This window comes from Gambusia affinis, linkage group LG02, assembly GCF_019740435.1.
Source record: "Gambusia affinis linkage group LG02, SWU_Gaff_1.0, whole genome shotgun sequence".
In the NCBI taxonomy this organism is placed as follows: domain Eukaryota; kingdom Metazoa; phylum Chordata; class Actinopteri; order Cyprinodontiformes; family Poeciliidae; genus Gambusia; species Gambusia affinis.
In genome coordinates, this window is record NC_057869.1 from 11,832,059 (window position 1) to 11,901,717 (window position 69,659).

At 36.7% G+C, this 69,659-nt stretch overlaps 9 protein-coding genes across 9 annotated transcripts; 4 read left to right on the top strand and 5 right to left on the bottom strand.

The window, feature by feature from the left end:
* The first annotated feature begins 1,203 nt into the window (after positions 1-1,203).
* Positions 1,204-4,381, top strand: LOC122820192 (ly6/PLAUR domain-containing protein 8-like). The gene is made up of 6 exons (XM_044097412.1): positions 1,204-1,407; positions 1,771-1,843; positions 2,066-2,185; positions 2,264-2,407; positions 3,526-3,633; positions 3,750-4,381. Exons 2-6 carry the CDS (start codon positions 1,798-1,800, stop codon positions 3,941-3,943), a joined length of 612 nt encoding a protein of 203 aa, XP_043953347.1. The 5' UTR covers positions 1,204-1,407; positions 1,771-1,797; the 3' UTR covers positions 3,944-4,381.
* Positions 4,382-6,370: 1,989 nt separating this feature from the next.
* Positions 6,371-11,028, bottom strand: LOC122820165 (anionic trypsin-2-like). Its single transcript, XM_044097374.1, has 6 exons — positions 10,938-11,028; positions 10,522-10,714; positions 10,249-10,434; positions 6,890-6,951; positions 6,664-6,788; positions 6,371-6,571 (listed from the first exon to the last, which is right to left on the bottom strand). The coding sequence occupies exons 1-6, from the start codon at positions 10,972-10,974 to the stop codon at positions 6,422-6,424; spliced, it is 753 nt and encodes a 250-aa protein (XP_043953309.1). The 5' UTR covers positions 10,975-11,028; the 3' UTR covers positions 6,371-6,421.
* Positions 11,029-17,474: 6,446 nt separating this feature from the next.
* Positions 17,475-19,227, top strand: LOC122820186 (trypsin-like). Its single transcript, XM_044097401.1, has 6 exons — positions 17,475-17,511; positions 17,731-17,923; positions 18,006-18,182; positions 18,504-18,565; positions 18,659-18,783; positions 18,877-19,227. The coding sequence occupies exons 1-6, from the start codon at positions 17,475-17,477 to the stop codon at positions 19,024-19,026; spliced, it is 744 nt and encodes a 247-aa protein (XP_043953336.1). The 3' UTR covers positions 19,027-19,227.
* A 4,895-nt stretch (positions 19,228-24,122) lies between these two features.
* Positions 24,123-25,840, top strand: LOC122820174 (trypsin-like). Its single transcript, XM_044097386.1, has 6 exons — positions 24,123-24,159; positions 24,378-24,570; positions 24,653-24,829; positions 25,151-25,212; positions 25,304-25,428; positions 25,522-25,840. The coding sequence occupies exons 1-6, from the start codon at positions 24,123-24,125 to the stop codon at positions 25,669-25,671; spliced, it is 744 nt and encodes a 247-aa protein (XP_043953321.1). The 3' UTR covers positions 25,672-25,840.
* A 4,384-nt stretch (positions 25,841-30,224) lies between these two features.
* Positions 30,225-31,979, bottom strand: LOC122820188 (putative trypsin-6). The gene is made up of 6 exons (XM_044097404.1): positions 31,920-31,979; positions 31,470-31,662; positions 31,218-31,394; positions 30,870-30,931; positions 30,644-30,768; positions 30,225-30,553 (listed from the first exon to the last, which is right to left on the bottom strand). The coding sequence occupies exons 1-6, from the start codon at positions 31,954-31,956 to the stop codon at positions 30,416-30,418; spliced, it is 732 nt and encodes a 243-aa protein (XP_043953339.1). The 5' UTR covers positions 31,957-31,979; the 3' UTR covers positions 30,225-30,415.
* Positions 31,980-47,313: 15,334 nt separating this feature from the next.
* LOC122845572 (urokinase plasminogen activator surface receptor-like) lies at positions 47,314-49,609 on the top strand. The gene is made up of 5 exons (XM_044141829.1): positions 47,314-47,609; positions 47,903-48,019; positions 48,100-48,252; positions 48,493-48,597; positions 48,701-49,609. The coding sequence occupies exons 1-5, from the start codon at positions 47,564-47,566 to the stop codon at positions 48,904-48,906; spliced, it is 627 nt and encodes a 208-aa protein (XP_043997764.1). The 5' UTR covers positions 47,314-47,563; the 3' UTR covers positions 48,907-49,609.
* A 952-nt stretch (positions 49,610-50,561) lies between these two features.
* LOC122820449 (T-cell-specific guanine nucleotide triphosphate-binding protein 2-like) lies at positions 50,562-51,155 on the bottom strand. The gene has a single exon (XM_044097893.1). The coding sequence runs from the start codon at positions 51,153-51,155 to the stop codon at positions 50,562-50,564; it is 594 nt and encodes a 197-aa protein (XP_043953828.1).
* A 3,938-nt stretch (positions 51,156-55,093) lies between these two features.
* Positions 55,094-57,318, bottom strand: LOC122821151 (uncharacterized protein DDB_G0271670-like). Its single transcript, XM_044098965.1, has 5 exons — positions 57,170-57,318; positions 56,760-56,876; positions 56,524-56,685; positions 56,172-56,282; positions 55,094-56,068 (listed from the first exon to the last, which is right to left on the bottom strand). The coding sequence occupies exons 1-5, from the start codon at positions 57,213-57,215 to the stop codon at positions 55,491-55,493; spliced, it is 1,014 nt and encodes a 337-aa protein (XP_043954900.1). The 5' UTR covers positions 57,216-57,318; the 3' UTR covers positions 55,094-55,490.
* A 3,491-nt stretch (positions 57,319-60,809) lies between these two features.
* LOC122820459 (interferon-inducible GTPase 1-like) lies at positions 60,810-61,403 on the bottom strand. Its single transcript, XM_044097905.1, has one exon. It carries the CDS (start codon positions 61,401-61,403, stop codon positions 60,810-60,812), a length of 594 nt encoding a protein of 197 aa, XP_043953840.1.
* Positions 61,404-69,659: the final 8,256 nt, after the last annotated feature.

Sequence of the window (69,659 nt, forward strand, 5' to 3'; positions counted from 1 at the left end):
GGGCTCAGGAAGCCACGAAATTAGCATCTAGTGCAGGGCAGAAGCCGATTGGGTTCACAGAACATCAAAGGTTTTTTAGAACCACATCTGGCAGGGTTTAAACTAAAATGCAACATAGAATGTTGAGATCACTAACAGTTTTCTAAGTATTAATAGCAAGTTTATAATTAAAGTGCATTATCTAAGTTTAGAAGGGTGAATGCTGAATGTATTTGAATATTGTACTGTCTATGATAATATCTGAACCAAATGGAAATTGTTTCAATGAAAATGTGTTGTTTAGTATTAGAAAACTGTTCAGGATTTTATGTGATAAAGCAAGGACTTAAATCTTTGGAAAATGCTGAATGCAGTAGACCAGAATTAGGTTGGTGAAGATAATCTTTCCTTAAACTAAATTACTTGATTTGGCCGGGAGGCACTCCGAATTTCACAGGTATCTGTTAGAGCCAGAAGACTAGGATGCAGCTGCTTGCTCCATTGTTCTTCTAGAGACCAAATGGCCTTTCTAAGTTCCTCTGAATGTCCAGGGAGCTCCTGGTTGGTCGAACCAGGGGTACGCCTTAATGAATACATTAACAAGGAGAGAAACGCCTCCACTATAAAGAGATTGAACACGATAATAATATTTTAGATCGCTGTTATTTCCTGCCGTTTTTTGGCATCAGCCTTCTCCAAAGACATGTCTTTGCTTTTTCTTTCTCTGTCTCTGTCTTTGTTTTAATTCTTTTGTCTCAGGTAATGAATGTATGTCTCTGTAACTCTGCAGTTTCCTTTTTAATTCATACGGTGTTTTCCGATTGGATTAAACTTTGTAACTCTGTGACGTCATCACGCATGTTGCTCCTGATTGGCACACGCTCCTCGCTGGAAGAACCCGGGAAATAGGAAGGAAATAGAGAGAGCCAAGCTTTTTTCCAAATTAAGCTAACTTACTATTTCTTTCTTTAACAGCAGGTCCTAATGTTTGTAAATGGTAGTTGTTTTGTTTTTTTCTCGCTTTCTGACGGTTATGCTACGCACAGACCCGTTGCCATAGCAACTGACAACGCCGCTACAAACGTTATTTCCCTGCTTCAGCACACATGATTTCAGTTGATCGCTGATTGTCGTTGCTGAATTGCAAACATTTGAAAAGGGCTGTTGAAGCAAGGCACAGGTGTCAAACTCCAGTCCTCCAGGGCCGCTGTCTTGCAGTTTTTAGATGTGCCAGAGGTACAAAACACTGGAATGAAATGGCTAAATTAGCTCCTCCTTCTGTAGAGAAGTGCCCCAGAGCCTTGATAATGACCTAATTATTCTATTCAGGTGTGGTGCAGCAGATGCACATATAAAAGTTGCAGGACACCGGCCCTTGAGGACTGGAGTTTGACAGCCCTGAAGCAGGGAAACGTCTGAAGCATCCAGGTCAGTGTGGGTTGAGTACCAGGGTTGGGAGACATTGGTTTGCAGTTCCCAGGGGAGCTCGCATTCAAGTCGCATACACGTTGGGAGTGTGAACAGTCACGCCAAAAGTAGAAGTATACACACAAAGCCTAAAAACATAATATTATAACGGACTGAATGTTCTGCTCTTTGTGTAGGGAAATGCTTGAGCATTTTGAATTGTCACGTAAAGGCGTTGTTGTCGGTTGCTATGGCAACGGGTATGTAGCGCGACTGTCGGAGAGCGAGATAAAAAACGAACTTTAGGACCTGCTTAGTTCGGGGAGGTGAGAAGCGGAGACTAGAGCCCCTCCCAGAATTAAAACTTTCAATATATTTTTTCAGCGGAGACAATCATAATTCGCCAGCAAAATGTTCCTCTTCACTTTGGTGCTTGGAGTGCTGTTTCTACCGGAAGGCAAGTTTTTGGTTACAATTAATATTATTGTAACGTCGCATTTAGTGTGACTTTTTTAATTAAACTTAGTTTGTCTTCCATTTAAAAAAAACTACATTAATAATCAAATTTATTTTTCCCCCCACGCATTTTGCTGATGTGATTCCGCCAATTATTTTTTATTGTCTTAAGAACAGGATTTTGTTGTTTCATTTTTGTGCATTTTCTCTTTGTTTTAATTAGCTAACAACCTGAAATGTTATGAATGTTTACCGGCTCCCTCTGGAATTTGCACCGAGAAAACAACCGAGTGTCCCTCACAGGATTATCGTTGTTTAACAGCAACAGAAGTCGCATTTAAAGGTACCTCTTTGTTGTTTCCAGTAACTGGTTATTAATTTGGCACCGCCTCACTTTAAAATTTGTGTTATTCGACTGTAGGTGGCGCAGTGCTTTCTGCTCTCAACTTCAAACGTTGCACGATGCCTGAACAATGTGTTGAAAACTCCGTCAACTACGGAACTTACAGAGTGGCGAAAAGTAGCGTCTGCTGCAACGGAGACCTCTGCAACGCTCAAATGCCTAGTAATTAATTCCCTTATTATATTTCTCAATACGTTTGCACAACTTGAATTTACAGTTCTCTCAAACCGTTTGCTTCTTTAAATGTAGAGCATTTTAAGCAAACATTGTAGAAATAACCCAGCTCAAATCGAATGTTCAGATGACATCCTCTGAACGTTCGTCCACCAAACATCAAAATTAAACGCTCGGACTTTCAGCGAACATTCGCAGCATTTCAAAATAAAATGGCATATATATCGTTTAAATAGGTCTGTGGAAATGTTATTATGGCGGCAGTTTTCATTGGAATGCAAGGTTTTCTCATGAAACAATTGTCTTCCATTTCCTATGGAGATTAAAACAAAATGGGAAATTGATTACAAACACGTTGTAAAGAATTTATTAATTTTACAGTATTAACATTAAAGACTACAGCGATAAAATATGATTTAAAAAATATTACATGAATAAAACCCTCTTTAAAACAAACTAAAATGGTACAGTATTCATTTTAATACCATAGGTTTTCAGAAAAGACATTCACATTAATAATTAGAATGTGATACAAATAAATATGGAAACCTGTAAACTACTGAACAAAGTAGATCCCATCGGTTTCAAATGAAATACAGAGGCGTTGTTTCTGGTGCGGGACAGTGGCGTCACTCCTCAGACTATATATAGGCTAGTATTTTACATTCAAATGAAAGTAGTTCTTCTCACCTCTTGGACATATAACCATTATTTTAACATAGAAAGTAAGGTTTGGCCTATTGTCTGCTGGTTGCGGTCAGCTCACCATGGCAACCACCTGTCGTGGTCAGCTCACCATGGCAACCACCTGTCGTGGTCAGCTGTCAGTCATGATTCCACATCCCATCCTAAAACGGGGCCAAAAGTTTGAATCTGAAAACTAAAGCATAATTTAAAACAGACAAACTCTTTAATCTGAAAAGTAGTTTTGACAATTTTTTTGTTTCCATTTTCTTTTTAGTTTCAAATCTTTTATTTAAAACGTTTTATGCAGTTTCAGGTTTTGTTTTGTTTTTTCAACTATTTTAGATAAAATAAGTTGACAAAAAATATATATATTTAATTCTGCATTGTTTTTCAATTGAATAACTATCTCTGTGTCTTAGAGTCCAAGTCCACTCCAAATGGAAAAAAGTGCTTCACGTGTGAGGGAGGAAACTGCATGAAAACTCTTAACTGTGAAGGGAATGAAAGCTACTGCATCAAGGCAACAAGTCAGAGCCCAATATGGTTTTGCATGCTTCATATTTATCCTCAGAAGAATGTTAAGACCCGATCCAAACATGCTACTCACATGGCAACTTTATTTTCATTTCCTCAATGAATGTAGAAGGAAAAAATGTGACGCTGAAGGGATGTGCCTCCAAGCTGATCTGCTCCGATCAGTCGGCTGCACGGGTGAATCAGTTCAGCCCAGAACAGATTAGCTGCTGCCATGGCGACTACTGCAACAGCACCAGTAGAGCCAGTACCAACCTGCTGCTCCTGTTGGTACCTCTGCTGTTTTCTGCCTTATTCTTTTAGATCAAACTGAATTGCTGCCATGTTTTCTTTTTAATCACAATTAATTTTATAAATCTGTTCTTTTTTTATTTGATTCTATTCAAAATGTGGTTAGTTACACAACATTTTGTAATTAACAACATCCTCTATATACTTTTCTGTTGTACACAAAAAGAAAATACTCCTCAATAGGCACAAAAAAAATTGCTTATTGAGCACTTGCAAAAACAGTTATTAGAAAATGTATTCAAAACCATTAGAATTTACCCGAATAAAGCCAACATATCCATGCAGATATTATTGTTTTCTACATGAACTGTCTGATGCAGATTTTAGTTGTGTTGTCTTTAATGATGAGGTTAACAGGTTTTAAAACTAAATATTTCATATTTTATTGGAAATCCATTATTCTCTTCATTTATAACCAGAAATAAATACAAGAGTTACAATCTAATCAGACAACAGACATTTATTTTCTAGTTATGACGGTGGATATTATTACTGATTATAACAAACAGCCGGTTTAGAAATTTAGAAAAACAATATACTCAATTTACAAAATAACTTTAATCCCCAAATAATCCAAAACTGGTTGAAATATGCCTCATCTTCATCCAAGATTAATGTGTTTGTTGCAATTACTAATTTGAAACTTTCAGTTAATGTCTGGTAAGTATGAAAAAGAAAATGAACAACAAAATCACTACTCTAGAAAAAGGTTGTGTCATTTAATAACATAAAACTTTCCTGGTTCCATAGAAATAAATTCAAATTGTTAATACTATTATTTGGGTGGTGATTATTGAATTATAAAGGCCATCATATTCGACGTTGCAAACCTTCTTTTCTGTTTAATTTGATGTAATATTATCAGTGAAAAACTTAACAGAGTATTTAATGACATGTTTTTGCAGTACTGACATCTTTTTACTTTTCCAGATGTTACTACAAAATTTACAGAGAACGTCTGTCATATTTAAACTTTTGAAAATCAAATTTTAATTTCTGTGAAGTTTTACATAATAAACGTGTAATTTAGATTTTAATTTCAACAGTAAAAGAAAATAAATATTTTTATATTTAACCAAGTAGATTATCAAACTATGTGAATGGAATGAAACTCTCCCTATAAAACTGTGTTTTGCTCGGGGCTCTTTCTCCTGACTGCGATCAGTGAGCAGAGGCCTTCGAATAAATACTGATAAAGAATATATTCAATCTCTGGTTCTTGACACCGTTTTCCATGACTCAGTGTTAAAGGAAAATTTCCACAACAGCATCTTTATTATTCTTGTTTTGTTGTTGTTGTTTATGTTATTTGGATATTATGTGACTTCTGTTTCAATATTTTTGTGCACAGCTCTTTGGTTTTGTTGGAGTTTACAGTTCTCTAGAACTAAATCAGGAATAGTAACTCCAGAGCTGCAGTTTAGATGCTACATGTTCCATTCTGATGTAAAATAAAGACGAAAACTGAATAAATAAATTACCTCCTTCCTCTTCATGTGATTTAAAACTCATGTCACGTTTTAGACTCAGTTCAGTGAAAATATCAACTGAACACACTGAACTAGTTCATGTCACGTTGTGTCGTGGTGAAGGTGAGGCAGACACTGCGCAAACCAGCTTGGAGTGCATAAATAATATGTTTAATGAAGAAACCCAGAAACACAAGGAACAGGACGCCAAGTGTGATGTATGACGAGGATCCGACAAGACACAGAGACACAGGTGACACTAAATACACAGAGGGTAATCAGGGAACGAGACACACCTGGGAACTAATCAAGGGGAGACAGGACAATACGGAAACTTCAAAATAAACACAGGAAAACACAGAACATGACAGTCCATAAATGTAAAGATGATTAGCCATGAAAGTCAAGGACAAAAATGAATATAAAACAATAGAAAAAAAACCCTGATGCCACATTGTGAAAAACAAAAGGACTAATGTAACTAAAATTCATAAAGGACACTCTGTAAAAGAGTGTTTCGAGAATATTGGCTGGATAGATAAATACTTTGTCTAATTCAATTTATATTGGGATCATTTTGTCTTGGTTCCCTAGTAAAAGAGTCCAGAATAATCAGCATCTTATTGTATTCATCTTTACTTCATCTCCATGTGATACATACATAAAGTTCTTTCCAGTGAGGAGAAAAAAGAAAGAATAAATAAATTACTTTTGGTGTTCCTCTTCATGTGATTTAAAACTCATGTCATGTTTTTAGACTCCCTTCAGGGAAAATATCAACTGAACCGTGAATGTAAAGACCATCAGCCAGGAAATAGTTCTTTTTCTTGCATTTATTGATTTATTTTTCATTTCTGAGGTGAAGAGAAAGTTTCATTAGGGAGGTCAAGATCAGGTGAGAAAAATAAAACAAACCAATTAATTTATTCTAATTCTACAAACATGTGCATCAAACAGATGAAAATACAATTATATGTGACAGGAAATTTGATCCAGATTTTATTTCACGACAGTTTATATTTTATTTAAGCCCAACTGTTTGTTTTATCCACCCCAGGTATTCACACACATCCATGACTGCAGCTGGACACTGACATGCATAGAATGGTTTACCAAGAGAAATCACACCGTAAACCAAGCCGTTGTACACCACTGCTCCACCGTCGTCGCCCTGTAGAAAAATGTTATTGACGTATTTATGTATGTTGTAAAACAGAAAAGCCTTTTAATTGCTGTAGACATATATTCAAGAAACAAACTTACATAGCACATATCCTTGTTCTGTGCTTCAGCATGGAATAAAAGGCCAAATGTCGGCATGATGTCGGAAACACCAACAACTCTCATGTCGACACACTGAAGATGTGATGGAAGAGGAGCACCAATTACTGCAGAGAAACATGAGAATCATTAACATGTTCTTCACTCGACCTTCTCTGTAGAGACAGAAACAAAGATTTGATTCCCATGACTTCAATAGTTCTCTCACATCGCTGATTATTGGGGCCTGTTGTCGTTGCTCCTTCTCCTGCCAACTGAACAACATCACCTCTAAAACACAATAAAAATAAAATGTAAAGATGCAAGATAACAATGTAGAAAATTAATTATGAAGAACAATGAAAGAACCGAAAATAAATCCATGAAGGACTTCATCCACTGACACAGGAGTGTCCACCTCCAGTCCTCAGTGATGATGTCATTCATCCTTCACATGTGTCTCTGGTCCAACACACCTGAACTAAACAGGTTCTGGTTCTGATGGTGGCCTGATTACCTGACTCAGGTGTGCTGAAGCAGAAGCAGCAGGACTGGAGGAGGGAGTCGAGAAAGTGGCTGTTGATAAGAGAATGCATATTTTTTGAAAGTGAAAGTGATTAAACATTATCTGGCGAGTAATAAATTGAATTTTAAATTGGTTTTTGGCATAATCTGGATTGTGAGTGGATCAAGATGTCGAGTTGTAGTGGGGGACTTTCAGAAGATGAAAATATAGATGGGATGGTCTATGATAGAAAATAGAAGAGAGGGAAGAGGGAAAAGATAAGGTTCAAAGGGACTAAATGCTGGTAAAAGATCTTTTTAGGATGAGGAAGAAAGAGTTGAAATAAGAAAGAAAATAATGATGGAAGATTTTAAAGTTATATTAAAATTTAAGGCTGGACAAAATATGATTGGAGTAAGTCCTATCAGTTTGTCAAATGGATTACAGAAAGTTATTGGAGATGTAGAGTCTCTGTGTCGTCCTGGCTTCCCCTTGACTGTTCCCAGGTGTGTCTCGTTCCCTGATTACACTCCATTTATTTAATCCCATCTGTGTTCCTTGTCTTATCTGTCACACTGTTAAGTCTGTCGTCTTAAAGAAAACAGAGGACGTGAAATAACATTACAGAGAATGATTTAATTATTTCATAATGATTTTTTTTTAATATGAAGTTTTCTCTGGTAGAGTTAAATGAAGCACTGAAGAATTCCAGCAAGTCAACTCCTGCGAATGATCAAATCAGTTATAGTTTGTTAAATAATCTTAGTGATGTGAGTACAGAAATATTATTAGAATTGTATAATAAGGTGTTGGAAGAAAGGTTATTACCTGTTAAATGGAAAGAAGCCATCATAATACCCATCTGTAAACCTGTTAAAGATCCTCATTCAGCTGAAAGTTATAGACCAATAGCTTTAACATCACGTACAGGTAAAATTATGGAAAAAATGGTAAATCACAAATTAATTTATTTTTTTAGAATCTAAGGAGAAGATTAAGTCTTATCAATTTGGATTTAGAAAAGGCAGAAGTACAATAGATCCTGCATCATGTCTGGAACATGAAATTAGACGGGCTCAGATTAATAAGGAGAATGTGATGGCAGTCTTCCTGGATGTGGAAAAGGCTTATGACGTGTTGTGGACAGAAGGGTTGTTGATTCAAATAAAGCAAATAGGGACAAGGGGTAAAATATATAGATGGATAAAAAAATTTACTGAAAAAAATATTAAATGGGCAGGGAAATAAGTTCAAAATATCAAGTTGAAAATGGTGCTACCCAAGGTAGCATAATAAGTTCTATGCTATTTATTTGAATTTGTAAATAGGAAACTACAAGAAGCATTAAATAGTGTAGAAGCCTAAATTTGTTGTTTTTACAAATAGGAAATTAAATATGAACGTAAATCTCAAATTATATGGGGATGTTATAGAAAGGACAGATCAAATTAGATATTTGAGTATCTGGTTTGTTAAAAAAAAACTTACATGGAAGATGCATGTAGGCAAAATTGTTGAAAAAAGTAAAAAGAAAATGTCAATGTAACGAGATGTTTGAGAGGCAAAGAATGAGGAGTACATAGGAATGCATTAAAGACAATTTATATTGGATATATTATTGATTATGGATGTATTTTATATAATTCAGCTTCAAGTAGTTTATTAAAAAATAGATAGAATATATCATCAGGCATTAAGTTTTTGTTGTGGAGCGATAAAAACTACTCCAGTTTCATCTTTACTGGTTGAGATGGTGAGATGCCACTGGAGAGAACAACTAGCCTTAACTTACTGGGCAAATATTAAAGGACATAATGAAGTTCATCCTCCATATGTCATACTGCAACCTTGTCAAGAGAAAGAAAATAAACAAATTATAGTTTTGGAGGGATAATTATAAATAAAGTAAAAGATGAAGGAATAGGAAACTTTCTAATTAGTCCTGTGGTTGTTATTCCTGTTATTCCATCATGGATATTTGGACAGGTTGAAGTTGATATAAACTCTGAAAAAATTGAGACAATTAGAAAAGAAAGAGGTGGAAAGTTATATAGAAAGAGAATATTCAAAGTTTATGCAAATATATACAGATGCTTCTAAAATGTTAAATGATAAAGTAGGTATATCATTTGTAATTCCAGATTTAAATATTATGAGAAATAAAAGAATAACAGATGAATTGACAGTGTATACAGGTGAATTAATGGCTATTTTAATGGCTCTAGAATGGACTGAGGAAACAAGAGAGAGAGAGGTTTTAATTTGTTCAGATTCAAGTAGTGCATTAATAAGTATTCAAGAGTTAGATTTAGAATCAAGGCAACATATTATATTGGATATAATTCAATCAAGTTTAGGATTAAAAGTTATGGTTCTCATGGTAAACTAGTTTGGATTCCTGCCCACATTGGTTTGGTAGGAAATGAGTTGGCTGATAGTTTTGCTAAGAGTCCAGCAGAAAAGAATATTGTTGATTTAAATATTAAAACAAGTAAAAATGATGTAACAAATATTACTAAAATGTATATCAAGAAGAAATGGCAAGAACAGTGGCATAGAGGAGGCAATGCTAGGTTTTATTATAGTATCCAAAAAAAAGTTGGGGAATTAAGGAAATATAACAGAATTAAAAAAGAAGATGTAATATCTAGAATAAGATGTAGACATACAGGACTGCAATAATTAAGAAAAATAATACCGGTTGTTGTAATTATGTTGGAAAAAGGAACAATACAACATAATTTTTTAGAATGTAATAAATATTTTCAGGAAAGAGATGAGTTACTTAGAGATGTAAGCAGGAATAAAAATAAATTTGATATTAGGGAATTGTTTCAAAGATCATCAGAGGACGTAGTTTTAGCAGAATTTTTAGTTTTTTAAGAAGAATGGGCATTATGGGGAAATTATAATAAACGATCGGACTAAACATCTGATCCATATTCCAGTCTGGAAGGTGGTGGTAATGCACCTATAAGTTCTTTGCCAACCACCATAATTAAAGGAAAGAAGAAGACAAAGAAGGACTGGAGGAGTGGAGACAGAAAACCTGAAGTCATGTTTTTGATCAGTGAAAGACTTACACTTTAAGACGATAACTGCAGTCTGGTAGCCGAGCAAGTGGAACATCTCGTACTGGTGTCTCAAGCTTCAGCAACATGATGTCATGCCGCTGTCCCAAGAGCATAAACATCTGAGGAGCATATTTGATCACCTGTTTCTGCTTCCCAGCAGTCCGTGGATGAACTTTTAATTCTACTGTGTTAGTCCTGCAGAAAAGGTTAGATATAACAAACAGACAGAAAACCTGATAATCTGCAGATAAAACTGTCTTCATGTTTTATCTGCATTCCTACCATCCTGGCTCCGCCATCCAGCAGTGAGCTGCAGTCAGGATCCACTGAGGTTGGATCAGAGATCCTCCACAGCGGGTTTTGTCTTTACCATTGCTGCTCTCCAGCCGAACATGATAAAGACGCTCCGTGTCTTGACAGTTTTGACCTCCAATGATTCTCTTCTGCAGAGAAACATCAGAGTTCACTGAAACACCTGAAGAAGAAAAAGTAGAACTTTACTAAGAAATCAGGTGCAAACATGGCTGCTAGAACATAAAAAGGATAAACAGTTAAAGATTAAAAAGTGTCACGGTTTATATTTACAAATAAGTTTCAGCCTAAAAAAGAATCGGAGGGAAATTTGAGGGTCACAGAGAGCAGCAGCCTCTCTGGAACCAGTGGAAGTGTCTCCAGTGTCTCCAGCGTTTCCGACTCACCCAACCCCAGCAGCAGCAGAACCTTCAACAGAGCCATTGCTGGTCCAGTTTCCTGTGAATGTCTGCAGTCCTGCAGCAGCTTTTAAACTCTGTTAACAACTTCCTGCTGGAAAGAAAGTCACCAATCACAGGACAGAAACTGATCTGCGCTGTCATCTGCTTACAGAAGAACTTTAAAATTTCATTTCAAATTATTTCACTATCAAAACATTTCCCCCTCTGTTGATGGAATATTCAACCAATTAACTTTTTCATCAATATTAAGGAATTGACTCAAAACAAGCAGCTCATATATTTTGCCTCAAAGTTCATTCTAAGTTAATTTTACCTTATCTCAAATGAACTGAGAGATTTGCTTTAGGAAACAGACTAAAAATAATAGCTAAATTTTCTGTTTTTGCAGTGCACAAGCTTACAGTGAGTTTTGCTCAAGGGAAAACTGAATTGTAAACTTGATGAAATAAAACTGATTTTCTGAAGAAAGTGCGACTCGTCTTGTTTTTCAGGGGTGGGGGGAGTGTTATTCTTAAAAAAAACGTTTGGTTTCCAATCTACAAGAATTCACATCTGCCTTGCTCCCAAAACTAGAATCATTTTGTTTATGGATGGGCTGTGAAAATTATCCTCTATACCAGGGGTGCCCAAAATCGGTCCTAAAACATACATCCTGCATCCTGCATGTTTTAGATCTCTCCCTGGTGGTAGTAACAACCATTTCAGCATGTCAGTATTTTTCTTATGCCTCAAACGAGCCATCATTTGATCCAGCTGCGTTAATCCAGGGAGAGAACAGAGGATGCCGGCCCTCAAGGACCAACTTTGGGCACCCCTGTTCTATACAAACAGAAAAGGGGTTGCTTCTTTGTTTTGAAAAAGAACAATATTACAGAGCTGGGTGGTGAAGAGCCTGCAGCCGTGTGCATGTGAGCAGATAAAACAGAGAAAAGACAAACAGTCCTTTTGTCCATAACAGAGTGTTCCTTATGAATTTCTTGTAACATTTCTTGTCTATAAAATCACAAGATTCATAGTTTATTTTATAAAAGACATTTTAGTTCCATTAGTTTTTTGGTTTTCATTATTTTATTATTTTGTAAATAATGCCACTTCAGTGCAAAGTTTTCACTTTTAATGGACTTTTAATCCAACTTTTAACACAAATTTGCAGTGAAAATGTCTTTATTTACCAAATTGCACTTCATGACAACAGTCAGACTCTTTCATGTTCATGAAAGGTGTTATATCATGTTTATGACAGTGTTATATTAGTCTTATGCAAACCCCATCAAATAAAGTGATAATATATTGAAAGCACAATGTAATTAGTTTCACCTGGGAAATGTGTTGTAATTGATCCTCCTGTGTTCTGGTAGCCTGATGTGTTTCCAGTACTGCAGTGTGTATGAAGCATGCAATGTGCAAAGTGGCAACGCAGAATAATTGAAGGCATTAAGTAACTAAAAAGTGTACTAAAAAGTGTAGCAATTATAATAAAACATATGTAATGCCAATAAACTTAAAATACACTCTAAATATATTTTATGTTTAATTCATTCACATGTATAGGACACTCAAAATTTACTAATCAGGCACGTTTTTATTACATAAAAAGCAATATAAAGTACACTAAGTTCAACTTGGGCTGCACAGTGGTGCAGTAGAGCTGGTAGAGCTGTTGCCTTGCAGCAAGAAGGTCCTGGGTTCGATACCCAGGCCAGGGTCTTTCTGCAAGGAGTTTACATGTTCTCCCTGTGCATGGTGGGTTCTCTCCGGGTTCTCCCTCTTTCTCCCATAGTCCAAAGACATGACTGTCAGGTTAATTGTGTGTGTGCATGGTTGTGTGTCCTGTCTGTTTTCTGTGTTGCCCTGCGACAGACTGGCGACTTGTCCAGGGTGAACCCCGCCTCTCGCCCGGAACATTAGCTGGGGATAGACACCAGCAACCCTCCCGACCCCATTAGGGACGAAGGGTGTATAGAAAATGGATGGATGGAAGTTCAACTTAAGTTGTTTCAAAAAGTGTGTGAAAGTACACTTAGTACACTTTAAATTGTGCTTTAATACAATTTAAATACTATAAAAATACACTAAGCACAAAATTAGTTGTTCCAAAATGTCACACTTTAAGTTAACAAATCCTAAGTGAACTTTCAGTATACTCATAATTAGTCTGACATAAAGTATGCTTTAGTATACAAAAACTTTACATACTTAGTATTTTAATTTTTCACCAGGGTAGCTCATTAAGTTTATAGCATTGCTATTTCCTGGTTCGGTTAAAGGATCCTAAATCTTCACGCTCACAGAAACATCTGCCTCTCCCAGCTTGAGAAAAAATATACCTACACAAATTGGCATGTTTTCCCGTATTGTTTTACTATCTGTATGTGTTGTTAGCAGGTAAAGTTCTATTGTTGGCTTTAACATGGGATAAATGTTTAACTCGTCCCCTATAGTGTTTCTTGCAGACAGATCATATTTTCATTAACTCTAAATCAGGGGTCTCAAACTCCAGTCCTCGAGGGCCGCAGTCCTGCAGTTTTTAGATGTGCCACAGGTACAAAACACTGGAATGAAATGGCTTAATTACCTCCACCTTGTGTAGATCAGTTCTCCAGAGCCTTAATTATTCTATTCAGGTGTTGTGCAGCAGAGGCACATCTAAAAGTTGCAGGACTGCGGCCCTCGAGGACTGGAGTTTGACACCCCTGCAAATAAACTGGACTGGTTTCAAACCAGTAGTAGTATTAATAGTTTTATTCATTTGTGGCAAACCCCATAAAGGTGCCGAGCCCTTTATGTTCAAACAAGATCAGCCTACAGCCGTGTATGTGTGAACAGAGAAAAGACAAAGAGTCCTTTTATCCTTAACAGAGTGTTCCTTATAACATTTCTTGTCTATAAAATCACAAGATTCATAGTTTCTTTTACGAAGGACATTTTAGTTCCATTAGTCTTTTTGTTTTTCACAATGTAGCATCAGGGCTTTTTTTCTATTTTTTTTCTATTCATGTTTGTCCTTAACTTAATCTTTGTTAGGCTAACTTTATTACAAAATAAATGGCATCAATGGACTTTTTTTCTTAAATCTTCAAGTTGAGAACTAAAATATAAGAATGTTTTTATAGCAAAAATATTTGCTGTAAATGGTGCATATTGTATATTTATAGTATTAGTAATGATGTCAGTAAATCCCTGTCAAAATATTGCCACTAATGCATGACGTCCACTTTAGTGGACAGGTGATTATTTGCAATTTCTCTAAATACAAAGTTGTTATTTGGAAACTACACCAATAGTGTTAGTCTTTAGTGCAGGAGTCACCAACACGGTGCCCGCGGGCACCCGGTCGCCCGAGGAGACCTTGTCAGTCACCCGCAGAGCAAGTTCTAAAAATATTGTTATGGAGCACTGCCGAAGAAATTATTTAATTTACTGTTTTTACATTAAAGTAGTAACATTTGTTTATATTTAGAGTTTTAAAAAAAGGAAATGATAAAAATGTTTAAAATAAATTGCTTTATGTATAAAACTCTTTCCTACGGTTAAAGTTCAGAGCTGTGCGCCTGTAGGATTTTATCGGAGGGCAGCAGCGTCTGCAGCTGTACGGCTGCTCCCACTCTACGTACCTTGAGATCTTCCTTTAAATGAAAAAAGAAAAGAATAATTTCTGGAATTTTTATTATTTAACCCTCTTTACTATTAACAAAATTGTGGAGAAAAAAAAGATATTTTGTGCCAAAACATCTTGTACTAAGCGTACATCTGTGTGAGTCTCTGGGGGTGAACACACAAAGCCTAAATCTTTTTGGTCAGTTTACGTTTATTTGCCGGCTTGGCGCTTTTTCTGAAAAATAAAAATGAATGACAGGAGTTTGAACCTTGCGTAGTTCTAAGAGCGGTTGTTTGGATCCCAGCTGAGCTTTTTACCGTGTGGGGTTCTGGTGGGTCGTCAGTTTATGAGCTTCTTTGATGTTTCCTGAACTGGACAGCTGATGGGTCACCTGTCGGCTCATATCTGCCACTCTGCCTGAGTGTCGCGCTAAGACTGGGGGTTAAACAATTTAATCTAGCCAAAGTAGAATAGAAATTAAGCAAATATTGTTGCTTCACCTTCTCATCCTCTGTACGAATGACACCACCTGGACCTGCAATCAACACTCTCGTCTTTCCGTGAACCACATGGGTAGGCTTCGCTTCCATGTCTTTTTTATTTAGCAAAAATAAAAGTCTCATGTGGTTTAGCTTTGTGCTGATTTTTTCATATTTGGGAGGTGGTTGTGCTCCTACAGATCAGGTGCAGTGATAGTTTTGTGCTCCCTCTGATCTGTCGGACCATTTTTATGTCTGTATCAAACAAGTAGCTCTGTACCCATGAAGTAGCTCCCAGTCTCAAGACGGTTGGTGACACCTGCATTAGTGGTTGCTTCATGTCACAATATATTCTTACTTGCAAGTGTTTTTTACAGAAGAAGGAGGGAATGGATATTCCTCAGTTGATCTGCACGCTTTTTCATCTGTCTGCCATATAGGATTTAACTACAGTGGCCAGTAGTTTGCAGTGTATTGTATGATGTACTAGTGATCACTGTAGTGTTCTGTGTGCATTTACAAAATAAGCCATATAAACACAAGCAAATGGCTTTTGGATAGCTGTCCACTGCCCATGAAATGGGTTTTATATGATATGCATGTTCTTAGGTACTAACAAGGCGGTGTTTCTCAGTCATGAAATATATTTGGAGCCTCAGTTGTGCAGAATTTTGTGAAGTCAAGATCCTACCGGTGAGACACAGAGTGAACTTGGTTCCTGCGAGTTTTTGTCAGACAAAGTATGCAAGTTCAGGACATATTTGAAATATTTTCTTTAAAAAAATGTTTAAATGATTTTATGTGACATATTGTAATGAATCCTACAGCGAGGCTGCAGGCAGTAAAACAAATAAAAGGTTTTTATACACTGTGTTTAGGTCACATTCATGCACAGCTGACTGCAGGTCAAGGACTAGCAAATATGTTCAAGATTATGTTAATACAGCAGTATTAAAACAACAAGTTTTTCAAGTTGTTGAAAAAGTTCAACAAGCCTAAGGGTAGGATGGAAGCTAGCAAAGATGCTAGCAGAGAGGTTAGCATGGAGACTAAAATGTAACTAGAATGGAGGCTATATTTGAGGCTACCATGGAGACTAGAAACGAGGTTAGCACAGACTACATCGACCACATTTTGAAAACCTCTGAGCTTCACTGAAGAAGCTCAGAGGTTTGTATTTTGTCATTTCTTATATAATTATTGATTGGAACATGTCATGTTTATTCCAAGGCTGATTGAGAGTAAAATTAGCTTTTGTTTAATATTTTTAAATGTTGCACGGTTTGAGCCTTTTGCTAACAAAATGTGTCACTTTGACCCTAAATACTGCTGTTCAGCCTCTTGTGTTCACAAATGTACCAAAGCAACCATGAAATACTGTAAAAGCAAAGAATCATGGGTGATGAAAGAGATTTGTGTCTTTAATATAAAGAATCATAAATGGTTAAAATTTTACCATAACTTTCTTTAAAATTTGTTTTAATGATCTCTTTCAGAATTGTTTTTAATTAATTGGGTGAATTTCTGTGAGCTTTAATTTTTTGTTGTAATTTTGCATTTTCAACAAATGCAAATGCTCTTGACCACCCAGCACTGAAATACTGTTATTTTTCAAAATAAAAGAAGCAACCCCTTTTCTGTTTGTATAGAACAGGGGTGCCCAAAGTTGGTCCTTGAGGGCCGGCATCCTCTGTTCTCTCCCTGGTTTAACGCAGCTGGATCAAATGATGGCTCGTTTGAGGCATAAGAAAAATACTGACATGCTGAAATGGTTGTTACTACCACCAGGGAGAGATCTAAAACATGCAGGATGCAGGATGTATGTTTTAGGACCGATTTTGGGCACCCCTGGAATAAAGAATAATTTTCACAGCTCATAGATAAACAAAATGATTCTAGTTTTGGGAGCAAAGGCAGATGTGAATTCTTGTAGATTGGAAACCAAATGGTTTTTTTAAGAATAACACCCCCTACCCCTGAAAAACAAGACGAGTCGCACTTTCCTCAAAAAATCAGTTTTATTTCATCAAGTTTACAATTCAGTTTTCCTTTGAGCAAAACTCACTGCAAGCTTGTGCACTACAATAACAGAAAATTTAGCTATTATTTTTAGTCTGTTTTCTACCGTAAATCTCTCAGTTCTTTTGAGATAAGGTAAAATTAACTTAGAATGAACTTTGAGGCAAAATATATGAGCTGCTTGTTTTGAGTCAATTCCTTAATACTGATGGAAAGGTTCATTGGCTGAATATTCCATCAACAGAGGGGGAAATGTTTTGATAGTGAAATAATTTGAAATAAAATTTTAAAGTTCTTCTGTAAGCAGATGACAGCGCAGATCAGTTTCTGTCCTGTGATTGGTGACTTTCTTTCCAGCAGGAAGTTGTTAACAGAGTTTAAAAGCTGCTGCAGGACTGCAGACATTCACAGGAAGCTGGACCAGCAATGGCTCTGCTGAAGGTTCTGCTGCTGCTGGGGCTGGGTGAGTCGGAAACACTGGAGACACTGTAAACACTTCCACTGGTTCCAGAGAGGCTGCTGCTCTCTGACTCTCAACCTTCCCTCTGATTCTGTTTCAGACTGAAACTCCTTTGTATATAAACTGTGACACTTTTTAATCTTTAACTGTTTATCCTTTTTCTGTTCCAGCAGCCATGTTTGCACCTGATTTTTGAGTAAAGTTCTCATGTTTCTTCTTCAGGTGTTTCAGCGAACTCAGGTGTTTCTCTGCAGAAGAGAATCATTGGAGGTCAAAACTGTCAAGACACGGAGCGTCTTTATCATGTTCGGCTGGAGAGCAGCAATGCTACTCATTCGCACCTTTGTGGAGGATCTCTGATCCACTCTCAGTGGATCCTGACTGCAGCTCACTGCTGGGAATCAGAACCAGGATGGTAGGAAAGAGACATGAAGACAATTTTATCTGCAGATTATCAGGTTTTCTGTTTGTTCATTATAATCTAACCTTTTCTGCAGGACTAACGTAGTTATGTTAAAAGTTCATCCACGGACTGTTATACACTACAATCAGGTAATCCGAGACGTTCCTGTGATTTATGGCCCAAACCATAACATGATGTTGCTGAAGCTTCAGACACCAGTAACAGATGTCCCACTTCCTCGGCTACCAGACTGCAATAGTCGTCTTAAAATGTAAGTCTTTCACTGATCAAAATAATGACTTCAGCTTTTCTGTCTCCACTCCTCCAGTCCTGCTGCTTCTGCTTCAGCACATGTGAGTCAGGTAATCAGGCCACCAGCAGAACCAGAACCTGTTTAGCTCAGGTGTGTTGGACCAGAGACAAATGTAAAAGATGCAGGATACCGTCACTGAAGACTGGAGGTGGACACTCCTGTGTCAGTGGATGAAGTCCTTCATGGATTTATATTCTGTTCTTTTATTGTTCTTCATAACAATTAATATTTCTACATTGTTGTCTTGTATTTTTACATTTTATTGTTTTTGTGTTTTAGAGACGATGTTGTTCAGCTGGCAGGAGAGGGAGCAACAACAACCGGCTATAGAAGAAAGCGATGTGAGAGAAATATTGAAGTTATGAGATTATAACGGTTTCTGTCTCTACAGGTCAAATGAAGGACATGTTTCTGATTCTCTTGTATCTCTACAGTAAAATATCCTGCTATTCCATCACATCTTCAGTGTGTCGACATGAATGTTGTTTCCCTTTCCCATTTCCATCTGACATATGGGCATGTATTCGAAGCGAAAGTACCAAACAAGGATATATGTTACGTAAGTTTGTTTCTTGAAAATCTTTTTACAGTGATTAGAAGACTTTCCTGTTTTACAACATAAATAAATATATTGATACAAATTTTTCTACAGGGCGATGTTGGTGGAGCAGTGGTCCACAACGACATGATTTATGGTGTGATTTCCTTTGTCCAATACAAGAGTGCATGTCGTAAACCAACTGCAATCATGGATGTGTGTAAATACCTGGAATGGATAAAACAAACAACTGGGCTTGAATAAAGCAAACTATCATGAAATGAAACTCATCAAATTTCCTCCCACATATAATTTTATAATTGTATCTTCATCAGTTTGATCCACGTTTGTAGAATTAGAATAAAACAATAGTTTAGTTTTTTTTCTCACCAGATCTTGACCTCCCTAATGAAACTTTCTCTGTCTCAGAAATGAAAAATAAATCAATAAATGCATGAAAAAGAAGCATTTCCTGGCTCATTGTCTTTATATTCATGGTTCAGTTTGTTCAGTTGAAATTTTCCCTGAACTGAGTCTAAAAACATGACATGAGTTTTAAATCACATGAAGAGGAACATCAGAAGTAATTTATTTATTCAGTTTTTGTCTTTATTTTACATCAGAAATGAACATGCAGCACCTTTTAACATAGATACAAAAAATATTTTAATGATGCTTCGTTTAATTGAACAGGATGCTTCAATGGACAGTAAACTTTTCCTACTGCACATTTTTTCAGATGGATTTAAAGTACCTATAAAGAGAAGGAAGCTTGCGAGTTTTTGCCTTTTGCAGGCTAAACATTTGATTGCTCTGAAATGGAGGAATCCAGAAAGACCAAACATAAATGAATGGATCAAACTACTGAGCAACAACATGGCAATGGAAAAACTGACTTGTATAACAAAAGGAAATCTTGAAGACTTTAATGATATTTGGTGCCCCTTATTATATTTTATCAAACAATGTGACATGTAAACTTATTCTTTCTTTTTGTGTAGATAGTGAGCCCTGGGGTTTTGTGTGTTTTTCTTTATTATTATTAATTTTGGGGTGGGGGGAGGGATGGTATTGTGTTAATTTTTGTGTTGTGTCTTTTTTTTCATGTTCTTTTCTTGTAAGTCTATATAGCAGAAAATTCTAATACAAATATTTTGGAAAAAAAATTAAAAGCCCTGATGCTACATTGTGAAAAACAAAATGACTAATGGTACTAAAATATCCTGATTTTATAGACAAGAAATGTTACTAGAAATTCATAAGGAACACTCTGTTATGGACAAAAGAACTATTCGTCTTTTCTCAGTTTTATCTGCTCAAATGCACACGGCTGTATGCTTACACAGGGCCGTGCAGAGACCTTTGGTGGGGAAGCGGCTCCAAGTTAAAGAGGGGCACACTGAACAAGACCTTAAAACATCGTAAAAGAACATAAACGCAACCCATATTAGTCAAGAATTTTATATTTTATCTGATCATACTATGTCATTGTCATCATATGAATACAATAAATAGTAAATGTAGTTTATGTTTCCCTGATAGGTTTAATTTTGCTGTTGCTGCTGCTGACAGTCCTGCAGGGCTGAGTTGATCTGAGACTGTAGTTGTTCGACAGACCAGAGGAGAGAAGGTCACTGGTTATGAAGTTATGAAATAAGTAAATTTGCTGCTATTTTATTAAATAAACCCTAATAATATCTGAAGATTATTGATTACTGTTTCATGATTATGTTACAAAAGCAACTCTAAACAGCTGAGTTATTAGTCTAGACTTAAAGGAACTCAGTGTTTCAGATATTTTGCAGTTTTCTGGCAGTTTTTTCCAGATTCATGGTGCATATAAGTTGAATGCTGCTTTTCTATGACTCTACATTGTAGACATAAATGTAAACAATAGGGGGAGGAGAGATGCTTTGTTGATGGAAAAACAAGAACTATTTTGAGCTTCTGTCACCAAGTCCGATTATTGTAGGCGACTTTGATCTTGTTTTTTCTAAAATGTAATTAAAATAGCTGGCGAATTGGTTCCAGGCTGCATTAGATTGAAGTTCAGGTGGTTCCATCAGTGGAGGGTTTGTGAACTTGTCAACGATTGTAAATAAAACTTGAGCATTGTTAGTGTTTTGACATCTCCAAAGAAAGCTTGCCTTGCATGTTTTAGTGGGGAGTGATAGCTACGCAGTCTCTTTGTAGATTTCATAATAAACGTGATGATGAGTTTTATACCATTTATGTCTACAGCAGACTTGTCTTGCAGATCTGTTTGTGCATTTCTCCATGGAGACTTGATCCTACCAGACACAACCTTTACTTTAATGGGAGCAATGAAGTCAATTATATGTGAAATTTTAGAATGAAAGTTATCTACCAACTCATCAAAATCATTACAACTTATAGGCAGGGAGGAAGAGTAGATTGAATCCAGGGGACTGGACGTGTGTGCTGTGTGAGTGACTGGTGTTGGGATTTCTTCACAATCAAGTGTCTATTCACAAGTGCTTGGGGTGATTTATTTGGATTTATTTGTTTTAGGAACCAGCTCCCCACATTTGGAGTGCCCTGCCCCTGCTTGTAGGCCTCAGTACTGTGCACTTACCTTCCCATTGTAGTTCTTTAAATTTTAATTGTCTTTTAAAACATGGAACAATAAAATGTAACTATTTTTGGTGGAATAAAGTCTTGTTCTCATTGGTTACGAACCTTAAGTGCCTTACTGGCGATCTATTTCCTTGGGTGCAATTCCCAAGTTGACGTTGTTGACAACTTCTTTTATTCTGAATTGAGGGGCAGAGTAGCTGATTCATACCCTAGTGCTGCCACATTATACTTCTGTTTTTAGTAAGTTTTCCTTTGGTGAGCCGTACAGGTACTGTCCTGTTTTATAGTGCTGGGGGAGTCAGGTGCATTCTGGAAGAAGACTGGTGTAAAGATGGTGTCTGGCACCCAATCTCAAGCTTTAGAAAAATTTGTAGGGTGGCCTAGGGAATCAGTTTTGCTTTTGGAGCACTAAGAAGTATTTTTATCTGGGAAACATACTTCTTGGGAGATCAGGAAAGAAATGCCCAGCGAAAAGTGGCAATCCAGTTCCTCACTGAAGTTAAGAAAAACCCGTTCAGGGGACAAGATTTTTGATGAGCTGTCCTGGACTTTATGAGATGAGGCCTTTGAAGAAGAGTCTTGGTTCCCAAGGAGTGTGCAGGGGTGAGGAGTCAGTGGGGGTGCCGTCCATAGCTCCATGTCCAGTTGGTGCACCAGCGAGGTGGGGACCGGAGGATGGGGAAGAACAGTCTTTTCTTTTCCTTTTTTTTACTTGCTTTGGAACAGCCTGTTCCTGATATGCGGTGGGTCCCGTCTTAATTAGGCGTCCTTCAGCCAGTAGTTCTGTGGCGTCATTGTTGATGAAATGAAATAAGTTTGCAGAGAATCTCTTTATCCCATGTTTATTGAAATGACATCCGTCAGGTCTAAAAAGATGGAAATGTTCAGAGAAGATACTGTGGTTATTGATGAAGGTCTCTGTTCTGGCAGCACATGCTTTTATCAGCCATATGTTTATAGAAAGCAGTCAAGAGTATTTTATGTCCTACTGCTGAGACAGGGCCACTAAGAAAAATCTTCTGCTTTACTTTTCCAATAGTGTTCTCCAGATATTCCAGCTTCCTCCAAACTCAAACCATGACCGTTAGGTTAATTGGTCTCTAAATTCTCCCTAGGTGTGAGTGTTTCCATGGTTGTTAGTCCTGTCTGCCTCTGTGTTGCCCTACGATGGACTGGTGACCCGTATAGGGTTTAATCTGCCTCTCGCCTGAGATATCTCGCTGGAGATGGGCACCTGCATCCATCCTGACGCCACTAGGAATAAGGGTGTTAAAAAAAGAACAAAAATGGATGGCCAGCATGGAGATTATCCTCTGGGCTTTCCTGTTGCAGACCAGAGGCAGGGTCACCCTGGACAGGTCGCCAGTCTGTCACAGGGCAACACAGAGACACACAGGACACACAAACATTCACACACACACTCACACCTAGGGAGAATTTAGAGAGACCAATTAACCTGACAGTCATGTTTTTGGACTGTGGGAGGAAGCTGGAGAACCCGGAGAGAACCCACCATGCACAGGGAGAACATGCAAACTCCATGCAGAAAGACCCCTGGCCAGAAATTGAACCCAGGACCTTCTTGCTGCAAGGCAACAGCTCTACCAACAGCTCTACCAACTACCACTACCACTGTGCAGCCCGAGCCATATCTCTATTTTGAATTAAATCTTAGAATTTAGATGATTTTAATTTTATTTGCTTATTTTCTACTTGATTATTATAATTTTTCATTTTAGCTATTTAGAATAAGTTTTTGGCAAGTAATTAACTTAATTAGTTGATTTCAGTTTGGGACACGGGTGTGTAGGTAGCTCATTATGGACGTGGGTGGTCATATGGGTATTTTATTTGTTTTACCAGTCAGTCTGCCAGTTAGTCACTTCAGTCTAGTAGGCACTTCACCCAGTCACTCTACCCACCTGTAACTTGTTTTGCCTGAAGAGTGGAATAAACCAAATAAGAACTGCATTTGGACTTTTTGATCTTTTAGGATTGTGTAAGCCAGAATCCATGGGGCATCAAGTGGCTATTTGAGTTGAATTCACTTTGGCTTTGGTCACATTAAAGTCTTGAGTTTTTTTATTTTTGAATTTGAGATTTTGGACAAATAGTCACTACAGTTTCTTTTGAATGTGTTTAAAAAATCTGAATTGCTTTCATTTAATTGGGTTAATTTCTGTGTTTAATTGTAATTTTTCATTTGTTGTAAATGCAAAAGCTCTTCACCACCCAGCACTGAAATGTTGCTTTTCAAAATAAAAGAAGCAAGTAAAAACCCTATCCTGTTTGTAGAGGGTCATTTTCACAGCTCATCAATAGACAAATTATTCTACTTTTGGGAGCAAAGGCAGATGTGAATTCTTGTAGATTGGAAACTAAACAGTTTTTCTTAAAGAAAAAAGAAAATCAACCTGAAAATGGACAAGTCGCTCTTTCTTCAGAAAATCGGTTTTATTTCATCAAGTTTTCTCTTGAGTGAAACTCACTGCAAGCGTGTGCACTGCAAAAACAGAAAAGTTACCGATTATTTTTGATGTATTTTCGACTGCAAGTCTCAGTTCCCTTGAGATAAGGCAAAATTAACTAATAAGGGATTTGTTTCTTTAGAACAATGGGATGTTAAAGTTCTTCTGTATGCAGATGACAGCACAGATCAGTTTCTGTCCTGTGATTGGTGGCTTTCTTTCCAACAGGAAGTTGTTAACAGAGTTTAAAAGCTGCTGCAGGACTGCAGACATTCACAGGAAGCTGGACCAGCAATGGCTCTGCTGAAGGTTCTGCTGCTGCTGGGGCTGGGTGAGTCGGAAACACTGGAGACACTGGAGACACTTCCACTGGTTCCAGAGAGGCTGCTGCTCTCTCTTACTCTCAAACTTCCTTCTTATTCTTTTTTAGACTGAAACTTCTTTGCATATAAACTGTGATGCTTTTTAATCTTTAACTGTTTATCCTTTTTCTGTTCCAGCAGCCATGTTTGCACTTGATTTCTGAAAGTCCTCCTTTTTCTTCTTCAGGTGTTTCAGTGAACTCAGGTGTTTCTCTGCAGAAGAGAATCATTGGAGGTCAAAACTGTCAAGACACGGAGCGTCTTTATCATGTTCGGCTGGAGAGCAGCAATGCTACTCATTCGCACCTTTGTGGAGGATCTCTGATCCACTCTCAGTGGATCCTGACTGCAGCTCGATGCTGGGAATCAGAACCAGGATGGTAGGAAAGAGACATGAAGACAGTTTTATCTGCAGATTATCAGGTTTTCTGTTTGTTCATTATAATCTAACCTTTTCTGCAGGACTAACGTAGTAATGTTAAAAGTTCATCCACGGACTGTTATACACTACAATCAGGTAATCCGAGACGCTCCTGTGATTTATGGCCCAAACCATAACATCATGTTGTTGAAGCTTCATACACCAGTACCAGATGTCCCACTTCCTCGGCTACCAGATTGCAGATATCGTCTTAAAAGGTAAGTCTTTCACTGATCAAAAACATGACTTCAGGTTTTCTGTCTCCACTCCTGCAGTCCTGCTGCTTCTGCTTCAGCGCACCTGAGTCAGGTAATCAGGCCACCAGCAGAACCAGAACCTGTTTAGCTCAAGTGTGTTGGACCAGAGAAACATGTAAAGGATGCAAGACACCGTCATTGAGGACTGGAGGTGGACACTCCTGTGTCAGTGGATGAAGTCCTTCATGGATTTATATTCTGTTCTTTTATTGTTCTTCATAAGAATTAATATTTCTACATTGTTGTCTTGTATTTTTACATTTTATTCTTTTTGTGTTTTAGAGGTGATGTTGTTCAGCTGGCAGGAGAGGGAGCAACGACAACCGGCTATAGAAGAAAGCGATGTGAGAGAAATATTGAAGTTATGAGAATATAACCGTTTGTCTCTACAGGTCAAATGAAGGACATGTTTCTGATTCTCTTGTATCTCTACAGTAAAATATCCTGCTATTCCATCACATCTTCAGTGTATCAACATGAATGTTGTTGTTGTTCCCCATTTCCATCTGACATATGGGCATGTATTCGAAGCGAAAGTACCGAACAAGGATATATGTTATGTAAGTTTGTTTCTTGAAAATCTCTTTACAGTGATTGGAAGACTTTTCTGTTTTACAACATAAATAAATATATTGATACAAATTTTTCAACAGGGCGATGTTGGTGGAGCAGTGGTCCACAACGACATGATTTATGGTGTGATTTCCTTTGTCAAATACAAGAGTGCATGTCATAAACCAACTGCAATCATGGATATGTGTGAATACCTGCAGTGGATAAAACAAACAACTGGGCTTGAATAAAGCAAACTATCATGAAATAAAATTCTCATCAGATTTCAGTTTGATCCACATGTTTGCAGGTTTAGAATAAATCAATAGGTTTGTTTTTTTTCATCTGATCTTGACCTCCCTAATGAAACTTTCTCTGTCTCAGGAATGAAAAATAAATCAATAAACGCATGAAAAAGAAGCATTTCCTGGCTCATTGTCTTTACATTCATGGTTCAGTTTGTTCAGTTGATTTTTTTTCCCTGAACTGAGTCTAAAAACATGACATGAGTTTTAAATCACATGAAGAGGAACGTCAGAAGTAATTTATTTATTCAGTTTTTGTCTTTATTTTACATCAGAAATGAACATGAAGCATCTAAACTCTGCAGCTCTTGAGTTACTTTTCCTGATTTAGAGAACAGATTTATTTCTGATTTCAATAATTAAAACCAACTTAAAGTCAAAATCTGGAATGAAAGGAATTTTAAGAAAATATTTAAAAACAGGTAAAACGTATTAATGGTAACTTCTATTTGCCACAAATATAACATAAAGATGATAGAAACTTTTCCTCTTTTGCAGCTAAAGTGTCATTGTTAATTTTAATTTTTCATTTTAACACTTTATAGGCTTACATCAAGCCATAAAAAAGAATTATAAAAACATTAACATAAAAGTCACCTGCAAAATATAGGATGAAGTGCAAAAATATAGATTTTTTTTTTTACTGCTGAAATTAAAATCTAAGTTACATGTTTATTTTGTAAAACTTCTCAGCATTCAAGTGCTGTTTTGCAAGGGATAAAAGGTACTTGGTCGTTTTTATAAAAGTGTTTATTTGTTCAACCACATGTAACCCCCATAAACTATGCTGATCTGTCTGCATGTTTAATGTGTTATTTTGTAGTTCTTAGAATGTCCTGTAGGGGGCATTAGACCCACATTTCCCCTGTGTCAGTACGAGAAGAAGAGTAAGAGCGAGGAAGAGAAAAGAAATGGCAGACTAAGCACGTTTCAGCAGGAATAGAGAAGCTACTATGCAAAAGAGCGGTTGTGATATGAAAGAAGTCTGTTTATCTTGAACTGGATGATGTATGGTCTGTTCTTAGATTTCTCCGGTGAGTCTGTTGTTTTATTTTCAGCTGCTTACTTATGCTAAATGGCTACTTAGCTGGAGCTAACGTTGCTCAGTTTTTTTTCCAAACTGAAAGAACTAAAAAAAAAAACCAACCGGAGTATTAGGTGTCGCTCTGTAAGTAGCATAGCTCTGTGAAATGCGACTGTTTATGATGAAGTGATGTTTGTTTAGTAAGTTTTTTTATTACTGAGCGTTTTTTAAAGATTTCTCTGATTTCCGTATACCTGCATGATCGGTTAACGTTCTGCATGCAGGTTGGTTTTTTTTGTTTGGACAACTGAAATCTGAACGAGCCAGTGGAGTTTTCAGAACCAGGAGGGTCTCGCCGCCATCTTTGTGACTGGACTGAAGCCTGGGACAACGAGAGGGACTGATGCTACTGGAGCTGGATATTTTGCTTGGAAACCAGATAAGAGAATTGAACAAGAGAAAAGGGGGGCCCCCAATCCTTTATTTTTTTGGTTATTCCACAAACTACTTGTTCATGAACATTTTCAAACTGGACAATTTATGTGCACATTGACTGAACTGACTGACTGAACGTTATATTGAAGGACTAATTGAAATATGTAATATCTTTGTTGAAATGAGCTTTAAAGCTACAGTGTAGAAAAACCTACCCTAATTTTTTTGGAATATTAATTTGAGTTATTTTAAGGGTGGACAATTTAAGTTTTATACCTTAATTTTATTAAGGTAATTATTCTTTTGTGGAGAAAGAAAATAAACCTGAGTTGTTAAAACGTGTATGCTTATCATCCTCCTGTATGACCCTAGAACAAAAGTAACTTTCCTACTGAATTTATTGTTAATTAAATTAAGTAGTGGTTACACACACATAAATAAAATACACACAACAATAACATAAAGTATAGAGACTAACATGGAGCTTAGCATGTAGACTAGCATTTAGATTAGATCTCTCACATTTTGAAAACCTCTCGGCTTCACTGGAGATCAAGTTTGGTATTTTGTCGTTTACGGCAGTATTTTTTTTTTTAAATTAATTTTGAAATAGTTTCAGATAAAATTTATCCTATTTTCTAAAAGAAAAAAAATTAATTAACAAATTACATTTTGTTTACAGTTAGGCATGTTCTTTTGTTTACATTTCTAATGCTTTCCTGAGGTGGAGACGGGAGCGGTAGTGGGGAAGCAGAACCGTCGTTTAGGGGGGCGTTGCTTCCAGGTTGGTTTTGGGATGGACTTTCGGTCTGCCCCAGAAAGCAATCTGGAGGCTAAAGGCAGTGCTACGTTCCATTGCTGACTCCTGTCTATTTGTCCTCTGGGTCTGTATACAGTGGAAAAAACCCACCAAGGCAACTTTGTAAGATGTTTATATATTGATTGACGTGATGTATCATTGAGTCACGGTTTCTGTGCACCGTTTTGTCAGTAGCCTATTGTTGGTAATGTGCCGCTCACTCTGAGGACCGTTATGTTTTAACGTCTTCATGTGGGGGCTGTTGAAATATAACGTCTCCTTGTAGGACCGTTATATTTTAACGTCTTTATGTTTGAAAAGTTTTATTTTGTTTTTTAGAAAGGAATACAGTAAAATTGCAGTAAAGCTTTACGGCGGTTAATTTATTCCGTCTGGTGTAGGTGCCGCGGTTGTCTTCAACAGTGTGAGGTTCATTTTGCCTGTCATGGAAGTAGACCAGTGGCAATGTAAAGCATTACTGTTGTATAATATAAAGGTTTTGTGTGTTAACAATTTTTTTTAAAAAAGCAATCTGGATGCTAAAGGCAGTGCTACTTTCCATTGCTGACTCCTGTCTATTTGTCCTCTAGATCAGTCGTCCCCAACCACCTGGCCGTGAACCAATTGGTACCGGTCCGCGCAAGAAATAATTAAATATGTCCGTTATATGTATTGAGTCTGGAGGAACTATTATTTTGAAAATACTAAACCGGAAGCTGTCAGGAAAATACTAAACCGGAAGCTGTCGGTTACGTCTTACGCGGCAACATGCAGCAGAATGAGTAATTAACAATGGGAACGGTCTCGATCCTTAGTGCAGAACATCAGAGGAGAGGTTGTGGAGAGGAAACTCCTGGAGAACAAGATGGAGTTCCACCCACCTCCACTTCCCACGTCTGTCAAAGGAGGACTGCCAAGCATGATGTCATTTTCCACCACTTCTGTTTTCTTGTGGCGCCCGGTAGGTGTGATGCAAGCTAAGATCCGCTGCCCCAACTCCAACTGCCCCGCAGCACCGGACGAATTCCTGGAGAAGAAAGGCTTCAGCAGCTACGCCAGTCAGGTGTGTGGCATGAACAACAGCTACACCCTGTTGACGGAGAAGCTGAGGTGTCCGTACTGCAAAATGGTGAGGCGGGTGGTGAGCGAGACGCACGGCAACACCGAAGACGTGGGTAGTTGTCGAGAGCAGCGGTACATCTTGTTTATTATTACGTAATAAACAAGTCATTTAGATTTTAATTTCAACACTTGAAGGAGTGTTGATAAAATAAACCTCCTACTTTATTTTGCAAGTGATTTTACAGTTAATGTTTTTATGATAACTTTTTTATAGCTTCATGTAAGCCTATAAAAAGTGTTAAACTTAACAATGAATCTTTAACTTCATCCGTCCATTTTCTAACACCCTTGTCCCTTAGAGGGTTCAGGAGGTGCTGGTGTCTATCTCCAGTTAACGTTCCGGGCAAGAGGCGGGGTTCACCCTGGACAGGTTGCCAATCTGCCACAGGGCAACACAGAGACATACAGGGCACACACACACTCATACTTAGAAGAGAATTTAGAGAGACCAATTTCCCTGACAGTCATGTTTTTGGACAAGGGAAGCTGTACTACACGAAGAGAACCCACGCATGCACAGGAACATGCAAATTCTATGCAGAAAGACCCTGGGCCGGGAATCGAACCCAGGACCTTCTTGCTGCAAGGCAACAGCTCTACCACAGCTCCACCGTGCAGCCCTTTAACTTCAATAGAGGAAAAGTTTATATCTTTTTCATGTTAAATTTGTGACAACCAGAAACTACCATTAATTAGTTTTACCTGTTTTTAAATATTTTCTTAAAATTTTTCCTTCCAGATTTTGAGTTTTAAATTGTTTTTAATTATTGAACTTTTTGTTTCCTCTGCATCTTTATTAAAAATAGGATGTTTTTTTTATTATTTTACGTTATTAGGTTTTTATTTGTTAATTGTATTATGTGACTTCTGTTTCATTATTTTTGTGCACAGCTCTTTGGTCTTGTTGGAGTTTAAAGTTTTCTAGAACTAAATCAGAAATAGTAACTCCAGTGCTGCAGAGTTTACATGCTACATGTTCATTTCTGATGTAAAACACAAAAATTGAATAAATAAATTACTTCTGATGTACCTCTCATGTCGTGTTTTTAGACTCAGTTAAGGGAAAAGGAATCAAATGAACAAACTGAAGCATGAATGTAAAGACAATGAGCCAGGAAATGTTTCTTTTTATGCATTTATTGATTTATTTTTTATTTCTGAGGTGCAGAAAAATATTCATTAGGGAGGTCAAGATCAGGTGAGAAAACTATTGATTTATTCTAATTCTACAAATGTGGATCAAACTGATGAAAATACAATGATATCTGAGAGGAAATTTGATGAGAATTTTATTTTATGATATTTATATTTTATTTAAGCGCTGTTATCCACCACAGGTATTCACACACATCCACAATTGCAGCTGGACTCTGACATGCATCTGGTCCACCAAAGGAAATCACACCATAAATCATGTCGTTGTGCACCGCTGCCCCACCAGTATCACCCTGTAGAAAAAAATTTATATCAATCTTTTATCTTTTAAAACGGAAACGTTTTCTAATCACTGTAGGAAGATATTGAAGAAACAAACGTACATAGCATACATCCTTGTTCGGTGCTGAAGCACGGAATATATGCCCAGTTGACGGCAGGGAAACGGAAACCTGAACAACTCTCATGTCAACACACTGAAGATGTAAGGGAATAGGAGCAGCGATTACTGCAGAGAAACAAGAGAATCGTTAACTTGTTCTTTACTCGACATTCTCTGCAGAGACAGAAACAAAGATTTTCTTTTCATAACTTCAATATTTCTCTCACGTCGTTGATTATTAGGGCTGGCTGTCGTTGCTCCCTCTCCTGCTAGCTGAATAGCATAGCCTCTAAAACACAATAAAAATAAAATGCAAACATACAAGGTAACAATACAGAAAATTAATAGTTATGAAGAACAATGAAAGAACCAAAAATGAATCCATGAAGGACTTCATCCACTGACACAGGAGTGTCCACCTACAGTCCTCAGTGTCTCTGGTCCAACACACCTGAGATAAACAGGTTATGGTTCTGCTGGTGGTCTGATTACCTGACTCAGGTGTGCTGAAACAGAAGCTGGAGGAATGGAGACAGAAAACCTGAAGCCATGTTTTTGATCAGAGAAAGACTTACACTTGAAGACGATGCCTGCAGTCTGGTAGACGAGGAAGTGGGACGTCTGTTACTGGTGTCCGAAGCTTCAGCAAAATGATGTCATGCTGCTGGCCGTAAATCACAGGGGGGTCTTGGATTACTTGATTGTACTGTATAACAGTCCGTGGATGGACTTTTAAGAATGCTGTGTTAGTCCTGCAGAAAAGGTTACATTATAATGACCAGACAAAAAAACCTGACCATAAAACTGTCTTCATGTCTCTTTCCTACCATCCTGGCTCCGACTTCCAGCAGCGAGATACAGTCAGGACCAACTGAGGTTTGATCAGAGATCCTCCACAGCGGGTCATGTGAGTACCATTGCTGCTCTCCAGCCGAACATGATAAAGACGCTCACTTACATGACAGTTTTGACCCCCAATGATTCTCTTCTGCAGAGAAACACCTGAGTTCACTGAAACACCTGAGGAAGAAAAAGGAGAACTTTACTCAGAAATCAGGTGCAAACATGGCTGCTGGAACAGAAAAAGGATAAACAGTTAAAGATTAAAAAGTGTCACAGTTTATATGCAAAGAAGTATCAGTCTAAAAAAGAATAAGAGGGAAGTTTGAGAGTCACAGAGAGCAGCAGCCTCCCTGGAACCAGTGGAAGTGTGTCCAGTGGTTCCAGGGAGGCTGAAACCACTGGAGACACCAGTGTCTCCAGTGTCTCTGACTCACCCAGCCCCAGCAGCAGCAGAACCTTCAGCAGAGCCATTGCTGGTCCAGCTTCCTGTGAATGCCTGCATTCCTGCAGCAGCTTTTAAACTCTGTTCACAACTTCCTGTTGGAAAGAAAGCCACCAATCACAGGACAGACACTGATCTGCGCTGTCATCTGTATACAGAAGAACTTTAACATCTCATTGTTCTAAAGAAACTTGAAAAAGTTGAGTTCTTGATTGTAAACTTGATAAAATAAAAAAAAATTTCTGAAGAAAGCGCTAATCATAATTGATTTTAAGTTGATGGTTTTTTTTAAAGAAAAGAAAATGTTTGGTTTCCAATCTACAAGAAGTCACATCTATCTTTGCTCCCAAAACTAGAATCATTTTGTTTACTGATGAACTGTGAAAACAACCCTCTATAAAAACAGATCCTTTTATTTTGAAAAAGAACAATATTACAGTCCTGGGTGGTAAAGAGCATTTGCATTTGTCGTAAACCAAAATTACATCAAAAGATTAAAACTCACAGAAATTCACCTAATGAAATGAAATCAATTTAGATTTTTAAAACACATTTAAAAGAAACCATTGGTAAATTTTTAAGCAATGTGATTAATGACACAGATCTCTTTCATCACCCATGATTCTTTGCTTTCTACAGTGTTTCTTAATTATTTTGATACATTTGTGAACACAAGAGTCTGAACAGCAGCACTTAGGGTCAAAGTGACACATTTTGTTAGCAAAAGGCTCAAATCATGCCACAACATTTAAAATATTAAAGAAAAGCAAATATTACTCTAAATCAGCCTTAAAGTAAATATGACATGTTCTAATCCGGCGGTTTTCAAAGTGTGAGGCGCGGTGCGAGGGAAAAAGTAAACCGGAAAAGCTATCTGCTTGCTGTCTACTGATGTGAGAGAAACGTCTTTTACGCACACGATCAACTCTGTGTATTTAGGAAAAAGTTGGTACTGTGGGGTGCGCGTGTGGAGCGGGGATCAGTGGAAATGTTTTCCACCTTAGAGGATGTTTTGGCCAGTGATGTCAGTAACGTTACTGACGTCGGACCACTTTTTTCAGTAACGAGTAATCTAACGCGTTGCTATTTCAAATCCAGTAGTCAGACTACAGTTACTTATAAAAATAATTTTTGCGTTACTGCGTTACTATCTTCTATTGTTATTTAATCGTATTTCCTCTACGTGTCTTGTCGAGTGACCGACGTCTCTATGCGACAGAAATGTAAACAATGGAGGGAGATGCGCATTTTGTTGGTGGAAAAACTGGAACTATTTTGAGTTTTTGTCGCCAAGTCCGATTATTATAAGCGGCTTTGGGCTTCATTTTTTTTAAAGTCGCTTGAAAATTTAACGAGTTGCTGGTTGCGCCCTTTTGGGCTCGTTTTTGAACGTGAAGTTACTCATTTGTGGTTGGGAATAAGCAGAGACTCATAATAAATCCCAGAATTTGTCCGTCATTAACCCTCTGGAGTCCATGGACGCATATAGGCGTCTTTTTTACATGTCTGCTTTGCGTCGACGTAGCAGCAAGACTCCACCTCCCCCATTCTCACTTTCAACTTGTGCTTAAAGTGTACATTTTAAGCTACACACCAGTTTTTAAATTGTGTTAATAGGCCAAGTAAAAACGGAGTTATGCTAAAATAAGTAAACCATATTTTTCCGAATGTCAGAAATGTTAAAAACGGGCTTTTCTAGGAACGTGACAGGAAATGAGCTTCAAACGCAAAAAACGAAACGCAACATTAGATTCCTTTGTTATTGGAAATCGCACATCTTCAACAAATAATTATGGGCTGTATCTTGTTGCTAAGAAACGAAGTAAAGTTGCTCAAGTTACGGTGAAAGAGAAGCGGAAACGGAGTAGCGGCGGAAACGGAGTAGCGGCATAGGCAGTGCGATCGCAAAATTGATGCAAAGATATCGGGGCGATCGGTGGCATCCCTAACTAATTTCTTTTTAGCTTAGTGGTTTCTGTTCTGTATATAAAGGATTATGTGAAGAATGAACGCGCAGCAGGCAGTGGCGCTCTGTTTTGTGCCGGAAGACGAAGAGGGGAAACCCAAAGCCGCAATCTGAGCGCAGTGAGGATTGACATGATGACGATGGCAGATCGATCGTTCTTATTAGCAACTGACAGAGTATCAGAGACTGAGAGTATGATGAGATTCTGGCAGTCTGAGAGGCAGATGCTCAGAGATCCAAGCAGGGGAATGGCGGCACTGCGCAGCTGCAAGGAGTCGATCACTACGGGGTGATGCAGAGCCGCTCCCCCAGCAGCTAGTAGTAAACAGCTTACACCCACGGCTATCTCCGGGAGCCAAGGTTTTTCCTATATTCCAAAAGACCTTTTTTTACCTTGTTCCCCCAAACAATTATACATTTTTTGTCATCTTGTTTTGACTTATGAAGTTTTTTCAAAAATTGCATACAAACGAATGAAGAATTGCCTTCATTTTCATGCTAATAATGTTGTAAAACTGTGTTGTTTGCAATATTTTTACATCAGTTTAAGAAATTTACAGTATATATTGTAATTCTAAATTATAAAAAATATTTTTTGTGAATATTTGACATTTTCACAGTGAAATTTTTTTTATTTTTTCAAATCGGATTTTGTTTTTCTGTGACTCAAGGTCCAAAATGCAGCCACAGTATGTCCAAAAGTAAAAACTAAGTATAAATTCATAAAGTTCAGCTTGTCCTGAAAAAAAATGATACCACATGAGGCAATATTATATATATTATTATGGTTTCTTTTAGGGTAAAATCAAAATTGGTCAAAAACGACCTTATGTACCTGGACCCCAGAGGGTTAAGGTAGTTTTAGTCAGTCTCTCCCTGTCCATCATTTCCCGGATGATCTGTCCCGCTGTGTCTTAGTTAATGTCAAGTTAATATATTACCTCTGAATGACGTCAAGCTTCGCGTTGCGCTCCAGAAAACTGCAAACATCGAGACCAATATGAACAGCGCAATAAACGTAAAAACAGCCACGAATAAACGTGTCCGTAGTTGGCAATGATTATAATGGCAAGTTAGCACCGTTATAATTATTAATATTACAGTAAGTGTCGCGGCCATCTGAGCTGTGGAGCTGCAGGAGGAGATCTGTGTGCTGCGCTGACATCAAACTCAGGGGCGTAACGCAGAATCTGAAGGCTGGGGGGAGGGGGGATTTAAAATCCTTCTTGGAGTTTTCCAGACAACAGTGGACCACACAAATTACTCATGTTTTTTATTTTTTGTATTGTTTTTAGTACAATCTCCTCTTCAGTTCAACCTTATAAGTGGAGACACATTGTTGATGTTACCATTATAAAATAGCTTACAATTAAGTATTAGCAAAGATCAATGTGATTTTCACAGGAAGCAGAGCATTGCTGTTAGCAGTTGCTGAAAGTAACTAAAAAGTTACTTTTAATGTAACTTAGTTACTTTCCAAGTCAAGTAGTCAGTAATATAACTAAGTTACTTTTTCAAGGAGTAATCAGTAGTCCGATTAAAGTTACTTTTTCAAATGGGGGGGGGGGGCGCAGCAGGCATTGTGCTCCTTGGAGGGGGGCTCACCCTTTCATACTTTGAAAACCCCTGTTCTAATCAATCATTACAAAATAAATGACAAAATACAAAACTTTATCTTCAATGAAGTCCAGAGGTTTTCAAAATGTGGGAGATCTCTAGTCTACATGCTAGCCTCCATGCTAGTCAACATGGTAGTCTAACTGCTAGTTTCTATGCTAGCCATCAATCCATTTTCAGGAGAGGTGCTGGTGCCTATCTCAAGCGAGATATTTCGGGCGAGTGAGGGGATCATCCTGGACAGGTAACCAGTCCATCGCAGAGAAACACAGAGACGCACACACTCACAGACCAATTAACCTGATAGTCATGTTTTTGGGCTGTGGGACGAAGTTGGAGTACCTGGAGAGAACCCACACAAGCAAAAGGAGAAAATGCAAACTCCATGTAGAAAGACCCCGGGAATCGAACCCAGGACCTTCTTGCTGCAAAGCAACAGTGCTACCAATTGTTCCACTACGCACCCCGATGCTTGGCCCTATGCTAGTCTCCCTCCTAGTCTCCTTCCTAGTGTCTGTGCTAGCCTCCATGATAATCTCCATGCTAGCCCGAAACATCTGCACAATTGAGGCTCCAAATATATTTCATGACTGAGAAACACTAACCTGTTAATACCTCAGACCATCCACTATATATAGAATTCATTTCATGGGCAGTGGACTGCTATCCAAAAGCCATTTCTTTTGTTTATATGGAGTTTTATTTTGTAAATGCACACAGAACACTACAGTGGTCACTAGTGCATCATACAATACACTGCCAACAACTGGCCATTCACTGCAAGTGCAAGAAAATTTATTTGAATCCAATATGGCCGACACATGAAAAAGCATGCTGACCCACTGAGGAATATCCAGTCCTTCCTTCTACTGTAGAAACTCTTGCAGGTAAAAAATATATTGTGACATGAAGCAACCCCTAAAGACTAACACTACTGATGTAGTTTAAAATTAACAAGTTTGTATTTGGAGAAATTAAAAATGATCAACTGTCCACTAAAGTGGAGGTCATGCATCAGTGGCGATATTTTGACAGGTATTTACTGACTTCATTACTATGACTTTAGATACACAATATGCATCATTTCCAGCAAATATTTTGGCTAGAAAAACATTCCATTTTGATTCTTAACTTGAAAATTTCAGGAAAAAGTACATTGTTGCCATTTTATTTTGTATCAAGCTTAGGCTTTATTGTGGTTCTTAAAAAAACTATTTTTATTCATATTTAAATGTTTAAATTACATATATTCATTCCATACTGACCATGATGGACAGAGTGGCTTTAAAGTCCAATGCATTACCACTATCTGTCATGATGAGTGTGGTTGAACTGTGAACCCAAATGCAGCAGGCAGAAGATGTAAAAGTTCTGTTGTAGATTTAATTAAAAATCCAACTTACAAAAAAAACCCCAAAAAAACTCAACCCAAACCAGAGACATGAAGAGACCATGAGGAAACCTGGGAGAAATGATGAGGAGCAACAAGACAAACCGTCAAGTAACAGTCTGTGATTTGACTAATTAGAGATGTGATTACATATTCATCTGCTAATTGGAAAAAAAACATATGTTTTATGTGGCTAAAAGTTAGTTTGGTGTAAAGTGGAGTTAATGTGCTGATAAAGAGTTGAAGACAAGCATAAATAGAAAAAGAGCCCTGATGCAACATTGTGAAAAACAAAAAGACCAATGTAACTAAAATGTCCTTCGTAAAAGAAACCATGAATCTTGTGATTTTATAGACAAGAAATGTTACAAGAGATTCACAAGGAACACTCTGTTATGGACAACAGGACTGTTTGTCTTTTCTCTCTTTTATCTGCTCACATGCACACAACTGCAGGCTGATTTAACCTTAACATTTAAAACTGACGACAGTCACACAAACAAAAACTGATTAAGGCAGAAAACACCTTAGAGAGGGAGCAGAATGAGGAGGAAATAAAGCAGAATTCGACTTGAACTCTGCATTTTCACACATTCTAAAAACTTTATGACCCCCACAAAGTCCCTATCCTGGTCTCGGATCTCTACTGAAAAAAATAAAAACGAAAGATAACAGCCAAGTGTGTTAAAAACCTACTTGACCCCTACCAGCCCCGGCTCCAGACGAGTCTAACGGGGGGCATTACTGCGGTGGATGCTCCTACCACCACCACATTGTGTTAGTATTTATTTTGTGTTTATATTAGTTACAGCTTATAGTCTGTTTAAGTTAGTTATTTCATTTACTGCACTCTTTTTTGCTTCTCAAGACTAAAAAACTTTCTTTGGAATATTTTGTGAAAATACAAATACTAAATATGCTGTCCATCACTTTAATACACAAAATGACCTGTTTTTGTAAAAAAAAAAAAAAAGTCAAGCCAAGTACATCTAAATGTAACAAATGTGTTTTACCGGTTTCATGAGTCAATTGATGAACTTAAAAATTTTTTCAGAAACAATATTTACAAAATGGATATATAGAATATCCATTTTGTTTCTTTTTTAAGAAACAGTTTTTTATGCTGTGTGATGAAACTGTACTTTGTTCATATCAGTGGTAACGTTATATCCAAACAGAAATTGTAAAACACTTCTGGGTTCAAGTGAGTATTATTTTAATCTTTAATTCTGAGTTAATTTAATTATTCTTATTTATTTTGTAATAATTTGCAAAGTCTGATATATACAGGATTTTTCTTTTTTCTTCGTCCTTGTTTGCAGTGTGACTTCATGATGAAATTAAACTATTTATTTCACCTGTAGGTTGTGTTTTCTATCTGAAAACTTTCTTCTGTTGTTTCTCCTCACTGGTGAGAACTTCATATATGTGTCACACATAGATGAAATAAAGATGAACACAATGAGATTCTGATTATGATGGACTGTTTTGCTTTGGAACCAAGACAAAATGACCTAAATATAGATTTAATTAAACAGAGGATTCATATTCATAAAACCTTTTATTTGTTCAACCACACATACATAAAATACACCTGACATTAACATAAATAACAATGAAACAAATGAAAGTCACATAAATAATAATTATTAGGTTAAAAAAAATGGAAAAATTACAAACTTAAGACTTTTTACTGGTTGGCCTATGAAGTATCTGTACCTGGACTGGACTGATGAATCTCTAATAAATCCCTGCTATTATTCTGGCAGGTTTTTAAGTATCTTGATGAGATACATCAGACGGCTGTCCTCAGTGACCCATTCCACCTGAGTTTACCTCGTCCAAGAGAACTTTGCCTTTTGGGTCGCTCTGGTTTCAGGTGTGTCGGCCGAACACTGTGTAGCCCGACCGAGACTCGCACCGCTTCACAATGTCAGCAGCCGACCTGTTGTGCTCGTGCAGAGTGCCGACCCCAGAGGCGATTCGGCCTCAGGTTGGCCGGCACCAGGTGAACGTGGTGATCGTTGGCCAGCTGAAAAAGGAGCACTTCCACTTCCTGTAGCGCAGAAAGCTGCAGGTGGCTCTGAGCTGCGGAGACATGCTCTTCCTGCACACCTCACAAATACACACACACACACACACACACAAACACGTTTTCTCAGCTATCTTTGCGGGGACTTTCCATTGACTTCCATTCATTTCAACAGCCCAAACCTTACCCTAACCCATAGGTCTCAAACTCCAGTCCTCGAGGGCCGCAGTCCTGCAGTTTTTAGATGTGCGACTGGTACAAAACACTGGAATGAAATGGCTTAATTTCCTCCACCTTGTGTAGACCAGTTCTCCAGAACCTTGCTTATGACCTAATTATTCTATTCAGGTGTGGTGCAGCAGAGGCACATCTAAAGGTTGCAGGACTGCGGCCCTTGAGGACTGGAGTTTGAGACCCCTGCCCCAACCCTAACCATTTCGTACCTAACCCTAACCATTACGTGCCTAACCCTAACCCCTAACCATAACCAAAACTCAATTCACACCTTAGTCCTAAATCTGACCCCTGACCCAGAAACAGCGTTTCCCCTTGTTGGGACCAGGCTTTGGTCCCACAAGGAACAGTGGATCCCCACAACGTAGTATGTGTCAGGAAAATGGTCCCCACAAGGTATTAGAAACAAACGCACACACACGCACACACCTTCAAACCGTGAAGCTGCAGGTGCCTTTACAGAGAAAGTCCTCTCTCTAGTGATGGGCCATCTGGATCCAGGTTCCAATAGAATAGAATAGAATAGAAGTACTTTATTCATCCCAGCAGGGAAATTACTTCGCAGTTGCAGCATAAAGAAAAGACAGTTGTAGATAAAATAAAATAAAATATAAAATGCTATAAATCGTAAAATTATAAAGTGCTGTAAAATATAAAATGCAACTTAAGAGCAGACCTTACAGAGATTCAAAAAAATGCAGATAGGTATATGTAAATATATGTACAGCAAGTGTGCCACAGTGCAGTTGTGAAAAATTGGGCTGATAATGCAGATTTCAATGATTTAGCTTTTATTGTACAGTGAGATGGCATGTGGCAGGAAGGATTTCCTGTATCTGTCCCTACGACAGCGGAGCTGGAGCAGTCCATGTGAGAAGGTGCTCCGCTGTCTGTCCACTATGTGGTGGAGAGGGTGCTGTTTATTGTCCATGATAGACAGAACCTTCCTCAGTGTCCTCCTCTCCACCACAGTTTCCAGGGACTCCAGCCTTAGTCCCAGTACAGAGCCAGCTTTCCTGATGATTCTGTCCAGACTAATAGAGTTGCTGGCTCTGATGCTGCTTCTCCAACACAGCAGCAAAGAAGATGGCACTGGCAACAACACTGTGGTAGAAGGTCTCCAAAATCTTGCTGCACACATTGAAGGATCTCAGCTTCCTTAGAAAATAGAGTCTGCTCATCCCCTTCTTGCACACAGCATCAGTGTTAGATGCCCAGTCCAGTTTGTTGCCGATTACAACTCAGTATATTTCAAATAAACTTACATTTGTGAAAGTACATTTTAATATATAAAATATTAATGCCAATAAAATTAAAATACATTGTAAGTATATTTTTACCCCAGGGTATGTATAAATAAATAAATCAATAAATAAATAAATAAATAAATAAATAAATAAGAAAGAAAGAAAGAAAGAAAGAAAGAAAGAAAGAAAGAAAGAAAGAAAGAAAGAAAGAAAGAAAGAAAGAAAGAAAGAAAGCAAACATTTAAAATCATAAATCAAAGAGCTTAAAATCATCATACTGAACTCTGTCCGTCTAGTCAAGAAACTGTAAGTGGGGAATTATTTGACCAGTTCATTATCCTAACCGGTGCAGCCTTCTCATTGGACGGTTGAGCAAGACGCTTACTCAACAGCGTTCAATGATTGGTCTTTTTCTGGCTCTTTAACAAAAATATATGTGTGAAGGATGATACTTGTAGTAAAAATGTACCAGAGCAGAGGTATGAAGAAATGTAGAAGGGGTTTGTTTGAGTTAAATAGTGTGAAAATGCAAGAGTCTTTAGTGCCCTCTGGCGGTGGTGAAGCGTTAAAGCACCTGGTATAGCACCAGGTGCCACCACCAGGGGGCACTAACAACTCTGGACCTCAGCATATTCTCACTTTGTAACTCATCACGGAGTAAAACTAAATATATTCATACCTCTGTCACCTATTGGTTTAGTTGTATCACAATACCAAATATATTTTTTCTAATTTTGTTGTTTCAAAAAATAAACATTTAGAATCAGAAAGATAATGGTTTCTTTATTTGTCAACAATAATGTAACATTGTGGATCTTGTTAATTACAAAAAGTTTGCTTGGTTTTAGGTTTCCACAGTTTATAGAGAAAAAGAGCAGATTTCTGCAATGAAATATAGTTAAAAAGAAAACATGGCAGCAGTGCAATTGTTTATATGAGCAAAGAAACTAAGAAACAAAAAAGTTGTTTGCTGTTTCCTGACATTTTCTGTCTCCAGGCTGCAGGTGTGTGCAGGTAAAACATGAAGGATGTTATCAATTAAATTTAAAACTAAAAAAACAAAGAAGCCAAAATATCATACCTTTATTCTATTCTCTGTAAAAATTACATTTTTGCAGCTTTTATGGTTTTACGTTGTTTATGCAAAAATTAGCAAAATTTGTAATTTTAGCAAATTTTTTAGGGTAAGTGTCTACTGTACTTTCTATAAATTTTACAACTTCTAATATTCCCACAGGCTGCACAGTGGCGCAGTTGGTAGAGCTGTTGCCTTGCAGCAAGAAGGTCCTGGGTTCGATTCCCGGCCCGGAGTCTTTCTGCATGGAGTTTGCATGTTCTCCCTGTGCATGCGTGGGTTCTCTCCGGGTTCTCCGGCTTCCTCCCACAGTCCAAAAACATGACTGTCAGGTTAATTGGGCTCTCTAAATTCTCACTAGGTGTGAGTGTGTTGTTTGTCTTGTATGTCTTTGTGTTGCCCTGCGACAGACTGGCGACCTGTCCAGGGTGAACCCCGCCTCTCGCCCGGGACGCAGCTGGAGAGGAACCAGCAACCCTCCTGACCCAATTAGGGAAGAAGGGTGTTCAGATAATGGATGGATGGATAATATTTCCACAGTGAATTTTTGTGGTTTCAATATTTCATGAATGTAAAACTGATGTGAAATTTATATTTCTTGAGTTATAATAATTAAATGTTTTTTCTACGGTTTGTAATGCTTTGGATTCTGTAACTGTTAGCATTTTACAATTTTTACGGTAAATTTTACAGATCTTTTAAAAAGCTTTTTAGAAAGGCAGTGGCTGGACTACTAAAATGCACTTTAATTGATTTAATCATGTTTTTGAGATTAATAATGAAGTGATTGACTGAGCAGCAAGTGAAAAGAAAACGTCTTCCAGTTTGAATTTACACAAAGGTTCATCACAGAGCATTTTATGCTTTATGTTTTTATTTTAAAGACTGATGATTTCAGCTCACAGCTTTTAAAATGAACATAATTCATTGTTGGTCCTTTATTCTTGCAGAAGAGGAAACTGATGTCCAGTGAAACCAGTTTCCTGCACTTTGCTGCAGTTACAGAGTAAAACAGAGGTTTGAGTCATGGGCCATTTCAAGACATTTGTGAGCTTTAAGTACAAATACTTTGATTCCCTAAAATAACAAAAAGATCTGACTTTACAGGAAAAACAGATATAATGTTGAATATTTATTAACACAGTTTTATAATTGAATCTTGTCATGTTGTCTGATTGTTTCTCTTTGCAGATTTAGTTTGAAACTTGAATTGTCCAAAAGGTTCAGAAACAGCAAGTTATTCATAAAATAATATTATTTTATTTTGTTTAATAAAAGAAATCAAACAGAAAATGATATCAGTTTTAAGATATTTCAACCTAAAATGCTTCACATTTCAAATAAATGTTTTACATGATCAGAAACTCCTCTGATTCTGTGTATCAGTGTAACGTTGCATCCTGGCTGCTTCGCCTCAACAAAGTTTATTAAAATTGTAATTTCCTTGTCAACAACGTTGCACAAACAACATGATGGGTAAAAATCCTCAACACATTCTTGAAAATATTCTAATAAATGTTGTTACATTTGTCTCAATGTTCTAGAGACCAAAGAGACGTTTAGTGAGGACGAGGCCTCTAGAGCCTGAGTCCATTAGAAAACTTGTTATAGTGGTGAATTTCAAGGTGTGAGATTTGTTTCAGTACATTTCTGGAAAAATATTGGCCATCTTTATCAATTTACAAGAAATAAATGGCATGAATTATTTAAAAATCAATTCAGAAGAGCATTCAAAACCTACCTGTTTTTGTTTTTGGGACTAAAAGGAAGTGAAAAGTCGCAATAAGAATCATTTTTGCATTTTGATCCAGGACATACAAGATACTCCTTTCAACAGTTTAAAAAAAAAAAACAAATTTATAAAATAGTAAACAAGAGCTTATTTGTTCACTATGACAAATTTGCGTGTGACAAACTAAACTGAAGTTTTCTGTTATTAGGCTCTGAGACATTTTGTACACTGGTGGTTTTAACCATTTCCATTTGAGGAAATCCTGTTTTCTCAAAACAGTGGGACACCATCATTTCCTGATGGTGTCCCACATCAAGGAAATGGTTTTGAATTTTGAATAATTTAACACGTAAAGTCACAACCAGATATTTTCATACACCAACAACATTTTTATCTCACATCTCAAGTTAAATCAGACAAAACTTCTTGTTTTATGTCAGAATTACTAAAGTTATTTTTATTTGCCAAATGCCAGAAAACTTGGCAAAAACATTTTTTAGAAATTGTTTTATAACTTTCCTCCTATTCAAAAGTTTACATACATTTGGTCAGTATCACAGATAACCGTCTCTTACTTGGGTCAAACGTTTTGAGTTTCCTTCCACAAACTTCAGGTTGATTGATTGACACATTTGAGTTAATTGGAGTCACACCTGTGAATTTATTTAAGGCCACATCTAAAACACACTGATTTATATTTTGATATGATGAGAAGCTCAGAAGAAATCAGTCAAAGTATCAGGAAGAGAAATGTGAAGTTTACAATCTCATATCAGTATTTTTTTGTTTGCTTGTTTCCTGACATTTTCTGTCTCCAGGCTGCAGGTGTGTGCAGACAAAACATGAAGGATGTTATAAATTAAACTGAAAACAAAAGAAAATGAAGAAACCAAAATATCATACCTTTATTCTACTTTTTGTAAAAATTACTTTTGCAGCTTTTATGGTTTTACATTTTTTATGCAAAAATTTGCAACATTTGTATTTTAGCAATTTTTTTAGGTATCTCCTGTACTTTCTATAAATTTTACAACTTCTAATATTTCCAGTGAATTTTTGTGGTTTCAACATTTCATGAATGTAAAACTGATGTGAAATTTATATTTCTTGAGTTATAATAATTAAATGTTTTTCTACGGTTTGTAATGCTTTGGATTCTGTAACTGTTAGCATTTTACAATTTTTACCGTAAATTTTACAGATCTTTTAGAAAGGCAGTGGCTGGACTACTAAAATGCACATTAATTGATTTAATCATGTTTTTGAGATTAATAATGAGGTGATTGACTGAGCAGCAAGTGAAAAGAAAAGCGTCTTCCAGTTTGAATTTACACAAAGGTTCATCACAGAGCATTTTATGCTTTATGTTTTTATTTTAAAGACTGATTATTTCAGCTCACAGCTTTTAAAATGAACATAATTCATTGTTGGTCCTTTATTCTTGCAGAAGAGGAAACTGATGTCCAGTGAAACCAGTTTCCTGCACTTTGCTGCAGTTACAGAGTAAAACAGAGGTTTGAGTCATGGGCCATTTCAAGACATTTGTGAGCTTTAAGTACAAATACTTTGATTCCCTAAAATAACAAAAAGATCTGACTTTACAGGAAAAACAGATATAATGTTGAATATTTATTAGCACAGTTTTATGATTGAATCTTGCCATGTTGTCTGGTTGTTTATCTTTGCAGATTTAGTTTGAAACTTGAATTATCCAAAAGGTTCAGAAACAGCAAGTTATTCATAAAATAATATTATTTTATTTTGTTTAATAAAAGAAATCAAACAGAAAATGATATCAGTTTTAAGATATTTCAACCTAAAATGCTTCACATTTCAAATAAATGTTTTACATGATCAGAAACTCCTCTGATTCTGTGTATCAGTGTAACGTTGCATCCTGGCTGCTTCGCCTCAACAAAGTTTATTAAAAATGTAATTTCTTTGTCTACAACGTTGCACAAACAACATGATGGGTAAAAATCCTCAACACATTCTTGAAAATATGTTTATAAATGTTGTTACATTTGTCTCAATGGTCTAGAGACCAAAGAGAATTAAAATAATAACTTATATAAACACTAATCATATGTTTCTAAGAATCCTTTTTGCATTTTTATCCAGCACATATAAATACTCAATTCAACCATTTTTTTTTTGCGTCTTAAATTTGCATAAAAGTTCCATCAGATAGAAAACCATTTCCATATGGTGACAATGGTTTCCAGTTTGAATAATGTAGCACGTAAAGTTAGAACCAGATATTTACATGAACCGAATAAAAAGAAACTTTTTTTATCTCACATCTCAAGTTAAATCAGACAAAACTTCTTGTTTTATGTCAGAATTACTGAAGTTATTTTTATTTGCTAAATACCAGAAGACTGGGAAAAAACATTTTTAGAAATTGTTTTCTAACTTTCCTCCTATTCAAAAGTTTACATACATTTGGTCAGTATCACAGATAACCGTCTCTTACTTGGGTCAAACGTTTTGAGTTTCCTTCCACAAACTTCAGGTTGATTGATTGACACATTTGAGTTAATTGGAGTCACACCTGTGAATTTATTTAAGGCCACATCTAAAACACACTGATTTATATTTTGACATGATGAGAAGCTCAGAAGAAATCAGTCAAAGTATCAAGGAGAGAAATGTGAAGTTTACAATCTCATATCAGTATTTTTTTGTTTGCTTGTTTCCTGACATTTTCTGTCTCCAGGCTGCAGGTGTGTGCAGACAAAACATGAAGGATGTTATAAATTAAACTGAAAACTAAAAAGAATAAAGAAACCAAAATATCATACCTTTATTCTACTCTCTGTAAAAATTACTTTTGCATCTTTTATGGTTTTACATTTTATATGCAAAAATTTGCAACATTTGTATTTTAGCAATTTTTTTAGGGTAAGTATCTCCTGTACTTTCTATGAATTTTACAACTTCTAATATTTCCAAATCAAAGTATCAAGGAGAGAAATGTGAAGCTGCATAAATCTGGTTCATCCATTTAACAATTAACAGTTGAAAGAGCCACGTTCATCTGTTCAAATAAATATGCAGTTATATTTATTATGGGAACATTGAACCATCATAATGTTCAAGACGACTGAAATCTCTTTCTAATCCTGGCTGTCTTTGGAAAACTGTAAAGGTTATTAAAGGTTAATGTCACCTGTGTACAAATGTTTCAGTTTAATTTGTAACAAATGAGAGCCTTTCTGGCCAAAGCTTAAATTAATTTAAAGTTATGAAAGAGGTAAGGTGATTTTATTTATATATCATATTTTCAGCAATAAGACAATTCAAAGTGTTTTATACAGTGATCAGAAACAAGTTGGTGACAGTGAAAGAAGACTCAATAAAACATTAAAACTGGTTTTATTCTTATCCAGATCTCATTCTTTCTGAAGGTGACGACACTGAGGGGTTTTGGTCGGGTTCTGGAACTGGTGAACAGACCTGGGTGGTGCAAAGAAGAGAAAATGGGTGAACTACAGCAGTCTAACTCCTCCACCTTCAGCTCGTGGTTTCTTCAATGTCCATTCAGTCTTCCTCTCCTCCATCAGTGTCAGGGCCCAGAGGAGGAAGACGTCTTTAATCTTCATACACTGTGGCTCATTCTCTCTGACAGCGGTTACCAGGGCAACGTCTTTCTCCTGGGTCCAAATGCTAAAGACTTTCATTTGTCAATCAAACTCTCTAACACCTCTATCTCTCGCTCTGTCTCTCTCTCTCTCTCTGTGTGTCTGTCCAGGTTGAAATTACTGTTAAACTCAAAGAGACTAAATCAGATAAAATTGATAAACATGTAAAATCAGTAAATGTGGTTCAACTTCCTTTTTTGTTTTCATTTATATTATATAAATTACAAACAGGAATTTTCACAGCATTTTAGTGTCAGGTAAAAGTAGGTCTTTCTGATTATGAACACCTAATTGTAGTTTGTAGTTATTGTAGATTTCTTATAAACATTTATTAAACTGTAAGGGATGCTGGAGCTTGGTCGACCAAACAGACACATTTAACATTTTATTTTACAATACTTAAATAAATACTGTAGTTTATTTTCATCACCCTTATAGAGAGAATCTGAACAAACATTAAACAATTCATTTCTGAGAATCATACATGTCACAAAATGTGATTGGATAAAAGAAAGGCCTGTTTTTGATTGGCTAGTAATGTGCTTCTCTTTACATACATTATGAATCTGCCCATCACAAACAGGAGGATCTGATTAGTTGGAGGAGGTGTAAAACTGAGAGTAGAGCTCCTCCCTGAAAAACTTTCATATATATTTTCAAGTGAGAAAATTATAACTCACTTTGTAATCCTCCAGCAAAATGTTCCTCTTCACTTTGGTGCTTGGGGTGCTGTTTCTACCAGAAGGCAAGTTTTTGATTACGATTAATATTATTCTAACATTTTATTATTTAGTATAATTTCATTAAACCAAGCTGTTCTCCTTCCCTCCCATTAAAAACTATAATAATAATCTAATTTCTGCTTTTCTTGCTAAACCTTTTAAACTTTTTCTTTCCACTCTGTATTTTGTGCTGCTGTGATTCAATCATTTTGTCTTGGTTCAGAAGAGGATTTTGTTATTTAGATAAAACGTAATATCACAGTTTCCTTCATACTTTGTTGACAATAAAAGTTCATTTTCTCTTTGTTTTAATTAGCTGACAGCCTGAAATGTACATGTGAAGGAAACCGCTATGGAGTTTGCTCCACTGACACAACTCAATGTCCCTCACAGAACTATAGTTGTTCAGCAGCAACAGAAGTCACATCTCTTGGTAAGTATTTATCAGGTTTCCAGTTGATGACATTTAGTTTGGGACCTCGTCACTTTAAAATTTGTGTTCTTTAATTACAGATGATAAGGTTACTGAGCTCAACTCCAAAGGTTGCATTGAGTCTGAACTGTGTCTTGACTACTCTGTCAGCAATGGAGTTTACAGAGTTTTACAAAAGACCAGCTGCTGCAGTGGAGATCTCTGCAACGCCAACATTACCTACCCAAAACCTGGTAATTAATTCAGTGATGGTATTTTTCAATATTTTGCACATTTTGAATTTGCAGAGCTCACAAACTTTTTTAACCCATTATAGATTTGGGTTATAAAACAGAATACATTTAGTTTTGTGATTCCAGCTTCATATACATGTTTTAGGAGAAACAATTTGGTGACAAAAGATGAAAGTTTTTAAGAAAAAATTCCAATAATTCTCATGTCTTTTCTACTGAATAACTATCTTTGTATCTTAGACTACACTCCAAACGGAAAAAAGTGCTTCAGCTGTGCAGGGGATGAAAACTGCATGAAAACCCTTAACTGTGTGGGGGATGAAAGTCACTGCTTCACAGTAACAGGTAAGAGGCCAACATGTTTGCATGTTTCATATTTATCCTCAGAGGAACGTTAAGACCAGATCCAAATGTGTTACTTGAATCATAACTGTTTTCATTTTCACAGGAAATGCACAAGGAGTAACCATGATGATGAAGGGATGTGCCTCTGACAAGGAGTGCTCAGATAAGTCAACTTCAGTGTCCTCTGGACTGTTACCTGGATCAGAGGTTAGCTGCTGCCAGGGCAACTACTGCAACAGCGCCAGTACTCCCAGTCCCGCCCTGCTGCTCCTGTTGGTGCCTTTGTTGTTTTCTAACTTATTTTCTTAGCTCATAGAAACTACTGAATTTCTGCCATGTTTTATTTTTAATCACAATTTATTTGATAAATCTGTTCTTTTTATTTGAATCTGTCAACAACATAATCAATGTTGTTGATTCTGGGCTCTGAAAGTTATAAGCTTTCAAAGCCCAAGATTGTTAGCTAAGCAACTTCTTTTCTTTTTTTTTTTTTGTAAATATGTTTATGCATTTTTTGTTTAATAACAACAACAACAAAACACAAAACAAACCAAAAGCTCAGCAGTGCAGTCCAGAGACAAAAGGAACTAAGCAACATTTTAGAATCAACAACATCCTCTATACTTTGTTGTTCTTTACAAAAAAAAATCTTCCTCAATAAACTATTTTTTAAATTCTGGGTCCAGTACCTGTCTGATTCTAAATGTTTAGTTTTGAAAAAACAAAATGACTTGGTGTTATAGATGTGAAATAAAATTTTATTTTCTTTGTTTTAACATTAAACCTTTTCTTTTTGAATCAAAGAAAAATTAAAACCTTTCAGAGCCCAAGATTGTAGAGTTTGACTGGAAATTAACCTACATGAATGTAAAATTCAACCTGAAGAAACTCATACAGAGAAAGTTCTTTCTTTCTTAGCTGATAGAAATAATTTCATTGCTACCCAGATTTCTCTTTATGCATAATTCATTTAATTAATCTGTTCTTGCTGAATAAATGCATTAAAAAATTATTTTGTGTACTTTTCTGATTCTAAATGTTTATTTTTTTAAACTGATGCAACTGAGGAACATTGACTGAAATGATTTAAAAACATGAACTGAAAGGCTGCGGGTAAAAGGAGAGAGGGAATAAAATTAGGAGTGAGTGATGAATTTTTTTAAGATAACTGAATGGCTGTTGCCACTTGCATAATTTGCTTTGGCAAAAAATACATGAGTCTCCTTTCACAAAATAAAGAGTTAAGAGTGAAATAGCTTTTTCTACATAATCAGCTGTTCTCTGAGGTAAAGGTTTGAGTTTCATACCAATAGGACAATATTTGGAGAAAATAAACAGGGTGAGCAAATATCAGCAGGCTAATAATTTGCTTTGGCAAAAAATGCATCCTGCTGCTAACTTGGAGAAAATAAGAGTTAAGAGGGATTTCACCTTTTCTTCATAATCACACTTGTTCTAAGATCTTCTGCTAGAAGTTTCATATCAACAGGACAATAGATAGAAGATGCACATATTGGCAAGAACACAAATTAAAATGCATCCCCTCCTATATTAATAGACAGGACAGTTAAGGGTGATATCAAGTTTTCTACATAATGTTTTCTCATGCATTAACATATTATGGTGCTAAAAGAAAAACCAGGATACAACATCAGAAAAGTATTTTGTACATATTTTTAAATATACGTTGTAGTGTATAAGTGTACCAAGAATGCATATTTAAAAAGAGCATTAGAAGCATGTTTATAAAATGTCTTTATTTTACAGTTACAGGTTTGATTGAGCAGAAATTGTGCATCATCTGGACATTTCCGAATCGTCCAGCGTTAACCCTTTACGATCTAAACTTCTCACCACTTTCAAATACAGAACGTTTTGCATGTCCTGTGTTACAAACAGGACAAATTCATGTTATAAACCTTTGCAATTTCATTTCTTTTCTTTTAAAGTATATTTAAAATGTTTTAACTCTTCAGAACAGCAGTCAGTGGAAGACACTTACTTATAACACAATGTTCTCTGATCTGTGCTAAAGTCTTTTCTTGGTTGAAATCTTTCTTTCTTTCTTCATGGCGTAAATTATTGTCAAACTTTGAGCGAACAAAGCAGAACTTCTTCCCCATCTTCTTGATCTCCTTTGCAAGTTTGACATCATTTTCTCTGAAGCGATCAGCTGAGATAATAATAAAGATGTCAAACTTCTTAAGTCCAACTTGATTCAAATATTGTTTAGCTGGAAACCTGGTGCTTCCGATTCCAGGAAGGTCACTGAAGATGACGCTGGGATAGTTTGGATGAGGATATTCTTTTACCTCTAATGTGGTTTCTACAACACCAGTAGGAGCAACATCTTCACTGTCATCTTCTACCTTTCTAAAGGCTTTGAGAAAGAAGGATTTACCAGAGCTGGCCTCTCCAGTGATTGCTATGTTTAGAGGTACATTGTTTTTAATTTCCAAATATTCTCTTAATTTTGCAGCTGCAACATCTCTGCTGTTTCCCAAAGCATTTTGTATTGCTGACATCATTTCTGGACCTGCTTCCCACGGCTCCTCCATGCTGACCTCTGAACTAAGAAAAGCCGAGTAATCAGAAAAAACATGTAAATATGATGAGATTGTTACTTTAATAAATAACTACCAGTTTAAAACTCTAAGAATGTCAGAGATGACATCTGTAGTAATAGATGTTTTACAACCTGCCAATTTAACAGAGTAACTTTTCAGTTATCAGATGGTTTCTTCAACCTTTCAACATAACTTTGGCAGTATGGTGAAACATTTTAAAGTTACTATGATTGTGATTATAAAACAATGTATAACAGCATGATGTTGTCTAATGTTGTCTTCCTAAGATGTTTCTCTCAACTCTGAATAACTATAAAGTTATTCAGTTGTTTCTTTCTTGCCCCCTCAAGACGAACTTGAATGTTTAATTTCCCTTATGAAAGAAGATGAGGTTGCTTGCAGTCTGTTTTGTAGCCAAGCAGATTGTTAAACTGTGTGAATGGAATGAAACCTCAGTGAGCAAAATGTCTCTGATCACAGTCAGGAGAAAACAGAAGAGTCAGAGAAACGTGACAAACCAGCCTTAAAAACTGGGAAGGATGAATGTTGGAAAGGAAACAGGTTGTTCCACTTACTATTGGAAACCACTGAGGGTGAGCAGAAGGCAACAACCATACAAAGAAATGACTAAAATTCACAACAAACACAACTCAACAAAAACTAAAGGGAGTGTGACAAGAAAAAATACTCTTTCTTTTGTCCTCTGCTTTGACCTTCTCCATGCATATACATAAACAACAAGGAGAAGGTTCTATCCAGTTTTCTGTTTTGAATTCACTTCTGTTTACAGCTTCTTATCAAATTACTTGACAACACTCAGATTACTTGTGTTGCATGACACTTACTTTGTGTTCATTTTCTCTATTTATTCCTCTGATCTGGTTTTTGTGGATACTGGGTTTTGTTTGGGGGAATCATGGATCATTCCAGTACGCTGTCTCCCATCCAAGTACTAACCTGGCCCGATCCTGCTTAGCTTCCCAGATCAGATGTGTTCACGGTGGTATGGCCGCAAACGGTGAACCAACAGCGACACAATTTGTCTGTCACAAAGCAGCGATAGAAATGTGCTATGTTGTTTCTTTTGATCATCGTCATCACGTAATCTTAGGGTCAAAGTTAAATTTGGCATTTTAACCTGATATAATGAAACACTTTGGGCTAAGCTGCTCCGTTTTAAACTACACACGGAACTAAACACTGGACGAGGTGCAGAAATTCAACACAACATGTGAATATTTTGGAAATTATTTCCGATATACCTTTTGCTAGACAGACTAAACCTTTATGGTGTGAGCAAATAATTGCAAACTCTAGACAAAAATATGAAAAACAATGTAAGGGAACCGCATTAAAATGAACATCTCGGCACAAACAACATATTTTACAGGTAATAGACAGACGTGAGCTTTTACCCACCAGCAGGGGGCACTAACCACTTTTACTTTGCATTTCACACTTCTCTTAGCTAAACACGCACAAAATACACACACGCACACACCCACACACCCACACACACACCTTTTTACACATACTTCTGGTACATTTCGCTTCTATGTCATCTTTCATTCACTAACATTTTTAAGATGCTCTAAATCGAGGCATGTCTTCACCAAGCCAGCAAACCTCATCGTGGCATTTCCTCTCATAACAGAAGGGCCATGAGAAAATATTTAACTTTTAACTATTTAAAAGAATAATTGTTTTAACTCAATTTGCTTCAAACAGTTTTAAAGAACTGAAATATGGAAGCTCACTGTTCCTGTACCTCTGTCACTTTCCGTAACAACAAAGTTTATTAAAATTGTAATTTCCTTGTCAACAACGTTGCACAAACAACATGATGGGTAAAAATCCTCAACACATTCTTGAAAATATGCTAATAAATGTTGTTACATTTGTCTCAATGGTCTAGAGACCAAAGAGACGTTTAGTGAGGACGAGGCCTCTAGAGCCTGAGTCCATTAGAAAACTTGTTATAATGGTGAATTTCAAGGTGTGAGATTTGTTTCAGTACATTTCTGGAAAAATATTGGCCATCTTTATCAATTTACAAGAAATAAATGGCATGAATTATTTAAAAATCAATTCAGAAGAGCATTCAAAACCTAAACCTCTGTTTTACTCTGTAACTGCAGCAAAGTGCAGGAAACTGGTTTCACTGGACATCAGGTTTCCTCTTCTGCAAGATTAAAGGACCAATAATGAATTATGTTCATTTTAAAAGCTGTGAGCTGAAATCATCAGTCTTTAAAATAAAAACATAAAGCATAAAATGCTCTGTGATGAAACTTGATGTAAATTCAAACTGGAAGACGCTTTTCTTTTCACCTGCTCAGTCAATCACTGTAAATGGCTGCTAAATGTTAAAATTCTCCTTCTTGTTCATTAGTCAAACAGTGACACCTAGTGGTTAATTTGTGCTTTTATTTTGAATACAGTAAAGCTAGATTTCTTCTTCGTGTGTTTTGTGGTTCGGCACTTCCTGTTCTTGCTAAGCGTGATGAGTCAGCGTTAGATCCTGAAGAAAACTAAAGAAAATCGTTAAAATAGCGCCCTTGGAAAGCAGAATGAGGTATGAATATGCGCAATTGCGATTTGTAATAAGAAATGTTTATTTAAAAACAGTAGAACGTCATTGGTTTATTTGTCTAAAAACGAAACTGTGTGTTGACGAGCTAAGGACAACGTATTCGTATGTGTGAACATTAATATGCTAATTTTATACAAAAGTTAAGCATGTACAACAATTCTGTATTCTTTTATTTCATGCTACAGTTTTCACGGTGTCTAAAGTCCAGATTAAACTGCACCCGTTTGGAACTCCCTGCGTCTGGCTGTTTATTCCAAGTGGCCGCTACAATCACCTCATTATTAATCTCAAAATCATGATTAAATCAATTACCATGTGTATTTTAGTAGTCCAGCCACTGCCTTTATGAAAAGCTTTTTAAAAGATCCATAAAATTTACAGTAAAAATTGTAAAATGCTAACAGTTACAGAATCCAAAGCATTACAAACCGTAGAAAAAACATTTAATTATAACTAAATGTTATAATAATATAACTCAAGAAATATAAATTTCACGTCAGTTTTACATTCATGAAATGTTGAAACCACAAAAATTCACTGGAAAAATTAGAAGTTGTAAAATTCATAGAAAGTACAGGAGATACTTACCCTAACAAATTTAATAAAATTACAAATGTTGCTAATTTTTGCATAAACAACGTAAAACCATAAAAGCTACAAAAGTAATTTTTACAGAGAATAGAACAAATGTATGATATTTTGGTTTCTTAATTTTTTTTTGTTTTCAGTTTAATTTATAACATCCTTCATGTTTTGTCTGCACACACCTGCAGCCTGGAGACAGAAAATGTCAGGAAACAAGCAAACAAAAAAATACTGATATGAGATTATAAACTTCACATTTCTCTTCTTGATACTTTGATTTCTTCTGAGCTTCTCATCATGTCAAACTATACATCAGTGTGTTTTAGATGTGGCCTTAAATAAATTCACAGGTGTGACTCCAATTAACTCAAATGTGTCAATCAATCAACCAAGTAAATTATTAGCCTGCTGATATTTGCTTGCCCTGTTTATTTTCTCCAAATATTGTCCTATTGGTATGAAACTCAAACCTTTACCTCAGAGAACAGCTGATTATGTAGAAAAAGATATTTCACTCTTAACTCTTTATTTTGTGAAAGGAGACTCATGTATTTTTTGCCAAAGCAAATTATGCATGTGGCAACAACCATTCAGTTATCTTAAAAAAATTCATCACTCACTCCTAATTTTATTCCCTCTCTCCTTTTACCCACAGCCTTTCAGTTTATGTTTTTAAATCATTTCAGTCAAAGTTCCTCAGTTGCATCAGTTTAAAAAAAATAAACATTTAGAATCAGAAAAGTACACAGAATTATTTTTTAATGCATTTATTCAGCAAGATTTGTTTTCAGAGCACAACAGAAGTGAATTATTAAGGATGTTTACAGAATTTTTCTTGGTCTTATCTTAGTGAATTTATAGAGAATCAATTAAAAGAAAAAGAACAGATTCATTACTATAACACCAAGTCATTTTGTTTTTTCAAAACTAAACATTTAGAATCAGACAGGTACTGGACCCAGAAATAAATAAAAAAAAGTTTATTGAGGAATATTTTTTTTGTATAGAACAACAAAGTATAGAGGATGTTGTTGATTATAAAATGTTGCTTAGCTAACCAAAATAAAGAATCAAATAAAATTATCACATTTATTAAATAAATTGTGATTAAAAAGAAAACATGGCAGCAATGCAGTAGCTTCTGTGAGCTAAGAAAATAAGTTAGAAAACAACAGAGGCACCAACAGGAGCAGCAGGGTGGGACTAACAGTACTGGCGCTGCTGGCGTTGCTGGGTCTGCTGGTGCTGCTGGGGCTGCTGGTGCTGCTGGGGCTGCTGGTGATGCTGGCGTTGCTGGGTCTGCTGGTGCTGCTGGTGATGCTGGCGTTGCTGGGTCTGCTGGTGCTGCTGGTGCTGCTGGGGCTGCTGGTGATGCTGGCGTTGCTGGGTCTGCTGGTGATGCTGGCGTTGCTGGGTCTGCTGGGGCTGCTGGTGATGCTGGCGTTGCTGGGTCTGCTGGTGCTGCTGGTGCTGCTGGGGCTGCTGGTGATGCTGGCGTTGCTGGGTCTGCTGGGGCTGCTGGTGCTGCTGGTGATGCTGGGGCTGTTGGTGCTGCTGGGGCTGCTGGCGATGTTGCAGTAGTCGCCCTGGCAGCAGCTAATCTTTGGTTCAGTGAACTGATCAGAAACCTGTAAAACTAACCGTTTCAGCACTGGAGAAAAAACATCTGCGCACACCACCTCAGAGGCACATCCCTTCATCATCATGGTTTCTCCTTGTGAATTGTCTGTGAAAATGAAAACAGTTATGATTCAAGTAACACATTTGGATCTGGTCTTAACGTTCCTCTGAGGATAAATATGAAGTATGCAAACATGTTGGTCTCTTACCTGTTTTTGTGAAGCAGTAGTTTTCATCCCCTACACAGTTAAGGGTTTTCGTGCAGTTTTTATCCCCGTCACAGCTGAAGCACTTTTTTCCATTTGGAGGGGACTTGGACTCTAAGATACAAAGATAGTTATTCAGTTGAAAAGAAATTAAAAATTTTTATAATTTTTTCTTAAAAACTTTCATCTTTTGTCACCAACTTGTTTCTCCTAAAACATGTATATGAAGCTGGAATCACAAAACTAAATGTATTCTGTTTTTTAACCCAAATCTCTAATGGGTTAAAAAAGTTTGTGAGCACTGCAAATTCAAAATGTGCAAAATATTGAAAAATACCGTCAATGAATTAATTACCAGGTTTTGGGTAGGTAATGTTGGCGTTGCAGAGATCTCCACTGCAGCAGCTGCTATTTTGTAAAACTCTGTAAACTCCATTGCTGACAGAGTAGTCAAGACACAGTTCAGACTCAATGCAACCTTTGGAGTTGAGCTCAGTAATGTTTGCACCACCTGTAACTAAAGAACACAAATTTTAAAGTGACGAGGTCCCAAACTAAATGTCATCAACTGGAAACCTCATAAATACTTACCAAATAGTGTGACTTCTGTTGCTGCTGAACAACTATAGTTCTGTGAGGGACATTGAGTTGTGTCATTGGAGCAAACTCCATAGAAGCGTGGTTCACATGTACATTTCAGGCTGTCAGCTAATTAAAACAAAGAGAAAATGAACTTTTATTGTCAACAAAGTATGAAGGAAACTGTGATATTACATTTTATCTAAATAACAAAATCCTCTTCTTAACCAAGACAAAATGATTGAATCACAGCAGCACAAAATACAGAGTGGAAAGAAAAAGTTTAAAAGGTTTAGCAAGAAAAGCAGAAATTAGATAATTATTGTAGTTTTTAATGGGAAGGAAGGAGAACAGCTTGGTTTAATGAAACCATACTAAATAATAAAATATTAGAATAATATTAATCGTAATCAAAAACTTGCCTTCTGGTAGAAACAGCACCCCAAGCACCAAAGTGAAGAGGAACATTTTGCTGGTGGATTACAAAGTGAGTTATAATTTTCTCACTTGAAAATATATATGAAAGTTTTTCAGGGAGGAGCTCTACTCTCAGTTTTACACCTCCTCCAACTAATCAGATCCTCCTGTTTGTGATGGGCAGATTCATAATGTATGTAAAGAGAAGCACATTACTAGCCAATCAAAAACAGGCCTTTCTTTTATACAATCACATTTTGTGACATGTATGATTCTCAGAAATGAATTGTTTAATGTTTGTTCAGATTCTCTCCATAAGTGTGATGAAAATAAACTACAGTATTTATTTAAGTATTGTAAAATAAAATGTTAAATGTGTCTGTTTGGTCGACCAAGCTCCAGCATCCCTTACAGTTTAATAAATGTTTATAAGAAATCTACAATAACTACAAACTACAATTAGGTGTTCATAATCAGAAAGACCTACTTTTACCTGACACTAAAATGCTGTGAAAATTCCTATGTTTATAATTTCTATAATATAAATGAAAACACAAAAGGGAGTTGAACCACATTTACTGATTTTACATGTTTATCAATTTTATCTGATTTAGTCTCTTTGAGTTTAACAGTAATTTCAACCTGGACAGACTCACAGAGAGAGAGAGAGACAGAGCGAGAGACAGAGAGAGATAGAGGTGTTAGAGAGTTTGATTGACAAATGAAAAGTTTGGACCCAGGAGAAAGACGTTGCCCTGGTAACCGCTGTCAGAGAGAATGAGCCGCAGTGTATGAAGATTAAAGACGTCTTCCTCCTCTGGGCCCTGACACTGATGGAGGAGAGGAAGACTGAATGGACACTGAAGAAACCACGAGCTGAAGGTGGAGGAGTTAGACTGCTGTAGTTCACCCATTTTCTCTTCTTTGCACCACCCAGGTCTGTTCACCAGTTCCAGAACCCGACCAAAACCCCTCAGTGTCGTCACCTTCAGAAAGAATGAGATCTGGATAAGAATAAAACCAGTTTTAATGTTTTATTGAGTCTTCTTTCACTGTCACCAACTTGTTTCTGATCACTGTATAAAACACTTTGAATTGTCTTATTGCTGAAAATATGATATATAAATAAAATCACCTTACCTCTTTCATAACTTTAAATTAATTTAAGCTTTGGCCAGAAAGGCTCTCATTTGTTACAAATTAAACTGAAACATTTGTACACAGGAGACATTAACCTTTAATGACCTTTACAGCTTTCCAAAGACAGCCAGGATTAGAAAGAGACTTCAGTCGTCTTGAACATTATGATGGTTCAATGTTCCCATAATAAATATACCTGCATGTTTATTTATGAACTCAACATTCAAGGTCGAAAGGCTCAGATTCATCTCCGGACAATGGATCATAGTAAAACAATGACAACCTCTATCATTAAAGGGCTGGAGATTGCAGAAATAAATGGAAGCCATTTCTATCAGCTTCCCATTGTGTTTACACAAAAGGAAATGCCAGTCTCCACCAACAATATCATCAGTGAGGAGGAGCTGTCAAAATGGTCATACTTAAAGGACATTAATTTTCCTCGCATACAGGCTGGTGTAGGCTTATTAGTGGGCACAAATGCATCTAAACTAATGGAACCTTGGGAGATGGTTAATAGTAGAGGTGAAGGGCCCTATGCAATCAGAAGCCTCCTAGGATGGGTTATAAATGTTTCAGCAGAAGGTTACAAGGATCTTAAAAATGGGTACCCTTCAGTTCATGTCAACAGAACTACAGTTGATAAAATTGAAGAGCTTCTGACGAGCCAATACAACTATGACTTCATTGAGAAGTCCTTTACAGAACAAGAGGAAATGTCAAGAAAGGAACAAAAATTCCTAGACATAATGGATCGCTCTGCACAGCTAGATAATGGACATTACAAACTGAAATTGCCTTCCAAAAGGGAAGAACTCGTAATGCCAAACAACATTTCTGTTGCTCTGCAGCGCATACTTGGGTTGAAAAGGAAATTCAAAAAGAACAGAAGTTTTTATAAAGAATACACAAACTTTATGACTAATGCCATTAATTGTGGACATGCAGAAAGGGTTCCACAACATCAGCTGACAGCAGTGAAAGGCAAGGTGTGGTATATACCACATCATGGTGTATACCATCCACAAAAACATAAGCTGCGTGTGGTATTTGATTGTGGAGCAGAGTATAAAGGGGTCTCACTTAACAGTCAGCTTTTACAGGGCCCTAACCTAACTAGCTCATTGGTTGGGGTTCTAGTAAGGTTTCGGCAGGAACATGTGGCATTAATGGGAGACATAAAAATCCATGTTCCACCAGGTTAAGGTATCTGAGGACCATGTGGACTTTCTATGCTTCATGTGGTGGCCTCAAGGTAATCTAGAACAAGACCTTGAGGAATACTGTATGACTGTCCACTTATTTGGTGCAGGCTCCTCACCGAGCTGTGCTTGCTATGCTCTCAGAAAGACTGCTGAGGATAATCAGTCCAGCTTCTCAGAAGATGTTGTACTAACAGTCAACAAAAACTTTTACATGGATGACCTCTTAAAAGGTCTGCCATCAGAGGAAAGTGCAGTTACCATGGCCAAAGATCTTATGGCTATTTGCAGCAGAGGAGGATTTACGCTAACCCAATGGCTTAGCAACAGCCGAGAAGTGCTCCAATGTATCCCAGGAGAACTCATGTCCCAGACTCTTTGTGAGTTGAATCTGAACAGTGATGAGCTACCGGTAAACAGAGCACTAGGTTTACAATGGTGCACAGAGACAGACAGTTTTAAGTTCAAACTGAAAGTCAAAGACAAGCCTTCCACTAAAAGAAGGTGGAAACAAATCCAATACATCTCAGACCTCCTTTGGAAACATTGGATTCGAAAATATCTACCGTTATTACAAAAACGACAAAAATGGATAAAGAAAAAAAGGTGCTTCATTCCTGGAGATATGGTAGTAGTTATGGACTCCACAACACCTCGAGGGTCTTGGATATTAGGGAAAGTTATTAAAACTTTTCCAGATAAAAAGGGTTTGGTGCGAGTGATTCATCTTCAAACAAAAACAAACATTATTGAAAGACCTGTGACAAAGATTTGTCTGTTATGTGAAGCTACGAACTGTTAAACTGGTAGAATAGTGAATGTGTAAACTTGGGTTGCCTGTTATGTATAATTGGGCATATATTTATTTGTGGCTCCTTTAATTTAAGTTTGATAATTGCTACGTCTACTGCCACACGCAATTAGGGGCTGGCGTGTAGGAGCCATTTAGCCTTTTTTGTGTTTATCGCCACCAGGGGGCGTATTTCATTTTGAGTTCTGTGTCTAATGGGGGATGGGTTATTTAAGGACAAGCATGATTATGTTCAGGTGTTGTTGATAGGAAGGGGGCAACAGTTTTCTATTATGTTTCAGGTTAAGGTTCTATGTCAGAATGTAAGTGAATTTGCAATGGAAATAGCAGCGATGGACAACATGCAAACAATAAACGACTTTATTATAAAACAAAACAAAGACTGGCATCCGGAATTCTTAATAGAGCACACGTAAGACCAACGCTTCAACAATCAACAACCGGTAGCCTAAAATACAGGATTTTAGACGCTACAAGTATATTTAAAATGTTTTAACTCTTCAGAACAGCAGTCAGTGGAAGACACTTCCTTATAACACAATGTTCTCTGATCTGTGCTAAAGTCTTTTCTTGGCTGAAATCTTTCTTTCTTTCTTCATGGCGTAAATTATTGTCAAACTTTGAGCAAACATAGCAGAACTTCTTCCCCATCTTCTTGATCTCCTTTGCAAGTTTGACATCCTTTTCTCTGAAGCGATCAGCTGAGACGATAATAAAGATGTCAAACTTCTTAAGTCCAACTTGATTCAAATACTGTTTAGCTGGAAACCTGGTGCTTCCGATTCCAGGAAGGTCACTGAAGATGACGCTGGGATAGTTTGGATGAGGATATTCTTTTACCTCTAATGTGGTTTCTACAACACCAGTAGGAGCAACATCTTCACTGTTGTCTTCTACCTCTCTGAAGGCTTTGAGAAAGAAGGATTTACCAGAGCTGGCCTCTCCAGTGATTGCTATGTTTAGAGGTACATTGTTTTTAATTTCCAAATATTCTCTTAATTTTGCAGCTGCAACATCACTGCTGTTTCCCAAAGCATTTTGTATTGCTGACATCATTTCTGGACCTGCTTCCCACGGCTCCTCCATGCTGACCTCTGAACTAAGAAAAGCCGAGTAATCAGAAAAAACATGTAAATATGATGAGATTGTTACTTTAATAAATAACTACCAGTTTAAAACTCTAAGAATGTCAGAGATGACATCTGTAGTAATAGATGTTTTACAACCTGCCAATTTAACAGAGTAACTTTTCAGTTATCAGATGGTTTCTTCAACCTTCCAACATAACTTTGGCAGTATGGTGAAACATTTTAAAGTTACTATGATTATGATTATAAAACAATGTATAACAGCATGATGTTGTCTAATGTTGTCTTCCTAAGATGTTTCTCTCAACTCTGAATAACTCTAAAGTTATTCAGTTGTTTCTTTCTTGCCCCCTCAAGACGAACTTGAATGTTTAATTTCCCTTATGAAAGAAGATGAGGTTGCTTGCAGTCTGTTTTGTAGCCAAGCAGATTGTTAAACTGTGTGAATGGAATGAAACCTCAGTGAGCAAAATGTCTCTGATCACAGTCAGGAGAAAACAGAAGAGTCAGAGAAACGTGACAAACCAGCGTTAAAAACTGGGAAGGATGAATGTTGGAAAGGAAACAGGCTGTTCCACTTACTATTGGAAACCACTGAGGGTGAGCAGAAGGCAACAACCATACAAAGAAATTACTAAACCTCACAACAAACCAACTCAACAAAAACTAAAGGGAGTGTGACAAGAAAAAATACTCTTTCTTTTGTCCTCTGCTTTGACCTTCTCCATGCATATACATAAACAACAAGGAGAAGGTTCTATCCAGTTTTCTGTTTTGAATTCACTTCTGTTTACAGCTTCTTATCAAATTACTTGACAACAGTCAGATTACTTGTGTTGCATGACACTTACTTTGTGTTCATTTTCTCTATTTATTCCTCTGATCTGGTTTTTGTGGATACTGGGTTTTGTTTGGGGGAATCATGGATCATTCCAGTACGCTGTCTCCCATCCAAGTACTAACCAGGCCCGATCCTGCTTAGCTTCCCAGATCAGATGTGTTCACGGTGGTATGACGACAAACGGTGAACCAACAGCGACACAATTTGTCTGTCACAAAGCAGCGATAGAAATGTGCTACGATAAGTGGTTGTTTATTTTGATCATCTTCATCACGTAATCTTAGGGTCGAAGCTGAATGTGGCATTTTAACCTGATATAATGAAACACTTTGGGCTAAGCTGCTCCGTTTTAAACTACACACGGAACTAAACACTGGACGACGTGCAGAAATTCAACATGTGAATATTTTGGAAATTATTTCCGATATTCCTTTTGCTAGACAGACTAAACATTTATGGTGTGAGCAAATAATTGCAAACTCTAGACAAAAATATGAAAAACAATGTAAGGGAACCGCATTAAAATGAACATCTCGGCACAAACAACATATTTTACAGGTAATAGACAGACGTGAGCTTTTACCCACCAGCAGGGGGCACTAACCACTTTTACTTTGCATTTCACACTTCTCTTAGCTAAACATGCACAAAATACACACACACATACACACACACACACACACACACACACACACACACACACACACACACACACACACACACACACTCGCCTATTTACACATACTTCTGGTACATTTCGCTTCTATGTCATCTTTCATTCACCAACATTTTTAAGATGCTGTAAATCGAGGCATGTCTTCACCAAGCCAGCAAACCTCATCGTGGCATCATTGCCTCTCTCATAACAGAAAGGCCATGAGAAAATATTTAACTTTTAACTATTTAAAATAATAATTGTTTTATCTCAATTTGCATCAAACAGTTTTAAAGAACTGAAATATGGAAGTTCGCTGTTCCTGTACGTCTGTCACTGTCTGTAACAACAAAGTTTATTAAAAATGTAATTTCTTTGTCAACAACGTTGCACAAACAACATGATGGGTAAAAATCCTCAACACATTCTTGAAAATATGTTTATAAATGTTGTTACATTTGTCTCTATGGTCTAGAGACCAAAGAGACGTTTAGTGAGGACGAGGCCTCTAGAGCCTGAGTCCATTAGAAAACTTGTTATAATGGTGAATTTCAAGGTGTGAGATTTGTTTCAGTACATTTCTGGAAAAATATTGCCCATCTTTATCAATTTACAAGAAATAAATGGCATGAATTATTTAAAAATCAATTCAGAAGAGTATTCAAAACCTACCTGTTTATGTTTTTGGGACTAAAAAAAAGTGAAAAGTCGCAATAAGAATCAGTTTTGCATTTTGATCCAGGACATACAAGATACTCATTTCAACAGTTTAAAAAAACAACAAATTGTTAAAATAGTAAACAAGAGCTTATTTGTTTACTATGACAAATTTGCATGTGACAAACTAAACTGAAGTTTTCTGTTATTAGTCTCTGAGACATTTTGTACACTGGTGGTTTTAACCATTTCCATTTGAGGAAATCCTGTTTTCTCACAACATCAAGGAAATGATTTTCAATTTTGAATAATTTAACACGTAAAGTCACAACCAGATATTTTCATGCACCAGCAACATTTTTATATCACATCTGAAGTTAAATCAGACAAAACTTCTTGTTTTATGTCAGAATTACTGAAGTTATTTCTATTTGCTAAATGCCGGAAAACTTGGCAAAATCATTTTTTAGAAATTGTTTTCTAACTTTCCTACTATTCAAAAGTTTACATACATTTGGTCAGTATCACAGATAACCGTCTCTTACTTGGGTCAAACGTTTTGAGTTTCCTTCCACAAACTTCAGGTTGATTGATTGACACATTTGAGTTAATTGGAGTCACACCTGTTAATTTATTTAAGGCCACATCTAAAACACACTGATTTATATTTTGACATGATGAGAAGCTCAGAAGAAATCAGTCAAAGTATCAGGAAGAGAAATGTGAAGTTTACAATCTCATATCAGTATTTTTTTGTTTGCTTGTTTCCTGACATTTTCTGTCTCCAGCCTGCAGGTGTGTGCAGACAAAACATGAAGGATGTTATAAATTAAACTGAAAACTAAAAAAAAATAAAGAAACTAAAATATCATACCTTTATTCTACTCTCTGTGAAAATTACTTTTGCAGCTTTTATGGTTTTACGTTGTTTATGCAAAAATTAGCAACATTTTAATTTTATTAAATTTGTTAGGGTAAGTATCTCCTGTACTTTCTATGAATTTTACAACTTCTAATTTTTCCACAGTGAATTTTTGTTGCCAGAATTTAACCGTAAAAATTACAGTCTGACATTTTTACAATTGCTGATTCTACAGTAATAAATGGTGTTTTATTCAACCTTTTACCGTAAAAATGAGTTTTTACCATTGAAATTGATCAAGTTTTATCCTAAAATTTCCAGTAAAACAATATTACAAATACAGTTAGAGCCATGAAATATTAAAGTATCTTGCTGTAAAATTAACAGTCTAAATTATAAAATATGTCACTGAATTCCTGTATAATTACTGGGTTTTGTCTGTATTTTAAACGGTAATTAACTGGCAGCTGTGGTTGCCAGAATTTCACCGTCAAAATTACAGTAAGATATTTTTATAGATGAGTATTGGTCTTGCTGATTCTACGGTAATATATATATATTTTTTTAACCTTTTACTGTAAAAATTACTATTATTACCATTATAAAAAATTATATTTTGTCCTAAAATTGATATATAAGATGCAGTTCATGCCATGAAATTTGAAAACATTTTACTGTAAATTTAACAGTTTTACCATGCTAACATTTCCCTAAATTACTGTATTAATACATGTTTTGTCTTTATTTTTCAAAGGGAAAAAAACTGTAAAAATGTAGGATATTTATCCTTTTCTTCAATGGTAAAAGAGCACCAGTATTGCTGATTTTATGGTTAATTACTGACTTTGAAATCATAATGTTATATAAAACTAAGAAAAAAAACTACAAAGACTACAAAGATCTCACTTTTTGGCTAAAAATTAACATTGAAACATTAAAGAAATGTTTAGTTAGTGCAAATTATGAAATTAAAAAGTGCAAATTTACTTGATAAAATTATCAAATTGATTAGAGCTGCTAAATAATGTGTTACCAGTTTTGTCTAATGGTAAAAACATGAAAAAGTATAAGTAAATTTTACATAAAATATCCAAAAACCAAACTTTATTGTATTTTTTCCATTTAATGAAAACTTTTTTGGCTGTACAAACTTCTCACAACCCTGTGAACACTGATTACAAAGAACTTGTAAGACATCTTCAAAAAAGCAGCAAGCACTTATATTGGTGCAAAAGTTTGAACAGATATGACCACATTATCACTTCAACCCTGGTGCAGTGTGTTTCAAATGAATAATCCATATCATATGGAATTGGCACATACACAAAAATAAGAACTTTCTAACAAATGTGCTGGGCACCACTGTAACCTTTATGAAATAGATAAGTAAAACTGTTCACGTTTATTGACTTGTAACTTGTAAATCACCACATATTCATTAAGCCGTGACAGTGGTGCAGCATAAAATCTGTTTTATTGTTATCTGCTATATACATATATAGAAAAAAAATGTCTAACATAAATTTGCAAAATTTAACATGAAGATGAAAAATGTGAAATCTTACAGCGTAAATGTAAATGCAGTTTTACATACCGCAACATAACAACATTACACATCATATCACATGACTCACAAAGTATGGTCTAAGTCCACTCATGGTCTGCGAGGTCAGCGATGAGTGTGAGGACTCTTGGGTTGACCGCAAAGATCTTCCTCCTCTTGCTATGCTCAACTTTTGTTCCTCTCTCTGGATTAATTGAAAAGAAACACCTTGAAGAAAAATTTTTTTATTGCATTTAATGTTATGTTTATAAACTTAACAGAAAGATATCACGAGATCCAGCTTTGTGGTGGCTGGATTCAGTGGCAGAGCCAGAGGAATATTTAGTGACAGGCTTTTGTGCCTATCCTGCTTCACAAACAGACTGAAGAACTCTTCTGTCTCCATGGCCATAAAAAATATACAATTTAAACACTGCTCAGCAACAGCAAAGAAATGATAAAACATTTTCACAGTTTCTACTGGCATTATTTCTATCATGAATATTTAGATTTAGCAGTTTTTTCCTCTCCATTTCAATTGTCTTTTGTATTTATTATATTTCAGTAACTAGTAACATTCTGATCTATATTGTGAAAACTTTATCTTGCTGGTAAATATAGACTGTGTGTAAGTATAAGAATTACCTGTGGAGGAACTCCAGTGTTGACCGCAGTCCCACTGGGTAGTGTATATTAAAACAGTAGTAACTGCCAAACATCAGGCAGATGGCACAGGAGAAGGCAGTGATGTGGTCATTGATAATCTTCTGATCAATACTCAACATGAAGCAGTCCGCAGTGAAGCAAGAGGACACTTTGAATAAAAAACATGAGCAAATATATATCACAAAAAGCCCCTGTGTGAACAATTCAACTACTTTGTCAACTTGGTTCAGACATACCACACACAATAAGGCAGGGTGTTGCTGGCACATCCTTCATTTCAACTTCTTCAGCAAGGCTCGTCTTCTCAGCATAGTGGAACATATGCTCTTCCTTCTCACCAAAAAAAGCAAGTAGAAGAAGAATCATCTCTGTACAACCACTGGACTGACCTTTTTCACTTGCTAACTTGAGGATAGACTCCAGAACTTGTTTTTCTTTCTGAGCAAAAACAGTTTTAAGGAAGTTGACAATGCGCTCCCCCTTTTTGTCCAGATTGGTGAAGAAGGTTTCCATCAGACTGATGCCAGTAAGTTGCTGGAAGTGTTCTGCCATGCCAGTTTCATGGAACAAAAAAGGCCATTCTTGGCATAGCTTCAGGATGCTTGTACCTTTATTGATGTCCTTTCGTTGCGTGTAATAGGTGGACTTGATAAGTTCTTTCACATCTTCTGCAGCATTTTTGTCTTTGAACATCTTTTTCATGTCTTCTTTTTTCTTAAGCTGACTCTCTACAGTCTCAGAAAGGGGCAAAAACTTTGGCGCCCAGTTGACACAGCCATACGTGTCTTGAACACTAGCTTTTTGCTAAGCAGGTATCTCATCAGTGTCATTATCTGATTCTGCCCTGCGTTTAGTTATCTTTGGTGTGTCTTGTCGTTTGACATTTTCAATTCTTGCCTGGAGTTGTTTCACCAGGGAATGATAACCAAGTCCAATAACGTCACCATCAATGACATCCTTAAGTGACTTTGGATACCTGCTCACCATCCTTTCTGCTATTTCAGTAGTGTTGCGTTTGGTTGGATTCTTGCAAATCAGCATAATTTCAGAGACAATAATCCTCACCATTTGTCTTCGAAGTCGTGCACTTGGCCTTTTCTGTCGTTCCAAAGTCTGTATCAGCTCTTCTGGAAGCTTCTGCCATGGTATCTGAAAACTGTCAACCCAGGTTGGCAAAACTGGGGAGCAGCTCAGGGAAGGCGATGAAGTAGCAGCAGACGATGGTTGTGAAAGTGAGGCTGCAGATTGAGAGGACTGAACGGACTGTGGAGAGGAGGATGCCCCACCTGAAGTTGAAGCCATTGAGTCTGGAAAGGTACAACACATGAAATTGAAAAACATTAAGTATAAAAGTTTTTGGTAAAGAAAAAAAAAAAGTTTATCAAAACAAGATATACACAATATGCTTAAATCTCAAAACTGCAATTATCTTGAAATATCTTATCGACTGGTCATATCAAATTAAGTTATACATAAATATATACAAGTACATGTACGTTTTACTGTTACAATTTTTCATCTTTTAAATTGTGTTAGTGGTATCAAAATTACTTGTGTAAAGTAATGTTAGGAAACTGTTAATGTAGAGTGTTTCCTTTTCTAACAGACTGTTGTGTGTTCCCATTTGCACCTGGTAGTTCCCACAGGAACTACCAGGTGTAAATGAGAAGCTGTACATTGTTGTCCTTGTTAAATAAACAAACATATGAAATATGATTGAAATTTGCCTTTGTTGACCTTTTATTTTCAATTTTGATCTGTAGTTAGGTGTAAAGCACATGTTTTTATGCAAAAGTTACACAAGAATTTATCTCAAAATACTTACTATTTTGGGCCCATGCAGCAACCAGTCTTCTGGCCTGTATGGGCTTCAGCACAGGCAATAAGTCTCCTTCGGTGATATACTGGAAATCATCAGTGGTTGTAGTGCCGAGTTTCTCCAACACATCCTCTAAAGCAGCCAAAACTTCCTGTGAAAGACCAGGAAGCACTGCTCAAATGGCATCGCGGATGTCCTTTTGTGTATCCATCATATCTGTTGAAATACAGAACACTAAAAAAAGGTTGATCTCTGAACCATTAATATCAAGCCTTTACACTGCCAAAACACTATGCTTTAATGGTACAAACCGATTCCCATCTTTTATGTAAGATGATAATGGCCATATGTCAATCAGTTTACTAATGTGTCTGCATTCTAATCTTCTTGTTTCATCCTTTACAAAGTACATGTGGTAGTGTGGAAGAAATTCTCCACGATACACTCTCATCAGAAAATGAAGTGCAGATTCATCCTTCACCAAAGAAAGGATGAGTTCACCAAACTCCCGTGACTCATCATTCCTACTGACTACAAATTGGCCCTTCTTGTACGTTATTCCATTATACTGCACATCTGTGGGAGTCATTGTATTTTTTTCAGTGAACCCAAAATGAAGAACTGCACCTTTAACTTCCTCACTGTAAAGTTCTAAATAAAATGGTGAGCCATCTTTTATTTGCAAGGTTGGGAGAGTTACTGTTCCAGCAGAAAGACAGGCCTGTAACATTTGATGTCTCTCTGAAAGAGTCAAACACAGATTTTTGAAGTTCTTCAGTTGTCTGGCACATCTTTTGAAGTAACTATGTTTGCTCTCGAACCGCATGGTCCAGAGCCTGATGAGTGGACCAAATTTCAGAATCAGCCCTGGATAGTGCTGTAAATAATGATGTTTAGGTCTCAGTGCGTTATCTGGAAACAATACCTTCCTGGTTTCCAAATATTCCTGGATGAGAACATTCAAATATGCAACCTGAGGCTTGGAAATTTGCTGAGCACAAATCAGGTCAACAATATCCTTAAGCTGCCATGTTAACTGCCATATATCATCTTGTGAATCCTGCACCTTATCACCAATTAACAGAGACAACAGTCTCAAGAAATTCCAGTTTTGTACTGCTTGTCCACTGAGTTTCAGTGCTTTTGGAGTGACAGCACAAGGTTTGGAACAAGCATCTGTTGCTTTGTATTTGAATTGTCTGATGCGCCTG

Coding starts and splice junctions, on each gene's coding strand:
- LOC122845572 (XM_044141829.1), top strand. CDS start 47,564: ATGTTCCTCTTCACTTTGGTGCTTGGGGTGCTGTTTCTACCAGAAG. Junction 47,610..47,902: donor GGTGCTGTTTCTACCAGAAG/GCAAGTTTTTGA, acceptor TGTTTTAATTAG/CTGACAGCCTGAAATGTACA. Junction 48,598..48,700: donor TCACTGCTTCACAGTAACAG/GTAAGAGGCCAA, acceptor TCATTTTCACAG/GAAATGCACAAGGAGTAACC.
- LOC122821151 (XM_044098965.1), bottom strand. CDS start 57,215: ATGTTCCTCTTCACTTTGGTGCTTGGGGTGCTGTTTCTACCAGAAG. Junction 56,686..56,759: donor AACAGAAGTCACACTATTTG/GTAAGTATTTAT, acceptor TGTGTTCTTTAG/TTACAGGTGGTGCAAACATT. Junction 56,069..56,171: donor CTACTGCTTCACAAAAACAG/GTAAGAGACCAA, acceptor TCATTTTCACAG/ACAATTCACAAGGAGAAACC.
- LOC122820459 (XM_044097905.1), bottom strand. CDS start 61,403: ATGGAGGAGCCGTGGGAAGCAGGTCCAGAAATGATGTCAGCAATACAA.
- LOC122820174 (XM_044097386.1), top strand. CDS start 24,123: ATGGCTCTGCTGAAGGTTCTGCTGCTGCTGGGGCTGG. Junction 24,160..24,377: donor TCTGCTGCTGCTGGGGCTGG/GTGAGTCGGAAA, acceptor TTTCTTCTTCAG/GTGTTTCAGTGAACTCAGGT. Junction 24,830..25,150: donor TGCAGATATCGTCTTAAAAG/GTAAGTCTTTCA, acceptor TTTGTGTTTTAG/AGGTGATGTTGTTCAGCTGG.
- LOC122820188 (XM_044097404.1), bottom strand. CDS start 31,956: ATGGCTCTGCTGAAGGTTCTGCTGCTGCTGGGGCTGG. Junction 30,932..31,217: donor TGCAGGCATCGTCTTCAAGT/GTAAGTCTTTCT, acceptor ATTGTGTTTTAG/AGGCTATGCTATTCAGCTAG. Junction 30,554..30,643: donor CGAACAAGGATGTATGCTAT/GTACGTTTGTTT, acceptor TTTTTTCTACAG/GGTGATACTGGTGGGGCAGC.
- LOC122820192 (XM_044097412.1), top strand. CDS start 1,798: ATGTTCCTCTTCACTTTGGTGCTTGGAGTGCTGTTTCTACCGGAAG. Junction 1,844..2,065: donor AGTGCTGTTTCTACCGGAAG/GCAAGTTTTTGG, acceptor TGTTTTAATTAG/CTAACAACCTGAAATGTTAT. Junction 2,408..3,525: donor CTGCAACGCTCAAATGCCTA/GTAATTAATTCC, acceptor TCTGTGTCTTAG/AGTCCAAGTCCACTCCAAAT.
- LOC122820449 (XM_044097893.1), bottom strand. CDS start 51,155: ATGGAGGAGCCGTGGGAAGCAGGTCCAGAAATGATGTCAGCAATACAA.
- LOC122820186 (XM_044097401.1), top strand. CDS start 17,475: ATGGCTCTGCTGAAGGTTCTGCTGCTGCTGGGGCTGG. Junction 18,183..18,503: donor TGCAATAGTCGTCTTAAAAT/GTAAGTCTTTCA, acceptor TTTGTGTTTTAG/AGACGATGTTGTTCAGCTGG. Junction 18,784..18,876: donor CAAACAAGGATATATGTTAC/GTAAGTTTGTTT, acceptor ATTTTTCTACAG/GGCGATGTTGGTGGAGCAGT.
- LOC122820165 (XM_044097374.1), bottom strand. CDS start 10,974: ATGGCTCTGTTGAAGGTTCTGCTGCTGCTGGGGTTGG. Junction 10,715..10,937: donor TCTGCTGCTGCTGGGGTTGG/GTGAGTCGGAAA, acceptor TTTCTTCTTCAG/GTGTTTCAGTGAACTCTGAT. Junction 10,435..10,521: donor TGGATGGCGGAGCCAGGATG/GTAGGAATGCAG, acceptor CCTTTTCTGCAG/GACTAACACAGTAGAATTAA.